The 70,205-nt window shown below is 49.9% G+C and overlaps 3 protein-coding genes across 4 annotated transcripts; 2 read left to right on the top strand and 1 right to left on the bottom strand.

The window, feature by feature from the left end:
- Positions 1–29,747: 29,747 nt before the first annotated feature.
- Positions 29,748–37,564, top strand: LOC144177734 (uncharacterized). Its single transcript, XM_077705317.1, has 4 exons — positions 29,748–30,328; positions 30,786–30,992; positions 31,531–31,698; positions 33,979–37,564. Exons 1-3 carry the CDS (start codon positions 30,162–30,164, stop codon positions 31,685–31,687), a joined length of 531 nt encoding a protein of 176 aa, XP_077561443.1. The 5' UTR covers positions 29,748–30,161; the 3' UTR covers positions 31,688–31,698; positions 33,979–37,564.
- A 350-nt stretch (positions 37,565–37,914) lies between these two features.
- Positions 37,915–46,111, bottom strand: LOC144177721 (uncharacterized). Of its 2 annotated transcripts, XM_077705306.1 has the most exons (12): positions 45,281–46,111; positions 44,042–44,116; positions 43,647–43,758; positions 42,743–43,013; positions 41,861–42,233; positions 40,867–41,040; positions 40,692–40,794; positions 40,282–40,365; positions 39,976–40,218; positions 39,238–39,409; positions 39,031–39,179; positions 37,915–38,124 (listed from the first exon to the last, which is right to left on the bottom strand). In XM_077705306.1, the coding sequence occupies exons 1-12, from the start codon at positions 45,575–45,577 to the stop codon at positions 37,937–37,939; spliced, it is 2,241 nt and encodes a 746-aa protein (XP_077561432.1). In that variant the 5' UTR covers positions 45,578–46,111; the 3' UTR covers positions 37,915–37,936. The 2 variants fall into 2 exon arrangements, with proteins under 2 accessions (XP_077561432.1, XP_077561424.1); XM_077705298.1 differs by having other exon boundaries at positions 40,692–41,040.
- A 1,573-nt stretch (positions 46,112–47,684) lies between these two features.
- LOC144180434 (uncharacterized) lies at positions 47,685–64,350 on the top strand. Its single transcript, XM_077708806.1, has 4 exons — positions 47,685–47,730; positions 49,442–49,805; positions 55,868–56,059; positions 63,245–64,350. Exons 1-4 carry the CDS (start codon positions 47,685–47,687, stop codon positions 63,468–63,470), a joined length of 828 nt encoding a protein of 275 aa, XP_077564932.1. The 3' UTR covers positions 63,471–64,350.
- The last annotated feature ends 5,855 nt before the right edge of the window (positions 64,351–70,205 follow it).

Below are 70,205 nucleotides of genomic sequence, written 5' to 3'. Positions count from 1 at the left end.
GCACTAAAAAAGTATAGCCTCTGTAACTAGAAGTTTTCGGGGAATGGTTCAAAAGTTGGCAGAAAAACATTACGAACTGCTGTACGATGAGACCCTTCTTCATACAGTGCCGTCAGACTTTACTAGTTCTGCTGATACTCTGCAACTAAGTCCATTAATTGGGCTTTGCACTTTGCCGCATGCCGTTTCGGCATTCGGTCTAGGTTGAGGCTTAGAGACAATCCGAACGTCTCATTTTCTGTCATTTTCTGTTTTAGGTGCCGTTAAGTTCGGGCGCCTCATTTATTTAATGAAAGCCGCTGGTAGCTTATGTATCGGCGTGGCCTCCGCTTCTAGCTGCCATGCTGCTTTCCTTTCATACAGCCATAGGAACGCGAAGTTGGGACCCACCGAGAGCTTGCTTTTTGTTTCTTCCTTTTGTGTTGCGAAAAAGAGGGGTTCTTAGCTCGAGTACTTCTGTTGTGTTGCGATGCGGTCATCTAGATCGGGCGGTCTCAGAGAAATGCGGATTGGTGCACAGCAGTGGAAACAGTTTCGGCGCGCTGTACGCTCTCCAACAATGCACACGCTGGTGTTAGGCCTTGCCGACGTTGGGAAGGAATTCCGTTTCCTCAAAGTTGACAGCTGACGGGAAGCGAAAGAATGCGGTCTCTTTGCATCGAAAAGGCGCGCGGCATGGCCTTTGAGGATTTTGAGAAGCCGGTGTAGGTGTTGTTCGTTTATGGGTCATTCGCCTCGAGTATGCTCGCCTGGGTTTGAAGGAGCCCACCCCGCCAATCAGGTTGCGGGAAGCGGGGTCCCTTTTTCTGGGGAAGGGATTATATATCTCACGGCTCCCTCATTGCGCCAGCGCGCGAGGGAACAAAGGCGAAGCGGGAAGGCGAGGACACTGTAGGATGTTAGCCGCGCAAAGACCGCTCTAGGCGATCGTCATTGGCTTTGAGCAGGTGCTGCCCTCTTAACGTAATGCTTTGACCACTCCGCGCGGTCAGTGACTTTAGGTGGCAGATGTCTTGTCTTCGCTTATCGGTTGCAATAACGTGCGTGGGAAACGTACTATGAGTTCCATGAGAGAGAGTGTTGTCTCATGAGACTACGGGTGGGATGGGTTTCGGAATGGTTGGTTCTTGTGGTCAATCCGTGATCAATATGAATCATGTTGAAAAGCGTTTCCATTCTTACTTGAACGGGGCGCCCCCTTTAGAGGAGTGGTTTTTGTGATAAAAAAAACAGTGTCGTGTTTTGTCCGGGGTCGGTCGTGGGTATCTAGTTCAGTATAGATCTTGTCCGAACAGGATGCCGCGGGCCGAGTGACAAAGTAACCGTCATTCTGTCCTGATGTAAATACTTGGAGTAATAGTGTAAATAAATCTAATACCCAGCCAGCAATGCAGTCCTCCTCCCTCATCTTTTTCAAGCATCGGAAGTCGGTAATCGGGGCGAGCCGAGATCGTCCTGTCGAATCGAGCATCAAAAGAATCTCACCATTTCTTCTTCATCATTCACCACGAAGATGTAAAGGGGGAATCTAACTGGCCCAGTCAACAGGATAACCACGACAGGGTGCTTAAGCTGGCGGGGAAGTCTTGAGCGGCTGCTTCAACGCAAGGTTCGGCTAGTACCAACGACGGGCCACACTCTGAGATTCACCGAGGCGACACCTCAGCGGGAGTCCTCGTGAGTTCCTGCTCAAGACGGCGGCTTCCAGAATGCTCCCTCTTGGGCTTTTTTCCAGCTGGAAGGAGGGCTATCGTTCGTCAAGCGGGCGAGTGGCTATGCACTGCGTGCGAAGTTTTGGACGAAACGCCGGTAGTACGTGCACACACCCAGAAATCATCGCACGCCCACCTTCTATTTCAGTCTCGGGAAGTTTGCTATGGCTGAAATTTTTCCCCTGGTCAGGAAGGACTCCCGCGGCGTTCTTCACGTTGCCCAAAAACTTGAGTTGCTCGCACGCGAATCGGCACTTTTCAGGCTTCAACGTTAACCCCGACCTAGGAATAGCCTCTAGTACAGAATCGAACCTAGCAAGGTGTTCGTCGAAAGTTCGGGCGAATACCACAATGACTTCGAGGAATACGAAGCAGGTGTGCCCCTGCAGACCAGCTAGCACAGTGCCCATGACTTCAAATGTTGCTGGTGCCGTATTTAGCCCAAACTGCATCACCTTGAACTCGTATAGGCCATACGGTGTTATGAATGCAGTCTTCTCTCGTTCTCTTGTTCACTTCAATGTGCCAGTTGCCTGCCTTCACATCCACCGATGAGAAGTGCTTCGCGTGGCACAGGAGGTCGAGGGCGTCGGTTACTGCAGCTTTTAGCGCACCCTAGCACGGCGCACTTTGGGCGAGTTGTGAAATCACCACGCCTGCCAAAAATCACACCGCTTGCCAGTCGTGGAGAACTTTCAGCGCAGGTTTGAAATCTGTGTGAAGTGCAATTATCCGGGTCTCGATCAAGGAAGATGGGCTGCCAGCCCTGCTGCTTCTCCAGCCTTGCACCATAAGTGCAAGCTGCGACAATTTTCAGTGCACAGGTCTTTGGCGCCCACTTCTCTAATTTGGCATCGGCGTTGGCATCGTAAGTGAGCCAGCGAAGACAGAGAGAATACGGCGGAGGAATATGTGGCGAAAGTGTGAGGGTGTGAGCAGTATGCTAAGCCCTTACGAGACGCTCCTCGGAGGCGACGCATGGCGAAAGTGTGAAGGGGAGGCAGTGAGACATGTTTGGATGTGGCGACGCGCTGCTAGACGACGCCATAGCTGCATGTGTCGTCGTGCGCTTGCCCATGATTTATTTATTTATTTATTTATTTATTTATTTATTTATTTATTTATTTATTTATTTATTTATACAATACTGCTAGCAGCCCTTTGGCTGCCAAGGCAGAAGTGCACAAAGCAGTGAAATAATGCATTTTGCAAACTGCGAGCACAGAAGAGGAACAAGAGATAATTAAGACATATAACACAAATATGCAAAATATTCAAAGAACAGCGATAAGAACAAAAAAACAAATATTACTGAATTCTGTAATGGGCGAGGAAAAGTTTGTAACAGTATGATTGGGCATGTAAATGACAAAGTACACACTGGGAAAAAGTATACGACAGGCGTAGCACTTGTTGTAGCTTAATTAGAACAAAAAAGGCAATAAAGTCTCACATAGGCCATAACTCCCCTCATTGGCGTCAACACAACAAATACATGAGCAGGGGAAATCCTGGCGTAGAAAAAACAGCAGAGACAACAGACAGCACGTCTAAATTCGTATTATTGAATGGCTCAACGACACTAAGGTGTGCGAAACCAGAGTGCAGCAGTTGTCGCGTTTAAGCGTTCGCTTCCTTAGGCGAAGTTCGCGGTGGATCAGATGCAGTTCATGCCGCAGACCTAGAGGGTTACCATCGCTGCTGTCGCGAGAAACAACGAATGAGTGCTGCCTCAGTGCACTAGAAAACTCAAGACTGACGGCTAAACAACCAGTGAGGCAACCTGTTGATATGCATCGTGTCCTCCTCGTTGCGTGGCCCATTGAAACCACGTTAAATTCAAACGCGATTTACCACAATATGCTCGGCGGCGGCGATGCGCTGCGAGATAACGGCAGAGTATAGCACGCAACTGTGCGTTCGCTGATGTCGCGATCCCTTTCTCACACGCAGCAGCTATGCGCCGTGACCGAGAAGAGGGGAGCTCCCGCTCCGCAAAAATTCCGTATTAGAGAATATTGTAATTGTCAGTCACTGTATGGGAGAACAGCCTAAGGGCTAGAACGGTTGGCGTCTTTTGCCGTCTGATATAGTCACGGTTCTGCAAAGTAGACCCCGTCAGCACACACTAGATCTTGCAGCAGCCCGCTTCGCAAACTGGGCGTCTGTGCTCTTCAGTTTATGCGCAATCGCACGTAGACCGGTGAGCAGAACACGAACGCTAAGCAGATGGTTCTTGAAGGTTGTGGGCCTGCTCTCTACGGCCGTCCAGAAATGAGGCACACCGCGGTTGAGTACAATGAGAAACTCTTTACTCACATCCTCGTCCGGGCATACACACGCACACCAGCCAAGAACACTCTGTCCCTCCCGAGTCCGAGTCCCCGCGCGCGGTTCTTCCTCACCACCGCCCGCTCCTTCACCCCACTGCCCGCTGCCCCGTGTCCGCCAGCGCCATCTCTCGGGCCCCGATGTCCGCACGGCCGGCGAGGACGGCAAGGGAAGGGAGCTCGCGGCGTGGGGCTCTGGGCAAAACCCTCTAGGCCAGAAGGTGTCGTGCCAAGGCGCTCCCCACATTTCTCCCCCCCTCAAACACGGGATACGGGTCCATCACTGAAGAACGTCCTCGGGGTCCTAGTGCACGAGGAACTGCTGGTCGGCGCCTGGGGCCGCCCTGTGCGTCTGTGGGTGGGCCGGCACCCGACGAAGTGGGGCAGCATGCCGCTGTGTCGCCATCGTTACTACGTAGGCGTCCGCAGGAGCGCATTCTCGGGTGCCCTGCGCAGGATTCCAGGGAACGGCCAGACTCCTCTCGACAGCGTCCCGCTGTCCCGATCTCCGCCGCTCGGCGCCAGAACCGGAGGCGCCGCGATGAGTTCGGGGCAAACCCGGTTGACGGGCGCTCGTGAGGCTCGAAGCCCCCGAACGAGCTGTAGGCTCTGCGCCCACCGGCGCCTTCACGCCAGGGTTACAGCTCCGCGATGAGCTCAGCAGGCCTCCAACCCATGAACACGACTCCGCCGTGGACCAGGAGGCGAACCGCAGCCGCCTCACATCTCCGAAGGGCACCAGGACCCCCGGACCGTGGCAACAGCTCCCGGGTCGAACCAGGAATGCCCTCTGCTCGGCAGGCCCGGGCCAGACTCGCAACGCCCAGGCACGAACGTATCGCCCCGCACCACCAGGCCGGTGGCGCGAAGCTCCCGGGTCGCACCGGAAGGGCCCGCTGTCGGCAGGCCCAGGATGGCATCGTAACGGCCATTGATTGATTGTAGGGTTTAACACGCCGACGCAACGCAGGCGATGAGGTGCGTCGTAGTGGAGGGATCCGAATTAATTTTGACCACCTGGGGATCTTAACGTGCGCCGAAATCTCGTATACACGGGCGTTTTTGCTTTTCGCCTCCATCAGAAAAGCGGCCGCCGCGGCCGGGAATCGAACCCGCGATCTTGTGCTCAGCAGCGCAACGCCTTAGCCACTGAGCCACTGCGGCGGGTCATCGTAACGGCCAGGCACAAAACCACGCCTCGCACCACCGCACAGGTGGCGCGATGAAACTTGAAGCGGTGACTGTGCTGCGGGTTGCTCCGTGGTAGAACCACGTGAGACCCGGACCCGTGGGGGGTAGACACTAGCGCACCCTCAGGTCGTAACGATGGGTGCGAATCCTATCGCCGGCCGTTCGGTCCTCAGTAGCGGGACTCCCACGTTCTGGTTCCGCTACCACCTGTTCGTCATCGCCAGTGCGAACGTGATAGGCCTTGAGATCGCTAACGTGCACAGGACCCACCAGCGCGTCGCTTTCAAGCGACTGCATCTCATACGTGAGCAGTCGTCTGCGCCGTAATTCTGTACGGCCCTTGCCATTTGTGCGCGAGCGCTGCAGTGAAACCGCGTGCAGCGTTGCTGAGTGGGTGTGTTCTCCTTAGCACTAGGTCACCGATGTTGTACACAAGGTGACGACGGCCTTTGTTATACTGCTCGGCTTGCTCCATGTGCGCCACGTCGAGGTTCTCCCGAGCCGTGCGTTGCGCTGCCCAAAGGCGTTCCCGGAGCCTAGCCGCGTACTGCGACAGAGAAGGGGAGTTACCCGCCGCCGCGTACAGCACTGCATTTTCGATTGGAAAAGCGATCTCTCTACCGAAATTTAGGTAACCTGGTGTCAAACCTGTTGACCTATTTACGGTAGTCCTAGTCGCGAAAGCCAGCTCAGGCAAACGCGCGTCCCAGTCCTTATGCTCTTTGGTTGTCGCAACCAGCATGCACTTCAGGTTCCTGTTCACCCTCTCAGTGATGTTGCTCTGAGCATGACAAGGACTCGTTTTCCTGTGCCGAATGTGCAGCGCTTGACAACAGTCTGTAAAGACTTTGCTTGTGTAATACGAAGCATTGTCATTGATCATGGTGGAGGGGAAGCCGAAACAAGTGAATGTCTCCAACAGCTTCTCCACGATCCGCTCCGACGCTAGCTTTCTAAGGGGAAACAACTCCACCCACTTAGAAAAGTGGTCCGTTACAACCAGGATGAACTGGTTCCCTCGCGCGGATCTTGGGAGGGGTCCCATTACGTCACACACTACAATCTACCATGGGTAGCTGCTTTCCACCGGCTTCATGAAACCCACAGGCTTCCCAGCGCGCGGCTTCGCTACCTGGCAAAGAGGGCAAGCGCGGGAATAGCTCATTACGTCTCTCCTCATGCCTGGCCAGGTCGCGACACGGCATAACTTGTCGTAAGTCTTACTGCCGCTGCCATGTCCTGCCAGCGCTGAGTCATGAAAGTACCGCATAAACCGTTTCCGCAACTTCCTTGGGACCACGACTCGAAAGGGGGATGAAACCGCCTCTTCGTCGTCCAGTTGGGGAATGTAGCGAAGTAATAAGCCATTGTCGCCCAGCAGATACGCGTCAAACCCCTCAGCGTTACCGGTGCAAGCTACGCTACTCGCTAGCCTTTTCAGCACCCGCTGGCACAGACCGTCTACTTTCTGGGCCTCAATGAGCTCTTCCTTACTCACTACCTCCCCCCAAGACAGATTCCTTTCTGCCTCTGTTCTCGGGGGGCGAGGAATCGCCGCTGCGAGATGCCGCTTTTCTTTCTTTTTTGCGGCCGGCCTCGACTCCTTTGTCTGGCCCTTTCCTCCCCCTCTCGGGGCGGCGCGCGCCGCCGATGAAACCGCGCGCGCTTCCGCCGCCTCCATCGGGGCTGCTCGCCGCGCGTGCACCCGCCTCCAGCGGCGCGCGCGACAAAGCATCGGCTACCTTGTTGGTGCAGCCTCGGCGGTACTCGATTGTGTACGCGTAACGTTGCAACGTCAGCGCCCACCTCGCGAGCCTGCCTGCTGGGTTTTGAAGCCCCTTCAGCCACGTCAGTGCCTGGTTATCCGTCTGCACGGTGAAAACCGCTCCATCTAGGTACATGTCGAATTTCGACAATGCGAACATGATAGCCAAGCACTCCTTTTCGGTTACGGAGTAATTCCGCTCCGCCGGTGTGAGCGTGCGGCTCGCGAAAGCGACTGGCCGCAGCTCGCTCTCGTGTTCCTGCAACAGAACAGCTCCCACACCGTAGTCACTAGCATCTGTCTGCAAAACAAACGGTTCGTTCAGGTCGGGAAGGCGCAAACTAGCCGTGTCCGCTATTGCGCAAGCCAAAGAAATGAAGGAATTCTCTTGTTCCTTTTCCCAGACCCACTTTACGTTCTTACGCAACAGCTTATAAAGAGGCCGTGCGAGTTCCGTACAGTGCGGTATGAATTGCCTGTAGAAAGCAACCATGCCCAAAAACCTTTGCAGGCTTTTCACGTCTAGTGGTTGAGGGTAGCTAAGGATGGCCTGCAGCTTCTCATCGTTCGGTCTCAGGGTACCATTGTCCACGACAAAACCCAACAGATCGACCTTAGATAACGCCAGCTGCACTTTCCTTGGGTTGATCGTCAGACCGGCCTTCCTCATGCGTTCCAGGACGGAACTCAAGTGCACGAGGTGCTCCTCAAAAGTCTCAGAATAGATCACCACATCATCCAGGTAGGCCATCGCATAGTTGTACCTCGCGTCCCCCAAGACAATGTCCATCAACCGCATGAACGAACTAGGAGCGTTCGACAAGCCAAACGGGAGTCGAGTAAATTCGAAGAGCCCGCGGTGGCAGGTGAATGCAGTCTTTTCGATGTCAGCTTCGGACATTTGAATCTGCAGGTACCCTCTGCTAGCGTCCAGCACAGTGAAGTAGCGAGCGTTGCCCAGCTGATCTATCACCGACTGAATGCTCGGAAAAGGGTACGCATCTCTCTCGGTCAGTGCGTTCAGCTTTCTGTAGTCTACGCACAGTCGTACTGAACCGTCTTTTTTCAGTGCCAAGACTACAGGAGATGCCCAGCGGCTTCGTGAGGGTCTCACTGCGCCTGTCTCGATCATTTCATCTAGTGCGCAGTCGAGGAGCTTCCTCTTAAGGGCACTTATCGGCCTCGGATTGAACCGGAATGGCCGATCATCACCCGTGTCTATCTCGTGCTCTAGCACATCTGTCAAGCCAGGTCTCTTGGTAAAGCAATCCGAAAAGGGGAGCAATGTTTCCGCCAACATTCGGTACTAATCATCGGATCCTGCAAAAGATGCGACAATCGCCTCTACCTCGGCACTCATCTTTCCTGACGCATCCCTCTGGCCCTCCGCGGCACAGTAGAGATTGCTTTGCCTGCTGCGGTCGTAAACCGGGCGTCGGCGTGTTCGCGAAAGGAAAGAACTGGGTTAGCGGCCCGAAGAACTGGTAGCCATTCCTCCCCACGTCGAGCACGATGCCCTCCTTTGAAAGGAAGTCTCTCCTCAGTATGACCGAGGTAGACAAGCCAGGCAAGTAAACAAAACGCTGCCTGCGCTTATTGCCTTCCAAAGTGAGTGTAAGTCTAACGGCTCCCTCTGCTTTCGCTGACCCTACTGCTAAGCTCAAGGGTGTCCCAGCGGACCTGACCCGGATTCTTCTTTTCCGGCAGGCTTCGAAGATTTCGTCCCCGATGAGAGAAACCGTCGAGCCCGTGTCGACCAGTGCAAAAAGTTCTTGACCGACTAATTGCACTCGCATGAATGGGGCAGACGCAGAGGGGTCTCCCTGCGCCCCAACGTTACTAGAATGCTGCGCCCTGCATGCGGAGGGGGCCAGTTGCCCGTCGACGCCAGCTTCGGGGTGCCCTGGGGGCTCCCTCGCGCCCCCTCTGTCTGGCCCCCTCTTCTCGCTTCCCGCCGGCGACGACGAGCCACCGCCCTTCACCGTCGCCGGCGATCCGACTTTCCCTGCGTGCTACGCATTTTCTCGGGGCATTGACGGGAAAAGTGGCCAGGCTTGTGACAAAACCAGCACAAACGAGCCGTTTCGTCCTGCTTCCCCCTTCCTACGCCTGCGTTGTTTCTTTCAGAGGAGTTTGGGTGGCCGCCATTCGCTGCTCCTTGTCCTCGAAAGCCGGCGTTTTGCCGAGGGGCCGATCGGCGGTCTTCCAGCCCCGAACGGCGCCTTTGCTCGTAAGATTACGGGTCTAGCGCCCTGAGAGTGGCGGAGTTCTCCACTGCAGTCTCTTGCCTTACGGCCATTGTTTCGGCCTGATGGGCGCTAGGCACCGGCGCTCCTGACCAAGCGCAACCCGGTTCGAGCGATTCTCCGGGCCTCGGCGGCAGTCTGTAGCGCAGCTCGGCGAGCAGATCCGCCTGAACTATGCGCGCTTCCTGTGCGAGGGGCTCGAGGTTAGGAAAACTCCAACCCCGCAAGTGCGGTCTAAAACGCGGGTGGCATTGCCTGCACACCCGTGCTACTTTGTCCGTGTCGGCTGCCGCTGCGTTGGCCCGTTCGTAGAGCTCCTGCATCGCCCGCACGTACTCGAGGAGGCTCTCCTCAGCGTGCTGCGTGCGAAGTGCAAGCTCGTCCCTCATACGGTGTTCGTAATCGGGTGGTAGGAACTCCGCGCGGAATCGGTCCTTGAAATCTGCCATCGATGTGAACGCCGGCTGGCAGCGCCTCCACCGCGCAACGGTTCCCACCAGTGCTACGGGCAGGACTTGCCTCAGCACATCCTCCTCCGATGCGCACAGCGCCGTTCGGTAGGAATCGAGTAGTTAAAGGAAGTCGTACATCGATTTCGCGTCACCGTAGCCGGAGTATGAGGGGACCTCAACGTTAAGGCGCGGCCGCGAACCTGACGCTACTGGGGCCGCGGCGGGGGCCACCGGCGCCGAACCGAGCGTTCGGGTAATCTCCGCGAACATCGCGGTCATCTGCCTCATCATGGAGGCGAGATCTGCGGGCTGCGACTGCTCAGCAGCCTCCCCCACAACGGCGTCCGCCGCCGCGTCTTCCCCAGAGCCCTGCGGGCTCTCCTTTTGTCCCGTCTCACTCCTTGTGGTCGAGGCCATCGCAAGCGAACTATGTCTACAACGCCAAACTGCACACACACTGGTACAAAACACTCCGCGCTAGCTACTTACGCAGCGCGACAAACAAACCACATTCGGAAATCTACAACAGGAACAGAGGCATCCAGACAATATATGACGAAAAACTCAAGCAAACACACATCAAAATACGAAAAAGCTGCAATAGGCGCGCATCAGAATACACGAACGACTTCTTCTCAAGCACTACATACCTTCCTACAAGCCTACAAGACGCTACGTATATACAGGGTGTCCCAGCTATCATGCACCAAGATTTAAAAAAAGAGTAGAGGCGTAACTCGAATGAAACCAGGTGCATAAGGTTTGCAGTACTGTGAAGAAGCGTACAGTATTTTTTTCTTTAATTAGACTTAATTAACTAATTATAATTAATTATCTAACTCGAGAAATACTGTCCTAATCACTAAAGTGTCAATGAGGCACTTGTAGGTAACCACGAGGGGCATCTAACTGCGGTATTTTCAGCGATGAACTAATTGCGTACACATTTATTCTGACTGATAAAGGAAACCCGCGAAATATGAAAAATACCACGTGACGGCGCCTCCGGGCGCACCGTAAAGCAACGCCCTCAAACAGGCTGCGTCTGAGTTAGTCAGAATGAAATAGACAAAAGAAAGAAAGAAGAAATCGCGACCGAATTTGTTCCTTATCTGCACACGCGTCCCGCGAATCTTGCTGCTGCTGCTCCTTCCATGCATGCTATTATCAAGGTGATGCGCTGTCTCTTCAGGCGGGTAACACGCGAAGCAGTTGCTTTCAATCAGCTTTGTTTGGGGACGCTGCTTTACAATGCGCGCGTAAGCGTCGTCACGTGGTATTTTTCATAATTCGCGGGTTTCCTTTATCAGTCAGAATAAATGAGTACGCAATTAGTTCGTCGCTGAAAATAGCGCAGTTAGATGCCCCTCGTGGTTACCTACAAGTGCCTCATTGACACTTTAGTGATTAGGACAGTATTTCTGGAGTTAGATAATTAATTACAATTAATTAATTAAGTCTCATTAACGAAAAAATTACTCTCCGCTTCTTCACAGTACTGCAAACATTATGCACTAGGTTTTCTTCGAGTTACGCAATTTCTCTTTTTTTTAATCTTGGTGCATGATAGCTCGGACACCCTGTATACCCACGATGTAATGTAGTCACTTAAGCCGTTACACAAACACAGAACGAAGAACGCAAAAAAAACTTCAGGCTTTCGCAGCTACTGTGAAAACTCAACTAAGAAACCAAAACACCGCCACCAACTGATTTACCATACATGCATCTATACGGCGGAAAGGTCCGTGAAGCCTAGTGCCCAAAATGGCGCTTCCTTTCCGGAACAAAGGAATGCCGGCTCAAACCGCAGTGGGCCCCTTCCCGGCCGCTGCAGAGAGCAAATGTCCACTGGTGGGCTTGAAATCAGAGCCCCACGTTGAGCGCCAGATGTGGGCCTGCTCTCTACGGCCGTCCAGAAATGAGGCACACTGCGGTTGAGTACAATGAGAAACTCTTTACTCACATCCTCGTCCGGGCATACACACGCACACCAGCCAAGAACACTCTGTCCCTCCCGAGTCCGAGTCCCCGCGCGCGGTTCTTCCTCACCACCGCCCGCTCCTTCACCCCACTGCCCGCTGCCCCGTGTCCGCCAGCGCCATCTCTCGGGCCCCGATGTCCCCAGGTCCCGCGGCCCGGTAGCCGCACGGCCGGCGAGGATGGCAAGGGAAGGGAGCTCGCGGCGTGGGGCTCTGGGCAACACCCTCTAGGCCAGAAGGTGTCGTGCCAAGGCGCTCCCCACAAGGTTGAACTGGCCGACGGCGGGCGTCCTCACGAGGCGCACGCTCACATGCGCTCGGCCGTTTTCTTTGCATTTTTTTCTGGTAACGTTCGGAAGCTGAGCTGAAAGCTCAAGTAGCTTTACTATTCACAAGCTCCTTCTTTTCCCTTTCCTCCCTCTGATCGATCGGCAGAATGTAACGGAATCGCAGCGTATAGGCTAGAATCCCGTGATTTGCTTGGTAACTCTTTTAAACTCCGCTATTGTGTCAGCACATAATTATGAATATCTCGCCGCGCCAGTTGTACATTAGTAAGACACTCCTTGGCACACGTGGGCCCAATGTTTGGAATCCAACGGAAAAGCTTGCAAATGTCTCCTCTGATTTCTGCATTAATAATTCTTGATCTGCTGGGAGTTTTATTGCTATCAGGTTACTAAACCTTACCCTACTGCTCCCATCGCTTTGCTTGGAACTTACAAGACAAAAGTTGTTTACGAAGTTTTGCCACTGTACTGCAGATTGTTTCGTTTTTATCGCTCTACCCCTCTTCTGTTCAGCATGTTTTTTATTTACTTTTATCAATTATTTCTTGTCCCAGGCCCCCGGTCTTTTTTTCAATCGAAGTCCGTATTTATGAAGCTGGCGCCGCTGTCCACGCCTGGGTCAGAACTGTGCTTCCAGAGGCAGCCAAAGCGCCCTCCTGTTCTCGTGACCTCGTCGTCACAATTGCTGTATCTTCGTCGCTATTGTTGTATCGTGGCGGAAGCCGCAGAAGAACGACCAAGCAACCCCTGTCGCAGACGAATGCAACAAACAAGGTTTATTCAGAGGCATGCATATATATATAGAAGTCACGCTAGTGCCTCTGGTGGCGTATAAATACAACAAACGCCGAAAGTGTAACTCAGACACTATAATTTTGTTTCACTATTTGGTCTACTGTGGTTCTGTTTTAACGCATAGCGTTATTAGGCTCATTTCTCAGTTTTTCCGCGCCTGCTAGCCGCCCGCTTTCAGCTACGCTTACCAAGCGTCCACGGAAGTACGTCAGCGCTGCAAACCGGAAACTATAATTGAGGGAGCCAGATTCCAGGGCTCGCCTGAAGGGGCATTACACAGAGGCAGCAACTAGATTGTGGAAAGGAGCACAATGATAGTGATGCTGATGATGATGGTTGGTGTTAATTGTCGCAAGGCCAACAAGGGCAAAGAGCGCCAGAGAAAAGGTTATTTGATGGTTGTTTAAACCCTAAATGCTAAAACCTGTGAGTAAAAGTGACACAAAACCAAAGACAATGGAGATGGCTGGTGTATACGGCCAGGATAATTACACGTGATATGACAAAAGCTTCAAAAATTTTACCTCAGCTAAAATCTTAAGAACACGTTCACTAGAGACCATTGGTTCGTTGGCTAAAAAGTATGGTAGCTGCAGTGGAATGTGCCGCCTGTATGATACTAGAATTCTACTGCCGCCGGGTCTAAAGAAAAGATACGACACTCAAGCAGGCCCCACGCCTGCGCGGTGATGTTCTTTCTACGCACCCTAAGTGGACGCATGCTCGGCACATTCGGTCGCTATATCGATGAAGCACTTTATTGGAAGCATGGCTTACGTCACGGATGCAATCAAAATTCACGACTTGATTGGGCTGGCATGTTTGATGAATTGGATAACATGAAACGTTTTTAATATGCACACATGAGTAGCGAGTACGGCTTTTTCCTTCTAATGTGGTTGAAGCATGCCTTATTGTTTCGGCGACTGTGGCATGCAATTCCGATAATAAAGAAAAACAAGGAGTGATAGCTCACTGCTGACGCATTAGGCTGCTATGTGAAAACTCAGGTTGAAATTCCATCAGATCTCACATGTTTTTATTCCTCTGCGCAGCGGTGGTTATTTCTTTAACTGGAATACAACAACGACGACGACAGTTTTTCGCACAATGGGGCTCCTAAGGCTTTCGTTTAAATAAAGGCCACATGTCTTTTATTGTTGCAGTTGTATCCCCACATGGACAAGTCTTTTTTTCTTATCAACAAATGAAATTTCAGATCTTTGTACACAAGCTTGTTATGAAGTCTAGGGTACAAAAGGGTAATACTTCATGCTGCATGTAAATTTCCCTGGGACTACAAAAAAACTGAGGTTGATTCCTCTGTTATAGGAATCAGTAAAACACGAAATTAAATGTGCAGCGAAATCTGCAGCTGAACATGATTTCCGGGTCGCCAGCTGTCTTGTGGGTGTGCTTGGCGAGCAACGTCCTGCTGGCTGGTCACTTCGGCAAAGGTGTACTGGCGTCCTTTCCGTGACAATAATGGCGCCCGTGAAATCTTGGTGTATCCCGTCATAAAACACTTTTGTGTAAAAATATAAAACCCGAAAACGAACAACCCAAACGGTAACGTACTCTTTAGTAATGAAGGTTGCTCCCCCACAAAAAGACCCTGTGTGCAGGTGCACCCTTTACAGGCCACTTGCTACCTGCTACTGGCGTCACTTTCGTGACGGATACGGCGTCATGGAAACTTTTACATCCCGGAATAAAACATTTTCCTCGTAATCTACTGCAGCTCAATATATGGGGGGTCGATTAAAACAAAGTATGACGCTAAGCACACACCCCCTCAAGGCACATATCCACACAGGGGATTGGCCGAGAATGTATGGGCTGGTGAGTTTTTTTTAGTGCGAAATTTGCTGAAGAGACTTGGAGGGTCGTCTTGTGTTGGCCAAAAAGAACTCCCCATATGGGTCAAGGAAAAAACAAAGATATAAGATTGAGCAGATTTTAGGGGAAATTACCAAGGTGGAGTATGTTTCCGCAAACGAAAGATTGACATGAGAGAGAGAGAGAGAACGCCTTTAATGAAAGCTGAAGAGGTCAGCCCCACTAACGGTAGGGCTTGCTACTCCAGATAGGGTGAATACAGTGAGGTGACAGCGAAAAATAGAGAGAAAAAAGAAAAGGAAAGAAATAAAGGGGAGTATCCACCACAATGCAACCATACGGCTACAAAGGAAGGCTATACAGCTTTCTGAGAAACTTTGAAGTTGAAGAAAAATTGGCCCTGGTCCAGGATTCGAACCCGGGACCACCGCTTAACCGGAGCAGTCGCTCTACCGACTGAGCTAACCAGCAGGTTATCCGTTTGCAGCACGAGAGCGAATTCATGAACAACTCGAAGGGAAAGACAGGTGTTAATCGGCTGGATTTTAGGGGAAATCCGCAAGGTGGAGTAAGTTTCTGCGAAGGAAATTTTGATATCTACCTCAATGCAGCCGTACCGCAACAAAGGAGAGAGAGAATCTTTATTGAAGTAAGGAGGACAGATGCCCTGGGGGGAGAAAGGTAAAAAGGAAGGGGAAAGAGCAGTTCAGCGGTGCTCCCTGTTCACACAGTTCTCTTTCTCTGCATATTAATGCACATGCTCGCTGTTCATATGCGGTTCACAGTTCACTAGCTTGTATTCTTCTCACTTTTCGCACCCAAACCGGGCAGATTGAGCGTGCTTGGTGCACTCTAGGGGAGTCGGACAAGCTGCTACACCATTTTAAAGAGACCATTCCGAGAGCGCATTCAGTAATCATTTCAAGGGTTAGTGGATCTTCCCGCACCCGGCGTATGTGTTCGGATTCGGATGTAGGTGCCGGGCCAATGGCTAAAAGCTGCTCACGGCCTCTGTCTAAGGCTAGACAGAGCCAGATTAGATGAAATAGATTTGGTGTGCCATCACGACCGCAGTGTGGGCAGTGGGGGAGCTCGGACCCTGCAGGGGCTGTCCATTTGTAAATGATGTGAGGGGTGTAGGCCGCACTGGCGTAGACTTTTTTTGCGAATATTGCCCCCGAGCGTGAAACACACTGCCATGGTAAAAGGGGGATCAAGTTCTTGAAGTGAGTGGTCGATGACAGGAAGAGCCATGAGAGTAGAACGATCATCCACAGAATGCGGAAAAAATGTGTGGATAAGGGTGTCTTCCACTTGACGGTAGTTCATTTGAAGACACATATCGTCCAGTATAGGGAGGCGGGTCTTCGCACGACCACTCATACCTCGAAAAATGCGCCATAGTCGAGAGAGTCCGGTCTCGTGGCCACGTTCAGGACAGAAATTGTGCCAATTCTCACTTTGAAGCGTAATTTGATATTCGCGAATAACACGGTACACTCTAAACTTTTTTTCCTCCCATATACTCCCTAGAGGTTGTTTTTCGCCTCTCCTCTAGTGGTCCTCCTTGTAGGAGTTTTTTTACTACATGGAACAGGGAGGTTTTGTTTACCTCCTCAAAACAGGGCGTTTTTAGGTTATAGAAAGGAGGTATTTAGGGAGTGTTAAGAAATGTTCGGGAGAATTTAAGGAGGTCAAAATGGAGTATTCTTTACTTCCTGAAGGGCGTTTTTAAGTGATGTTTATTGAATTTTTAGGCGGTTGAATAGGAGCCTATTACGCCTCCCTTTGGAAGTACTTATGTTAATTTAGGGGCGTTTTTAGGAGGTTCAAGGGAAGCATTTACTTCTTTTGAATGGAGTTTGACGAAAGCTTGGGGAGTTTTGTAGGGCTTCCGAAAGGAGGTTTTCAAGGCCACAAGGGAGAATTTCTAGTTCCCTGCGGGAGTACTGATTTGACACGGTTTTTCTCGATTTCAGGTTTATTTCAAACGAACTTTCGCAGACAAGTTTACATGATACATGGTGTACACAAGGAGGTTCCGAAACAAATACTTATGGCACCTCATATTGGAAATCACAAATGGTACATTGCTAAATAACACGCCAGTTAGGAATTGAAGACAACAATACGATGCTGGTTGAACAAACCGTAGAAACAATATTACTACAAGAACTGGAAATACGCGAAAAACAAAGATAGGCACAAACACAACCGCATGGTAAGTGAAATCATTATAGAATACTAGCGGATCGAGAACACGTCAGTACTTATCAGAACTTCTCAGTACGCATCAGCGCTCAGTACACAGTGAAAAAAATGGTTGCAGTGGTTTACAACAACAAAAAAAAATTCAATAGGCGGTGAAATGAGCGAGAGCTGTGTGCTAGTTGAACAAATTGTAGAAACAATAATAATACAAGAACACCCGCCGCGGTGGCTCAGTGGCTAAGGCGTTGCGCTGCTGAGCACGAGGTCGCGGGTTCGATTCCCGGCCGCGGCGGCCGCTTTTCTGATGGGGGCGAAAAGCAAAAACGCCCGTGTGTACGAGATTTCGGCGCACGATAAAGATACCCAGGTGGTCAAAATTAACCCGGAGCCCTCCACTACGGCGCGCCTCATCGCCTGCGTTGCGTCGGCGCGTTAAACCCTACAATCAATCAAATCAATCAATCAATCAATAATACAAGAACTGTAAATACTTGAAAAACAGATAGGCACAAACACAACCGCATGGTAAGTGAAATCATTATGTAATACTAGAGGATCGAGAACGCGTCAGTATTTATCAGAACTTATCAGTACGCATTAGTACTAAGTACACAAAGTGAAGAAAAAATGGTTGCAGTGGTTTACAACAACAAAGCAATTTTTCAATTTGTGGTGAAATGAGCGAGAGCTGTGCAACGATTTGATATTGAAAGGTAACAAGCATTTTGTAGGTGGTAAAGGCACAAGAGATAAATGATGTAGGAGAGAGACTGTAGTGAGATGGCTATGGATAAATGAGTTATATAAAGAATGAAAAATGTGCTGCGGAAAATACCAATGCGTTTTGATAAAGACACAAATGCACCAAGAAAAGTGACCGAGTCTGACGGGTTAAATGCTATGATACAGAACAGAATGGGTGGTATCGCGACAGCTTCTTTAGAGTGAGAACAAAAAGCCATGAAATTCGTGGTTTTCGGATATTTTTAGTTGATTCATTTCACACCAGTTGCCAATATTATTTAGATAATTGTTTCAAGTTAAATTAGTTTGTTAATATTATTGCTTCACTGAAAGATAGCTGTATTATCAGCATACAGAACGGCCCATCAAATATCCCCTTTTCAGTAAAAAAAGAAAAAAGAAAAAGTCAGAAATATAATACGGAATTCTTTTTGACTACTATCCAATGATTACAGCTTGAAAACAAATATTAGTGAGCGATATTGATGCGATAAAAGTCAATTAGTTCTAAATCCTTCACACGTGGTATGATGCTGGCAAGGTCCAAAAAGGCATGTTCCACAAACGTTAGAGCTCTGTGTGTCTTCTTGCGATATTGAATGTTGAAAACCCAGAACGATGCAGACTACACAGTCCTCCCAGTAAAGATGATGCAGTCAAGACACGCTGGCCATCGATGTGGAGGCTAACTTCCCCGTTCACGGAATGCAGGCAGGGAGTCAGAGGAACATCTGCCTGAAAAAGCAAAAAAGAAAAAAAATGCCCCACACATAAAATTCAAAACAGACACTATGGTTAAATGAACTTCATAATTCGGTACAGTAATAAAATTGTAAGGCCAGGTTCCCTGCGAATTCCAGTACCTAAATTATGAATGCAAAGGCTTCATAAAACCAAGTGCCAGTACATAACCGTCGTGGCTTTGGCAGCAATAAAAAAGATATTACTTCCGCACAATATACTCGAGCACAACTTTAAATGACCGTGAAGATAAAATGCAAGTCTCTGTAGGTTGATAGATTAGTTTTTGTTTTTGACTGAAAAACACTTTGGTATTGCATGATTTTGTTAACTGCTGTCTCTTGCTTTAAGATGCCAGCTTGCATCTATTCAAGTGAATGGGCACACAGTTAAAGATGCAAACCCTTGCACTGCCTCTCCCCTACCATGGTGGCTCACTTTCATAGAAAAAGTGCAGCTTTTTCGAGCTGGACGGCTGTTGCAAGCCGTGGCAATACTCACTTCTGCTGGAGGGGCCAACTTGGTTTCCGAATGCGGGCCTTGCCTTGTACAGCACAGCCTATCCTGCCTCAAGATCTATGAAGTCATTCAACTCGATCATGTATCAGGATCTGCAGAAGAAAATCGTGTCAGCAAATAATGAATTCATGGCGGACAGGCACCCACTGTTTCAGTTATACTTGCAGATACCTCCGCCTATTTCCCTCCTGGTATTACATCCAAAGCTAATTTGTTACGGCTTGTCTCATCAAGTATGGTCATCTGTCATAACACAGCTAGTCATACAGGCAAGTCCTGCACTGGGTCAGAAAACACTTTCTTTTTTTACAGTAGTGATAAACTTGGCGACTCAGTCATCCGTATTCAGACAACCTAATATTCTGTGTCACCGAGCTGACAAGCATGATTGGTGCATAAGGTCATTTGTAGCCGCAACCGTTACTACAGCCTTGTTAGCTAACGTAAACCTCGTTCATGGCACCAAATTACTTGTGATTGCATGGCAACCAAAAAAAAAAACAGCTGAAATGGAAACGATATTCTCCAAACTTGCCAACGCTGCATGCCACACACACCTGCCTTAGTTAATTTACCGTGATTGTAGAAGTTTCCGTCACGCAAAACCACAGTGCACTTTTTGGAGCTGCAAGCTCCGTGTCAAAATCGAGTGTCAGATGAATCGAGTAATTTTTGTGTATGGTCTTACTATTGATTATGACAAAGTTATTACCAACAAAAGAAGAGTGTGTGCATTGTTCTTCTAAAAAATGATATCCTTTTTTATGCCCGGCAGACTTGTGTCATGCTACGGCAAACTCGGTTCTCTTCCATAAGGGCATGAATTTGTGTTTTTAATTACGTGGCCTTAGCTAGCGACTGACGGGCCGCGATTGTATACAGACCCCTCATTATCATCCGAAAGGGAATAAAAACATTTCGGTTTCCAACCACGTCGCCGTCGTGGTCCACACTATATGCATTTAGTCGTTCGATAGGCTAATAGCATCTTTTACGCATGTCACCGTTTCCTTAATAGGGTACGCTGTTAGATGTGAAGAGTCGACTCAAGCGAGCAAACAACCCCATCGAATCTACAGGGCACAGTTTTCGAAGGGGGTGGCCGTCTGATCTGCGGCTTTCGCCGACCAGAGCGCTAAGAATGAGTCACAGCCTTGAACGAAAACAACACAAAGACTTATATTTTGACAGGCAAGCCATCAGAAGCGTTAACAAATAGATATTACAAAGTAGAGCAGTTAACTAAAAAGAACACGAGCAGTTCGATGCATATGAGAGTCAGAGTCCCACAATATTCACCGACGTGGCCCGACGATGCACTGCTGTCGGAGGCGATTCGGCTACCTGAGTAACCGTCACGTTGCTTTGAAACGACTCCGCGCGCGACAAACGATTTCATCTGGAATGGCCTGTTACAAACCGGCCTACAAAAGAATGCGAATGCATACCCCCAAAAGCCACAAAGAAGTACAATAAAACGAGTGTGCGCTTTTTTCTTTGCCCGTGCGTGTACGTGCTGTGTGCGGCACGGGTACTTCGCAGTTAACCCTATCCAAACGTTTGACAAACGTATCGACTCATAACAGACCACTTACCAGCGAGCGGTCCACAGCTGTCGCCGTATCCAAATGCTGTTAGCGGCCGTTCCTCGTGTGACAGGGGCACTTAAAAATCTTTCCACCAAATGGCACTACTAGTCCTCAAATAAGAAAAAACGATGGCCCAAGGCGAGGCTTGAAGCTCCGGCCGCACCGTGCCACCGGCCGCGCTGCGTTGATAGCACGGAGGTTGTTTACATCCGGGCAGCAAGTCGTACCGCCAGGGCAAGTTGAGTCGCTGCAGTCGGGTGCGTTGGCGCGCTGGCACGAGAATTTCAATCGTCTATATATACGCAAGCAAGCGAAGCAGATGAGCATTGCAATTGTTTGCAACGGCGAGAACTGTCTCTGTTATCAGCAGAGTTTGACAACACCTATCGCCAAAATAAACAGATTGAAACAACACGGTGCGCTGTCTGCCTGTGATCGCGCTGGCTGAAGCATCTATACGGGTATACGTACGGGATGGGGTTTGTAGCTGCATGCAACCGTCGCGTCCTGCTTACTCGTTCTAATTAGCATTAGGCCACGGTTGAAGTGCTGATACACGGAAACAACAGAAGACTAACATGGCGACCGCCCGCTTGAGATGATTATCCCAGATGGGGAGTTTATTTTGGACGTGGTACTATACAAGGGATCGAACGCCATCTCACAAATGGTGTTAAGTGGTTCTAAATCCTTCCTTTTGCCACACGGATGGGCAACGGTACTACCATGGAGGTTCGTCCACATTTTTAGACCATGCCTAGGGAGTACATTTTTTGCTATAAGTACTTTTCAGGGCACATTACTTGATTAAAACTCCATTTCCGGCTAGTTTGCGTTTACAGTGTAATGATGTTTCAACTGCATCAAATGATGGTGACGTTTGCCCTGTGTTCTATAACGCTTGGTAAGGCGTTCAGCCTTGCAAAGAAGTTGAAACATGTGCGAATCCAGGCGGTCAACTTCAACGGTACTGGTGGTTGTTTCAGTAGCGAGCGAACGGGTCATGTTCAAGGACGCGACGAAATCATCCAAGGTTGAATGGGGGCCAACCACGAATCGCTCGCGAAAAGAGTTCCAGTTTACGCGATGGTACGTCGTGCTTGTTCTTAATTTCTTGCCGTTAATTTGAAGCAGAATAGGGTAGTGATCACTTCCCCAGGTACTGTCCAATGTACGCCATGTCTTCACTGCTCGGGGGGTGGTGATGGTCAAGTCCGCTGTTGTATCGCCCTGGGAATGGTGGGGGCCAATACGGGTGGGGACTCCATGTTCATTGCGCAGCTGCAAGTGCCCGAATTCGACGGTTTGCTCTAAGAGCCGGCCCCGGTGGTTCGAGGAGGAATAACCCCATAGGGTATTTCGGGCGTTAAAATCCCCCCTTATAATGATGGGGCCTGAAAAATTAAGAGAGGAGATGCGGTATCCAATCATACAGAGTGGAAGGGATGGCGCACGAGTTCGGTTTGTAATACACGGACGTAATCAACATAGGTTTACCGCCCGGGGGTGTAATACGTGCAATGATGACTTCTCTGGTTTCATTGCAAGCCCCATCTCAGCGGTGTTGTACCGCTCACCAGGAATTATGCACTAAGATCGCAGCCTGTCCCGGGGTTTTTTGATTATGGCATCGAGTATAATGAGGTATAGTTGGATCCATGAATGTGGTGTAGTTGGGTATCTTGCAGGGGCCTCGTGTTTCTTGGAGTAGGAGGGCGAGAGGACGCATAGTTGACACCTGGGATTTTAGGAGCGGTCCAGACTGTAGAAAGCTACGGCAGTTCCACTGTAAAATGCACCGATTTGGGGGGTGTACGAAAGACATATTGGATGTTTAATGCCTCTTTTTCCTTTTCGATTCACTCGGAGAGGGCGTTAGGGGACAGGGGACTTGAATGCTGTGCTTCACTAGCTCTATGAACTGGCGAAGTTCTTTAATCGTGGTAACCTCGCCTTGGAGGGCGACTATCTCACTTGAAGCTCTTTGCCACTCCTTGTTTTTTTCGAACTTAATACGGGCGTCCCGCTGTGTAAGCACCTGTTCGGGGATGTAAGTTGGGCTAGGCTCTCCACTTCTTAGCTCTGCATCAGAATCGTGCTTGCGACGACTCGTACGCGAGCGACTACGGCGTGTAGGGGCGGACTTCTTCGGGGCTGGAGAGACCGACTGACGGCGCATTGAGACGTTCCGAAGAACTGTGAGCTCCTTCCTCATGGCTGCCATCTCGGCGCGTAGCTCGAAGAGGGTGCGGCGAACTTGGGAATTTTCTATCACCAACGGGTGACTGTCGGGCAGAGAGACAATTAGAGACAACTTCGGGGGGGGGGGGGGGGGGGGGGGTTCCTATCACAGTAGAAGCCCGGGTGACACCCTACGGTGTAGAGCGTGGGCCAGTTGACAAAGGCGCGTCAGGGAGTTCTTTCTTAGTCGGAATTGACCTAGTGCTGCGCTCGTCCTTCTTGGGCATGCGACTCGGGCAGACCTTGCTAACGGCAAGGTGACCGGTTTCTTTACATGCGACGCAATACGTGGTAGAACCGCATTCCGCGGTCTCGGCATTGGAGCGGCCACACTCTTTACACACCCTCGGAGATGGAAAGAACTTGGCCATATGCCCCAGACTGTGGCAGTTAAAGCACACCAATCTCATTGGTCGGTACTCAGCTACTCGTACCAATTCCATGTAGTACTTGACTGTTTTAGGAAGGGTGGGGGAATCAAATGTTAGAATGGCGCCATCTGTCTTTCCGATTTTCTGGACCTTAATGATATCGGCTTGTTCATAGCGTAACCAGTTTATAATTGTCTCCTTGCTATAGGCGTGGTCGAGTTGTATGACGCCGCGAGTAGTGTTCCTAGTCGAAGGGGACAATTCTACCACCACATCGATTGTCTCAACTTTGCCGTTAAGCCGGACGGTGAGGTGGTCAGTTTCCGCGAGGCGAGCAGCATGATTTTCATCATAAAGTGCAATGTGAGCAGTCCGCTCGTCGAACGTGACCGCTGCCATTTCGGTCAGTTCTGCACTAGGAGCTGTGCTTCCGACTACCGTGGCTATAGCTTGGCGGGGAATTTCGCTTATTCGCACTTTGTTGAGTGGTCTCAATTGTAAGGTGTACCGCGTCCGAAAAGCTAACAGCTTTCTCAGAAACTTCGCACTTAAAGAAAAATTCCTCCTGGTCCAGGATTTGAACCCGCGATCACCGCTTAAATGGCGCAGTCGTCCTACCAACTGAGCTAACCCGGGGGCTAGTCGTTTACAGCACAAGAGCGAATTCATCAACAAATCGAAGGGAAAGACTGATGTTAATCTACCAGATTTTAGGGAAATCACCACCATGGAGTAAGATTATGCCACGGAAATTTGACATCCACCTCAGTGCAGCGATACCGCTACAAAGAAAAGCTAACAACGTTCTCAGAAGCTTCGCAGGTTAAAAAAATTCGTCCTGGTCCAGGATTCGAACCCAGGACCACCAATTAACCGAAGCCGTCACTCTACCAACGGAAATAACCAGGAGGCTATCTTTGTAGCGTGAGGGGCAAATTGATCAACAACTTGAAGTGAAGTACGGGGTGTCAATCGACGAGATTTTAAGGAGAATCCCCAAAATGTAGTAAGCTCCTGCGAAGGAAAGTTTGACATCCAGTCCAATGTAGCCGTACGGCTACAAAGGAAAGGTCAATTGGTACTACAGCGACTTCTCCGGTTAAGCGGTGGTTCTGGGTTCCAAACCTGGACCAGGACGAATTTTTTATCAATTGTGAAGTTCCTGAGAAACCTGTATAGCTTTCCTTTGTAGCTGTACGGCGGCTGCTCTGAATGGACGTCAAAGTTTTCTTCGCAAAGATTGAAAATGTGTCGTTCCAAATATACCACCAGCAAGACATCATTTTATCTCCTTTATACGATTATTTTCGGTTCTCGCGGGTTCTGGTTCATATTATCGTGTTCTCATTTCATTTGTCAATGACTGCACCTGTTTTAATGTTCATTCATATGTCAAAAGATTGAATTTTATGCAGTCAACGGCTTTCTCAGAGAAATTTCGTTCGTTAGTCTTATTTCCAAACAAGTGGAATTAGCCTTATGAACAGTGGCTGCCCTGGCCAGTGCACCTCGAGCTCTTGTAGAACACCGTCAATTCAAACATCTCTCGCCTGTCCAGGAACGGCTGAAGTGGTTGTGGTGTACCACAGCCAGTGTGATGCCCTAATGTTATCTTGTGTACGCTGAATTATGAGTACACTACATTTTAAGAGGAAGGTAACATGCATAGGTCGACTACAGTGCCACGAATACAAATATACTAACTTTGCAGCTTATTAATGCAGAAAATGCCAAAAGCTTGCAAACAGGTACACCAGCCCGTACACTTTCCAGAACTACATTTTGTTACAGCTCTATTCTTGAATGGTGAAGCGTGGGATTGGTGGAGCGTGTCTCAGGGCTTCTCTAAAACAATTAGGAACGGCAAACACACTGCGTAGCGCGGTAGTTATCCTCATCTGACTATACATCTCACTCGTAAACCTATGTTTCCCAGGCCACCGGACCAAATAGGCACCACTAGTCTCTAGCTCTCCACTACGGCACGCCTCAATGCCTGCGTAAGTCGGCACGTTGAACACTACAATCATTCATCAAGCAAGCAACACTAGAATAAGAAGCGACGCAACACGTTGCAAATGCAAATCACTGACTCCTGTTAACCTCGCAGCTCAACATGGACCCCATTAAGCTCGAGTATGATGAAGATTCGCGATCAAAGCCGGTAATCCCCACCGCGCTGTGCTTAACCTTCTAAGCTACCGAGATATGCATTGTTTCATTGGGGCAGCCCGCAGACCGGTCGACCCGTGCACACACGACGTGTACACGCGTGCCCGATAGGTCAATTACCTGCGCAGCCGCCTGGCTTCGTTAACCTCACAATGCAGACTGTAGGAAAAAAGCAAAGTGCCGTAAAGATAAGAGGTACCGCAAAGCAGGACGTAGGGACCTGTTTAAGAAAAAAATTAATAGGTGGGCTTACTTTCTTCGCAAAAAAATGTAACGAGATACCCATACTTACCAAAGTATCGCGATAAATTCATAGAGATATTTAATTATTCAGATGGAAACAGATTCCGAACCTGTATTTGATACGCAAATGCAGATAGTCAGAAGGATGTGTAACGTACAATCACAATATCCTAGTACCTCGATAATGCCAAGCCCTGATTTTAATGTAATTTCCAGCGTTATGTCCAATAAAACTAGAAGTGAAAATTAAAATTACATCCGACGTAACAACGTCCCAAGTGCTCGAATTACGTACGACGTAACGTGACCCGAAAAGCAAACATATTCAACGTAACCCGAAATAAAAATTACAGTTACGTCTGGTGGAGCTCAGTTGAAATAATTAGAACTGTGCCTCACGGAACCAGTAATGAAAACTTGAGTGACGTCAGGTACACTGTTCAAGGTTTAAGGGATGCCGCTTCCAGCAAGAGAACATTTCAGGTTGGCATCAAGCCCGCGAATTTCATGATCCGGCTGAAATGTCAGCTCCCGAAGGATGTTCACATTCTGAGAAAAAGTTGTAAATTAGCACTTGAATAGCGCAGCTAGAACTAGAAACTGCGTCCTCTCAAAGCTGCCCGACAACTCATCACTGTGAGATTCTACAGAAACCGGCCAAGGAAAAGGGACAATAGTTGTTGGGGCCTTGCGGTTCCGCCTGCACAGCGAGGGGATCCAATCTTACTTCCAATGAGGCCTCAATGCCTACTATTGCTTCTCCTCACCTCACAACTGTAGAGTGTCACGGTGAGTTAGAGACGCTTGTTGGGCAACTTTGTTGAGATCTGCGTAGCAAGCGCAGTGTTGCATGCAGCCGTTGAAATGAGCTATGAGGTCAAATGGGGCAGGATTGATTCCTAGGAATAAAAATAACGCTTGTCGAAAGTCCCTTCAAACATTCTGTTGTTGCTTTTTAAATGCTTTTTACAGCTATTAGAGGGTTGAAAAATATTTCAAGAAAGCTATTACATTGTTTTCTGCAACGTTAGTTAAAGCTAACACTAGCATTAGTAGGATGTTGCTGGAAACGAACATGAGGTTTGCAAAAACAGTAATCCAATGTTTTTGATGTTGCTACGCAAGCATCAGAATAAATGATCTTGGAAAAATTGTGCTAACATTAACGCCAAATACAAAATCCACATTCTAATGTTTTGGTATTAATTGGGAAACGACCCAATTTGTATTCAAACTTGCGAAACACGACGGATGTCTGTGCACATTCGCCAAACATACTTTTTCTTCACCTTGGCGAATTCTATTCATGTCCAATATACTTTATTTTCAGCTCAGTAATGCCTTACGTGGCTTCTTAGCCAACTTGAGGGACCGAAACTTCACACAGGTTGTGAGGGGTGTGGCAGTGCAGCGCTACAAATTAATTTCGCCCACTTGAAGACAACCTCGTTTAACTTAAAAGGTAGCCTTTGGTAACTTACTCAGTTTTATTTTAGCCGAAAATGGCGTTTTTTTGCGGAATACAGGTAAGAAATAGAAAAAAATTAGTGCCTTTTCACTCTGTGAAGAAGGATGACCGACAAAGCTGGACAAAGACATATACTGCTTTGCAGTAAAAAGATCCAAATTTTGTGCTACATTGCATCAGCAGGAACGCAAAATGAGTCATTAATTGCAACCTGGCACTGATGTTCTTATACGAAAATTACCCCCATCTCCCCGCGAGGGCACCCTGGTGTGATGAGACGCATCTGGGGGTTCAATTGGCGTTTCCATTGGGTTGATTCTCTAAATCGGATGAAACGTGTTGTGAACGCGCAGGATGCCTTCCCATCCCATGCGGGTGTTCTCATACGCGGTACGATGGGGGTAATTTTCACAGCGCCTGAAGGAGAGGAGACAGCGGAGGAGAGTCGCGCATGCACGCAAAGCGAGCGAAGCGTACGCACGCAGCTGTTATTTATGATAATGAGACGGAGTGAGAGCGTTGCGCACAGCTGTCGGAGAGAAGAGCGGAGGAGAGGCGCGCATGCGCAGGTGGCGTGCGGACGCCGCCGACGCCGACGCAGGAGGGACATGACTCAGAGCAAGAGATGCGTAGCATCTAAAAAAATACCACCGCAGTCGCGTTGCGAGCTCTCCGCGCCGCTGCCTTCGCTTCCAAGGTGTTCATGATGAGTAGCTGCGTGGAGATGTGCACTCACTGAGCTCCCGGCGATGAGACCGGAAGCGCGTCAAAAGCGCTCGCGCTATATAGGCGCGGCACTCTGGTGGTCACCTCTCTAACTAGCTCGCGCGCCCGAGTATGCAGCGGAGCAGCGGAGACGGAGGAGTACAGGTGTGCCGCACCGCCTTGAGCGGCGGCTCGCCATCTAGCGGGCGACCTACGAGCTATAGGTGACCGGTCGTGGGCTCCGCGATCGGCTGCCGGCGGCGGCGCGCCGCCGGCAGCCGATCGCGGAGGCCACGGACCGGTAAAAAGCGCAAAGGCTCATGGGTGCATTGTTTTCTCCCGCGGAGAGCCGCCACTTCCGGTTCGGGAGCTCTTTTGGCCTCCCGTAGGCCGTCGGCTTTCACGCGCTGTGTGCTCGTTGTTTATCTGTTTCCACTGGGGAAAAAAACGCTCATGCATCGGGAATTCCGTAAATAACAACGATTGACCACATTAGGGGTTTATCTGACAGGCAAGCACCCTGTGACAAATAAACAACACGCACACACGCGCCTGACTGCCGCCGGCCCACGCGGGCGTACGGGAGGGCAGGAGAGATCTCGAACCGGAAGTGGCGGTAGCAGACGACGTACCCATGAGCCTTTGCGCTTTTTACCGGTCACCTATTAGAGTTCCTGTATATAGCTCCCCTTGGGGAGCAGAGTTGCGCGTCCGTCCGCCATCTTGAGTTCCAGGTCGTGCGGGAAAGCCACCCTTCTCGTATCAAAGGCCGCCGCGCTAGCGTCAGCGGCGAGGAGTAGTGGCGAGGAGCGGCCAGACAAAACCTGGCGCACGATATTGGACCGCTTATCAGATGAGCGGCCGCCACTGCCGCCACTTCCACAACTGCCGATGCTCAGTTGTGCAGAACTGACTGAATACGGGGTATTGGGCGCAGCACTGAAAGCGGGCTTTCCTGTCGAACTGGAACCCGCGGCATGTGGCAATCAGACGCGCAACTCTTGCGCTACGCGATATACGCCTCGAGATTCGCGATCGCTGCGCCGCCTGCCGCCGCTTCTCCGCGGCGTTTGCGGGATTAGCGCTGCGTGGCTGATAGGTGGTCATGTAGAGTTTTGGTTCTCTTTCGCTTCTCTTTGCCTTTCCGCGCTCTAAACAACTTGTTATGGTGACGTCTGTAAGCTAACTGCACGTTTAGGGCACCTAAAAAAACAGCTGCGTCTTGGTAGAGCGCTCTAACGCCAACAAGAGCTACCCGGGGAGGCGGTTCTGCGCGCTTCTTGGCCGCTCTTGCGGGCGTCGGCGATGGCAGCAGCATATCACCGCTGTCACCTTCGAACACGTCAGCACAAGTGAATTCTATTTATTGTCGACTCGCTTAGACCTGATATTGGCACTGTAAGTGGTTGGTTCGTTTTGCAGCGCAGACAACAATTCCGGCTTTGCTTCGAATATGTGCGTCGTAGAAAAATATGTTTCGGGGACGTGATAACCCAATAGCTGACAAAAACTTGTGCCTTTTATGGGAATATAAGCCACGCGAAAATGTTAAAGGAGTACTGACACGAAATTTCAAAGCTGAGATAACTATGTACAACGCTTCCCTTTTATCAGGAGATATCTCCCAGCAAGTTTCAACAGCAACCGTTCAGCGAAACATATTTAAAATCCATTTCACCCGCACGAGAAAGCCCAGAGCGGACTACATGACATCATCTGCTACTTGCCCCAAACTGCCGACGCCGGGGCTCCCGTCACGAAGCCGACGCGCTGGCTGTGGTTGGCGCGCGCTGCTCGGGCGTGTGTACACGTCATGGTTTTGGGACTGACGTCATGGTGCCCGGGCCTGTGGGGACGGCGAAGACCTCGGCCGGTCTGGGCGCGCGCGTGCGCTCGCTCGCGCGCGCTTCCAGAGCGGCAGCGATACGGCAAGAATGGTGACGTCACGTTATACATCCTGTCATGGCGGCCGCTCGGCGTTTTTTTGTCGAAACCGAAACTGGCACGAATAAACGACGCCGTAAACGAATGTTTACGTTGCGCTCGACCGTCTAATCTGTCATTCTATGATTAGTGGGCTGGTAGGCACGCATAGCAGCGAAAAAAACGTAACAGGAAAATTTCGTGTCAGTACTCCTTTAAAGGGGCCCTAAATAGGCTGCCGAATGTTGCGATTTTGCGTGCGCAATCACTAGAGTACTATCCAAGGAACGTCATCCCGCAAAAATTGTTTAAATGCGTTAAGTATTAGTCGAGTTATCGCTCATTAAAGGGGGCCAGCCATAAGGCCTGGGGCTCTCCTCCTCTTGTAGCTCCTCCGAAGCACTGTGGAAGCCACAACGTCATCGACCCGGCGCAAGACCACCGAGAGAAACAGGGCAATTCATCACTCTGCTTGATGTACGTGCAGTCATTGGCTGCGCCAAGCACTGCGTGCGCTTTTTTTTTTTTGCGCTCGACGCACATGCTCCGCCCACCAGCTTCCGGTTGCACGGTGAGCGCTGTTGCCGTGGTTCGCGCGCGTTGTTTTCCACTTTTCCATCGTCTTCCCCGACATGGACCCGAATCTCCGCGCGCACCTGATGAAGCGAATGGCCGACATTGGGATCAATCCCTACAAGGACGCGCCACTGAAGGAAGAAGGGTGCAGCAACGGCGGGGAGCGCAATTCGCCTGAGCCACCACCGTCGCCACCCCGAGCCGGCGGCGGTGACATGGGTTGGTATGTATTGACATACTTCTTTTTCTTTGGCTTACTTGTGCGACGTAGGCATTCGAGTAATGCAAGATTACTGAACTAGTTTCAGCGCGCACATCGGTTAAGTTTAGGACACCAAATGAACGTAGTTACCGAGTAACGCATTGATAACTAAGTGTATACGCCGTTAGGCCCAGGCGCTCCGAAAGGGGAAAGTCTCGCTTATTTCCTAATGCCTCGAGCGTTGGTTTCGGACACCAATTGCGGTAAACGTAATCGTGCTACACCAGCGCAGTCGTTAGCTTCCTCAAGGTGTGCACATGTAGAAGGCCTTTTTTTTTATTGCTTGCTTAGCGTTCTTCGTGTATGGCGTCGCGCTACGCGTCCGCGTATCTCCCGTGCCAGGATCAGTCGGTCGCGCTCGTCGCGTCGGGGATCTTTTTCATCGCCGTCATGCTTCTGCTTTGCGCGGTGACCGCAGGTGCCGGTGTGGACTGTGCGTGGCCAGCGAAAGGCCGCTGGAAAATAAGTGCTGCGTGGCGATACCGCAAGTTGCTGCCAAAGGCATTGAAACATGCATCACGGACCACGAGCACTTCCCCAGTCTGTGCCTGAACCCCGCCGTCCTCGAGGCGGTGTACCGGGAACTCGTGGACAGCGGAGTCGCCATGCATCATGACCAGCACAAGTAATGCACCTAGGAACAAGCAATGTCGATCGCAAGGGTTTTATATTTTTCTTTCGTTGTGTTTGTTGTCATGTCACCGCAGCCGTGATAATTTAAGTCTGAAATTTCTCATGATTTTGCACAAAAGCCTCGCACGCGTAAAATTAGCTTCACAATATCACCTGAAGTACACTGTACACGCCTGAATTTACCTCTGTTTCGCAAGGATGGCCACATACTGCGACCCCCTTATGATTTCACTGACAGAACTAAAGGAATTCGTTAGCAAAGCATTAGTAAAAAAAAAAAACTGTTCACATTTTAAAACGCGCAAAACAAAATAGTTGCCCTGTGCTGGATTCAAACACAAGTTTTCCCATGTGAAAGCAAGTACTGCACCACAGCACCATAGGAACCTTGTACAAGTGCATTTCTGCACCATATTTGTCCAAAAAAACTAGGTGGCAATAAGCCTAGCCAATCAGAGGAAACTGTCCCGAAAAACTTTACTGAGTGATTTTCACGGCTTCCATGCGTTATTTCCAAACAATATTTGCAGGAAGTACCGGCACACGGCCTACCGGCTATTCACTCGCTGGTGCTGGAAGCGGCTTCCTGAAGGGCACAGGGTTGTGCTGCCTGCCTGCGCTGTGGCAAGAATTCGCAAGCAGTTTCCGTCAGCAAGCTACGTCGGCTTCCAGTACCCGCCTCTTTGACTTCTGCATAGGTATGAACCACTGTTTAGCATGGGCTAGTACAGCAATTACATTTCTCAAATGGACGGCTGTTTACTGGGTGATGCATTGTTTATTAGGTTAGCGAGTTCGGCAACTGTCCTTGCTACCTAAGTGCCTGAGGTAGTGTTTACCAACATACCGAGCTGGTACCCATGGGCACCTGTCTGTAGGGCATGGCGTGGTCTGGCATTGTTTCTTTTCTTGAGTCGTTGGCTTGATCATCACTGACCTGGGATTAATGTTTAGTGGCATATTTTTTATTCCTTTTTTCCTGAAGTTTTTGAATGTAGGCTTCTATGTTGCTTGCTGGCTGCTGCCTAGGGTTAAACCACAAAGTGTACGTGGTGCTGGTGCAGCTTTGTGAGGTAGAAGAAAAGAGGTCACGATGACCAATGCCAGCCATTTTCTGACAAGTCAGATAATGCCAGTGCATTCCAAAAATGCACATAAAAAATGCATTCCAAAAATGTGGCGTGCAGACCAAAAGCAACGGCCGGGAGAGCTTCGAGCCAGGTTGAGTTAGGGTGACACGTGATGGCTGCTTGGAGCTGACGGTGCAGGCATTCAATCATCCCGTTGGCGCAAGGGTACTAACTGGTGGTCCGCAAACGCTCGAACCCGGCGGAGAGTCCGAGGATTGTGACGCGACGAGGTGTGCCGAAGCGGGATATCCAGGCGGAGAAGAAAGCTGAGGCGACGTGTTCTGCGGCAAACCTTTCGAGGGGCATTACTTCAGGCCATCGAGTGTAACGATCAATGGCGGTGAAGCAGTAGTGGTAAGGTCCAGTAGGTGGGAGGGGTGGGCGAAGTCCTGTATCTGACGAACGGGGTACCTGTCGGGGATGGTGCGAGCGTTGTGAGCGCGGTAATCTCCACAAGGTTGCCAGCCGTTGCCCTTTTTTGGCACCATATGAAGTGGCGATGCGTAAGGTTCCTCCGAGTGGCGGGTGATTCCTTACGATGCGACGAGTCGGTGTTTCGGTCGTGGCTTTGTGAACGGTTGGGGGGACGAAACTTCGGGCCTTGGTCCAGGTACCTTTGAATCGCGTGGAGCTGACGGTTCATGTCGTCGATACGGCGCACAAGCTCGGGGGTGTGCTGTTGAGCGCCGACTGCATGGAGGGTGGGTTCCAGTGATGACAGGCAGACTTCGACGACGCGATCCGCGATCTTGGCAAGTTGGTCCAGTGGTAGAGTCGACTGAACCTGGAGAATGGCCTGTACGTGTGAAGGCAGGCGCTGAAGAAACACGGTTCGGAGGACGGAGTCGTCGACCCGCGTGTTGCCGGCGAGGGCACGCATATGATGCAGGAACTGCGGTGGCTTGCGGTCACCCAGCTTTTCAGACTGAAGCAGATGGCGCACTTTCTGGTCTTCCGAAAGTGAAAGCCGACGGATGAGTTCTGTCTTCAGGTGCAGGTAACGGTCTTGAATTGGAGGGCTTGCGAGTATGTCACGGAGCTCGGTCGCGTAGCGGGGGTCCAGGTGGGCAACGACGTAATCGTAGCGCGTCTGGTCTTGGGTGATACGTGCCAGGGAAAATTGAGCCTCGACTTGCGTGAACCACACCTCAGGCGAGTCTGCCCAAAACTGCGGGAGTTTGACGGCGACGCGACAGACATCCGGGTTGGTGCCGGCCGCGGTATTAGCAGTGTTTGCGTTGGCGGCGACCATAGAGCTGACCGCTTGAGCGGGGCCTTGGGGTTTGTGGCGTGAGCCGGGCGGTGAAGAGTCATCGGGCGAGTGCCGCTCATTTTGCATGCGCTGCTGCTGCTCGTGCAGTTGCTGCTGAAGTTGTTGAACTTGTTGCTGAAGAGTGGCGAGGGCTTCCTGGTCGTCATGGCGGTGGGTTCGATGTCCAGGTCACCAGATGTGGGGAAGCAAGACTTTATTGCTCCCACTACAGAAAACATTCAACAACTGGTTTAATTATCTCTTCAGTTTGCGAGTGTTCCTATCTTCACATGCACCTGCGCTCAATCTTCAGAGGCACCGGCGCAGTGCGCAGGCGCAGAAGGGGGCTGTCCTGAGACGCGCGGCAGTGGTGGCGATAACGTGCCGCCACACACACATACACATTATATCTATAACATGGCAAACAGTAAGCTGTTTAGTGTTGGCAATGAAAGCAAGAAAATCGACAGATTAAGTGTAATGCAATATCGATTGCACTGTGTGAATTCATTTTGCGAGTCACTGTGATGACAAAGTTAGTTTGATTGGATTCTACCATTGACTAATGGATAAACATTTTTAAACCCTTGTTGCAGCTCCGATTGGATATGACAACCGAAGAAGCTACAGTCATCAGCTGTCCCCGCCGCAGGAGCTGGACATCCGGAGGTGTGCTGTACAGCAGGGCCTGCCAGGGTGGTATACTCAAGGACAACTAAACGACAATGGAAGCTGTCCCTGCGCCTCATAACTGCAGCCGGCTGTTACTCCACACAGCGCAAGTAGTGCTTACTGCGAGTGTATTGAATGTGACATGAGTTGTTTCCGTGATTTCTTGCCCTTCATCTGCTTTTAAATCTGCCGCGACTGCAAAAAGACTAGATGTGAAAAAGAAGACTCGTTTCAAAACGTGCATGCGTGCTGACATCTGTGCCCTTCGCTCCTGCAGGGTGATACACATGAGCTGATGCCGTTGTTGTACCTGAGTATAGAGCTGATGGTAGTGGCGTGGGGAGGGGGGTGCTAAACAGTAAAGCACCACGTGTTGTAGAGTATTCGGTTAATTCACCTTGACAGTATTGGCCGCCACAATGGTACAGTCCAGGGTGCATCGCATTAGTAAAGTGCAGTGTTGGTATGTTTTGTTTTCGAAGCAGCACCAGCTGGTGGATTGTTCTTAGTCGAGTTTGTGAGGAGGTGCCAAGCATTGCTTTTTTTTTTTCCCCGGCAGTGTTCAGAGGTCCCAGTATGTGTTGCATATCACTGTTGTGCCTCGCATTCCTTCTTGCTACGCTTTGGCGGGTCATTTGAGGCAGCCCTTGAAAGGATAGATGTGGTTTGCCCGTTTCATGATACATTTTTGATGCCCGTTGATGCCAGTCCAAAGGAGGCAAGCTCTTGTCACTCTGCTGCGTGCAGGGTAACTTCTTTTTAAATGTTGCACATTTTCCACATTGACCTTGGACTCCTATCTTCAATCAGCTGTGGACATTGTTTTCGTGTAGTCTTGTCCTTCACAGTGACCCCTATTTCTTTGATGTACTTGTGATGCCACCTTTCCACAAAGCTTTCAGGAGTTGGAATAGACTCCACATCACTTCAAAATTTGTGCTCTGTTGTGGCCATGCTTGTCCTTCGTTTAGCTGTTGCCAGCCACCGATGACATCTGCCAACGTTAGTGGCATGGACTCATTGGGCTCACCAAGATCAAAGGACGATTGTTGAGAGCTCCTTCAACTGTCTTTCACTGAAGCTGTCCGTCTTGACACGCTTTTTTGCATCGATGTCTTTAGGCTTCATATAAGGCACTCATAAGAACCTCACCACCACGGGGTGCACTTGGCTATCGTTTTCTAGTGTATGTTGTGAACGCTGCAGAGATCCTTTGCTTGTTCCATGTCCAATAGCTTCGAGCACTTGCAGGTCTTGTGTTATGCCTCATGCAGTTTTGCAACTGCTATATATTGAGTAACTGAGCAATTCCATGAAAGCTGTGTCCTATGGAAGTACAGTGGAACTCCGCTGATACGTCCACAGGAGTTACGACCCACTTCTTATGACAGATCGCCGCGGTCCTGGCAAACTCTGTCCAATCGCTGTCCACCGCAGCAAGTCCCTTTAGCAAGACCGCGCTATAATTTTTGCCTCTACAGGGTTTACTTGACAAGTTTGAACCATCTCTTTCGCGTTGCTGCATCTTGTGGGAAACCAAAACAGCCATGCTGAGCACTTTGACCCTATAGCGACGTCACACGCCCGTTCAAAGGGTGTCTCCACCATGTATGCGCGGGAATGCAGTCTTTTTTTTTTTTCATCTCTGCTTTGCACTATTGTTCGTTTCGCTTGGCCTTGGCAGTTTCGCACTCGCCTTTTCTCCTCTTAATTTGCTCGACCACGTCGGCCTTATATCGCGCACACGAGGGTTACAATAGTGCCGGACGGCACAGGTGTCGCGTAGTGCACGGCACTTGGCTGGCAGGCTAGCTCGGACGCATGGAGGGAAAAGGGTGCAACATTGTGATTTTGGCCGACAGTGATTTCAGCTGTCGGCCAACAGTGTCATTAGAAACGGGCACTTGCTGCACTTTCTTTATGTGTTCTTCCCCGATCAATGTCTTCATTACCTCTTCCGGAGTGACTGGGGTCATGTTGTAGCGACAGTCCCTCACCAGCGCCTCGCTGTGGAGCGCGGTGCCTGCATGTACACGAGTGGGAGGGTTCGGAGGGAAGGATTTATGTTCTTTGCTTCTTTTTCTTCAGTTTTTCACGCTTCCGGAACGTTTCACCGAAGTCTCTTTTGCGGTCGGATGTTTCGCTGTACTGGGTGACGGTGTTGCAGCCGGACGTTGTTGCGCTGCCTGACTTGTTCCACTAGATTTTTCCTTTCCTCAATGCATGGGGAGAAGCACTCAGCTCAAAAATCTTGTATACGACACCGGGCGTCCTGCCCTTTGTCACACAGTCTTTGACATTTTTTTTTTCTAGCAATGTTCACAAAGCACTCAGCAGAATGCTTTCGCTAGCACAGAAACTGCCCCTCTCGTTCACCTCAGTTATCGTGTGGTCCCCTGACCATCTTCCGGGATGGGAGCACTCAGCGGATCTAATGCCTAATGATAGAAAGTGGGTGACGTACCAGGTGTTTATCTTTTTCTTATGCAGGTAATTTTGTTGCCCTTTCATTTGTACTTTTATTTCATTTTAATTTTCGGTCCCTGCTTTCTCAAGACTGATTCTTCCCCACATTTTTTTTTAGTCATTTTCACCTTGGTTTCCTTCTGAAATTATGACAAGCGGACTTGGGTACACGCTGTCCGACGCGTCACCGCGGAGACTCCAGAAAATGCTAAACATTCAACATGAGCCCGTACACAAGTGCGTAAAAAAAGCCACGTGAAAAGGACACATCACCAAAGTCTCGTTGGCCCTTATGCCTTGCCCTTCACACCCTCGTACTGCTGTTGTCCGCTGGCCCAACAGTGGTCCTGGACGCGATGAAGGGGCTTTGTAGCTCCCTGTCGTCCCATTGAAAAAGAAGCTCGCTCGCTACACTCCTCCCAGCGTTGGGTGGAGTGTGATGACAGTCTTTGGGTGATGGCAGTCTCCAACAAGTTTGTTATTTTTTATTTTAAAAATTGGGTGCTTATGCAGCGTCTTGTCCTGGGCTTGAATGCAAAGTGAATCATTCTCAAGTTTTTTTTTTTGCATCATGTGGGGAGGAGTTCGTGCCTCAAATGTCAAACCACCAGATTTCTTCAAGGGAACCATCCGAAATTGTGCACTTTGAAATAGTCACCACATAGCATGGGTGTCACACATACCAGTGTTATATAGTTTATCTCAGAGCTGTTTTGTGCGACTTGATTTGTTTTCTAGGATGTGTTCTTGAATAGTTTACACACAAAATGCTCATTGTCAAATTTATTTAATGTGTCAACACAAATTTTGACTGATCCTTTTTTTTTTGCTACCATTACTTATGAAAACATTTTGAAGACTGGTGTAGTTAGAAAGGGAATTTTATGCCACTGCAATGCATGCCTAACCAATTTGTTTACCACAAAAGAAAGTTCTTAGATGCTCACAGATCAGTTGATTTCCTGCAGTAGCGAAAAACGGAAGTGACTGTATATGAGGGTTCAGCAATTCTTGCACTGTGCTCTTTCTTGATCTCTGTTGATTGTGTGTTTGGAAGTGAAGGAGCTGAGATGTTGATGTGAATTTGTAACCATGGAAAGTTTTTCATTTGTCCCGTCAGTGGTCTCACAGCAGCATCTGTGATGTATACCTGTTTTCTCCTGCGCTTGCTTTAGAGGTATTAAAATTACACAACGGAACATGTATACCATTGGTTATTTCACATTGTTCATGGGGTCACCAAAAGAAGTGAAACAACTCAATAAGCACAAGTGCTGAGAGCGGCATACAGGGGGCCATAGTGGTTGCCCAAATCTCTGCTATTGCAAGGGTTGGGGTAGCCCTTAAAAGGGCTTTTTTGTTTCTTCTGCTTGGTCTGGGTGCATGTGGAGGCTGCCAGGCATTGTGCCGCTTGGTTCAGGGTCGTTGCTCGGAGGGGAAGCGAGACTGCCGGGCCTCAATGAGCTGTTGCTTGGGTGGCCGGGGGTAGGCAGCAGTCATGTGGTGCTGCGGCTGAGGCACACTGTCTACAATACTCAGGCTCTCTCTGTGCGAGCAAGCCTCGCATCGTCTGGTGACATCCACCATTAGCTCGTCGACATACCCTGAAAAAAAAAAATGCTGTTATTTTTCTGGCAATTCTGCACTAGCCGGTCAGTGATAGGAAATGTTGATTGGCAGAAATCATTGGCAGGCAATCTGGGGATCGGCCACACACTTCAAAAGTGGGATGTGCCGAAACCCACTTGTGCATGTTTTTGTGGCTGTGACGCTGCCACCTGCGCAGCTAGGCTGTGACGACTGATATTTCTCGTGCCTCTCCCCCTGTCCTGCACAACTCCTACTTACCACCATGTGATTACTCTATCTACCCTCCACATGTGACGCTTTCCCCTTTTCGGCACTGTCAAAACATGGGGCTGATACAGGCCACTGTATATGCCTTGAGCGTCGCAGTGGCTGCGGCGTGTGCCGCTGCTTCTCCGCGGCATATACGGGAGGAGCGCTGGCAGGCAGATAGAGGGCGCATGCAATGTTCTTACTTTATTTCGCTTCTTTTTGCCTTTCCATGCCCTAAACGATTTGTTACGATCCCGTCTGTAAGCAAGAGCGTTTGGAGCACTTCTAAAAACTGATGCGTCTTGGCACAGTGCTCGAACGCCAACAAGACCAGGGATGCAGTTCTGTGCACTTTTTGGATGCTCTTACGGACGTTGGCGATGGCGGCAACATATCGCCACAGTCACCCCTGAATACGTCAGGCACAAGCGAATTCCACTGTAGCCTCATTTAGACCCGATACTGGCACAGAGAGAGGTTGGTGTCGTCTTGCAGCACGGACAACGAATGAAGCTTTGTTTCGAATTAATCTGTGTGGGAACGGACCGCTAGGGGAATTTCAGTGGCGCTCCTACAGGCACTGCTGGAGGATATACTGGCATTCCTGAGCTTGGTTAGGTGGACCATAATGGATGAGAGAGTTCTAACTTTTAGTATACTTGTGTGCTTACCAAATGTTGGGTTTGTCTTCTTTGGGCAAACGACGTAGTGCCCCCGCCTCCGTTTCGGCATTTTAACTTTAAACTGCCCGTCTCCTGCTGCAGTCACGGCTTGCGGTCTTGCCGTGTTTTCGTTGAAATGCATGACAGCAAGCTTCTCCCTAAAAAGGAACAAAATATTGCTCTGTCTGCCAAACTTGCTTGTCGTGACAACACTACCTGGTCTTCATCCCTGCCTCCGAAAAGGCGGTGGATTTGGGAGCAAAGCGGATCAGCAAACTGTTGAAGGACTCCAGGGAGTATGTCTGGACCTTGGGAGATAGCTGGCGAATATCGCGCAGCAGGCTAGGGCTCTCCACGATGGTCTGGAGCTTCAGGAAGGCTGGGGAACCTGTTTTAAATACATATTGGAATAAATTTTTCCGATTCCAATATTTGAAAATGTGTAAGGGTTTTCAGGATAAACATCACTTATGGCGACAATATAGTTTTCGTCATTCAGTGGCTCTTGCTCAGCCGTCTGATTGCCCCACAGTCGCAGAGAAATGCCCGCCAGATGGCGCCTCGATTGTTAGAAAATGGCCGACCCGGCAAAATTCTGGTCTATACAGCATAGTGGAAAGAAAGCAGTGATGCTGCACAAAGGTGTGCAAGGGCATTGGGGCCTTAGATAAGGAGATTAGTCGTTCTTCAACATGGGAGGGCCAGACTTCATCCTAAGTCACCTTATCCGAGCTGTTGATTCCCTTGTTGCCATTAGATTAGCCGTGATGGAGGGTAATTTTCACATAAAGAATTGGTTGAAACAAAAAAAAGTTTCCAGTAAGTTGGTACGTATTTAGTTCAGTTGGGGAAAAAGCTGGGACATGACTTCCTCACTTTGGTCGTGGAACACGAAATTCCCCATGTGCATGGCCGTGTTAGCATAATTGTGCATCACTGCCACAAACAGGTCACCTGGTGTCATCCATAATCGTTCCCCAAGCGGCTCATGGAGGCACTCGGCGAATGGCCCCTCATGGCCATCGTGCTTGTCACAAATGTGGTTCAGCAGGCTCCTCCACATGCTGATGATGAGCTCTGCGTCCCCCTCGGCCATTGCAGCCACGAAGTACAGGTGATTAGTGATGCACTGCACCCACGGCTGTATGAGCGCGCAGCTCTGGCTCTTGCAGGCAGCCCTCAACTTCTTCTGGATACCTGAGCAAGAAAGTGCCAAGACACTCAAATGCTGGCAGCATAAAAGTGGATGTCTGCACTTACCTTTAGATATGTGCCAGGTGTCAAAATAGTGCTTGATGGTGGGCCTCTCTTTCCTGCAGAAGCTCCTGATAGCAGGGTGGCGGTCTACAGCAGCAAAACAAGGAAGAAGTTGTGGCCTTGTAATGCCACACCTACTAAGACAAGAGGCCAAAGTACTTATGGGAATCGCAATCTTGCAACCTAGCAAAGTGGTTCTCATTTTTTTCCCATCCCTACCACCCGAACAGCAGGGCCTGCAATAAGGAACGCTAAAAATTTTCAGGAACCTCGGCTTGGGAGCCACTGGCATAGAGTACCTTGCACTCATACAGTTATTTCTCTCATCCTGCAGAAGCTTATGTATGCATGTGTGCTGGCAAAGGTTTGACTCATGTTCAGGAAATTCAAAGGACTGTTATGTTGCACCGTACCTGTAGTCAGGGATCGTATGTTGACGCCCTGTCGCTCCAAAGCTTCGAGGGAATTGATGAGGCCCTCCTTCTCCATGGCTGCACTGTTGGGCACTGCGGGTGACTGCATAGGAATACACCAGTTGTAGCATGCAGTGCGTGCTTGGGTCATTGCCGGTGTTAGTGTACTGCTTACTTGGTGAACTGTGACATGCTCACAGTGCAAGATGCGGCCAATCTGCCCCGCGTACAGGACATATGTGCAATATTTTGCACTGTGCCCTGGTGAGTCGCAGCGGCCATCCCCCGCCAGGTCCACTGCAGTGCCCACCACACTTTGCACAAGTTCATCTTGCTTCTCCTGGAAAAGCTAAGCACAAAGTGGACAGGCTGTCATGAGAAAAGCAGCCGAATTGATTTCTTCTGCCAAAATGCACACAAGATTTTGTTAGCTGTGGTGAGGCTCCATTGTGTGTGCAGTGTTTCTTTACATTTATTTTTCTTATCTACCATTGTTTTATAATGTAACTTCCAGGAGGTGTCAAGTTTGATTTTCGAAATGACCTAAACGTGCACTTATGTCTGCTACAGTGGAATTTGTCATCAGCTGACATGCACTGACACCGTAACTTGGGGACGGAGAAACAAAAAATGTGCTCCTTGATAGGAAATTTTGATTGATTGTACGGTTTAACGTGCCGACGCAACGCAGGCGATGAGGCGTGCCGTAGTGGAGGGGTCCGGATTAATTTAGACCACCTGGGTATCTTTAACGTACGCCAAAATCTCGTACACACGGGCGTTTTTGCTTTTTGCCTCCATCAGAAAAGCGGCCACCGCAGCCGGGAATCGAACCCGCGACCTCGTGCTCAGCAGCACAACGCCTGATAGGAAATGTTACAGCCCGCACTTGTGCAGTCTAAAATGACATAACGTTCTTATCAGAGACCTTCCAAGCTTTTCTGGTGAATATATGATAAAGCAGCAGGCCAGCTGAGGCTCCCACCAATATCGGCATCTCTTAACAAAATCAAGGAGGGAGACATGTTGTGGAACAATGACAATGCTGTTTTTATGCCTCTTGTTTAACTGGAAGTTCGGTCAATTTAAAGTGCCCTGCAGCCTCCATGGACTTCATATGAATGCTAGTCAAGTGTCTACATATTCTTAAATTACATGCAAATGGTTACCTTAAAGACAGCAGGTACCAAGTAGCGCTTCTGGTACGTGTAGTATGTCGTCTCGGAAATCGCTTGAACATTGATGCTCTGCAAAGCCCGCAAGCAGGGGGCCACACTACACCCAGCAAACAGGATTGCTGCTGCCAGGAGGGCATTTCCAGCAGGCTTCTGGTTCAGAAACGGCTGGCTCTCCCAGATGATCGTGTGGCCAACACGACACGTGCTCTCCACTCGCAGCATTGAGCCCTCCTCAACCTTGAACAGGACCTGGCAGGGCTCCTGGCAGTGCTGGCAGGAAGCAAAGAGCTGACGGAGTTTGCTTTCAAACACAATGAATTTCCGTTCCTTGTGCGGATCCGTGGCCTCCTCTGCAGCATGGTCACTGCAAGTAGCAGGCAATGCACAAGGTTGATGGTCTCTTTTTTGGAGCACTGTATAGGCAGCGCTAGAGAATGAACAGGGCAGCAGTGCTGGACAGGCACACCTGTCTCTTTAGGGTAGGCAAGGCAACTGCGCAACTGTGAACAGGGAAACTTCATCTGACCTGTGCTTCTTACCAGCCCTGCCAAAACTTGCCGCATATTACTATGCAGAATTAGGAAAGAAATAAAAATGAAAGTGCAGCACTGGAATTAAACCGCAGAATTCTTGTTTTTGTGTTCACACAAGGAAATAGTGCTAGATGCATTTATTTACTTATTATATAAGTATTTATCGCACCGTACTTCGCAAACACTTGCACAAAGTATTTCGCTTAATTTTTTTGTGCATGGGAGGCACAAAAGGACAGGAATCTAAAGAAAGACTGCGAAGCCAGAAGGGCGGATGCTCATTCTTTTCCTGCATTTTTGGCAGCCAGCATACGTGCACAGCCCCCAGTAGTATGCTTACCTTACGAAGCTCTGGTCAAAAGATACATGGTAGGATGAGTCGGGCTCGGCGGCTGGCAGTTCGTCATCGGACTCGGACTCTGCTTCGTCAGAGTCCGTGTCATCTGCCAACAAAGGCGATGAGGCACGTGGAGGCAGGAAGTGGGGGGGCAGTGGAGCCATGGAGTGCAGCTCCATGCTGGGTGATTCTGGCAAGGGCAGGACCGCAGAGTCTGCCTCTGTCTGCGTTGCCTGCGACAACAGCAGCCTGGCATCGAGGTGCACCTGCGTGGCTGTTGGAATTTGTGTAGGTTACTGGCATGAACAACGTCGGGCTTCACTTTGACTCAAGTCTTTTCCATTGGAGCACTTATCAAAACGAGTGAAAAGATTTTGATAAAGGAACTTCTCAGATAGGCTATTGTATTTTCTGAAATTATGTAGCAAGGAGTTGTGTGTTAAGCAGAGCAATCCTGTTCAAGGTGTGTACCAGTCACTGTGCTGGTACAGTCTCCGAGTGAGATATACGTGCAATGTTCTCTGGTCAGCCAAATAGCACAAAGACGACGACAAGCACATTCCCTGGGCCGGCGTGCTCGACTCCAGCCAGTTTTTGCTGAGATTCTGACATCCTGTCTTGCCTCTCCGTTTTAAGTGGTACACCTAATAAATTGGGGCAACACCATACACCCGATTTTGCCAGCGTCTATCGAGATGCAACAATGTGTAAAGATGCATGTATATGCAGTACCTTTTTGACCGTTCTATATTTTAGAAAAGGTGTCACGCATTTGACCCTTGGCAAATATATGTTTTTTTATTTGAAGTGTCTGAGCAAAAGGAACATCATTTGCACCTGGAGTGTACCCTTGTTCTAGCAGCAGAGGTGATATTGGAGTTATCTGTGGTCCAAAAAGCATGCTTACCAGCATTCGTTCCCCGCAGTGAAGTTTGTGTGCCAAGTGTTCGGTGGGAGGTTGCCGTCTGGGTGCCCACCGTGCACATCACAGGGCGACAGCTGCACTGACACACCCGAGCCTGTAAATCAATGCATTTGCATCATTATCTATGCCAAGTATTGTATTCTGTGCTGCATTATTTACAATACTATGCTTTGCTAAGACCCTGGCCAATGTATTGAAATTCACTAACAAAAGGGTCATTAAAAGGTTTTTCACAGACGACCTGGCACACGAACAGAAGCCAGGCCTGCAGTGTCTAGAACTGGAGCAGCGTCAACTGGCCAGTGTCTTGCAATACAAAGCAACTGGCTGCATCCTAACATTGAGCCAGTTACATGTATGCGACAAGCATAACCCACCGGTTGCAAGGCTCCAGCTGGGCTGTTGCTTGATGCAGCTGCAGCAGTTTGCTGGTCTTGTATCGGGGCACGTTGCTGCAAAAAAATTTGTGTTCTTAGGTTCACTCTAGCAAAAACAAACACACACTGCCTGTCGAAAATAACATTTTGTGTACAGATAGGTCAAGGTATGAAAGGCTACACAAATACCTCGGTGCAGCAGGTGTACTGGGTCTTTGTGTGTGTCTTGGCAGAGTCAAGATCATGCACTCTGGCCTACAATATGAGCCAATGTCGTTTGGTTGCCGTGACTTGAGCTGTCCGTGTGCAATTTCCGTAGTGCGTCTTTTTCTCAATTTTCTTTTTTTTTTATCTTGCCTGCTATGGCCAGCGTTCTGACAGCTGGTGTAACATCCTTGTTTAGTGGAGTAAACGGTCCGCACACGTATGTGAACTGTGAACGTCGAAATGTTAATGACTGTGCAGAGACGGGAGACGCACGACCAGATCACAGCGTCCGGTGCATGCACTGCCGCACCGGTCTTTTGACTTAAATAAAAATCAAGGCTGTGTCTAGCGTTCCGTCCAGACGGAACGGCAGCTGTCACTAAAGTTCCGTCCAGAGGAAACACAACTCGCGTTGAAAGCAGTCTGTCTTGATTTTTACCCAACCGGCCAAACCGCTACTGCTCACTGATTAGCCAGAATAACTGATAATTATTAATCATTATTAATAATTACAGATGGTCGGACTAACTCTAGCTATATCCGAACGGATCTCCAAGCTGCCACCTGACGCCTGCTTCACAATATTTCAGTGAGAGCAGTCGGTCTTGATTTTTACCAAACTGGCCAAATCGCTTCTGCTCACTGACTAGCCAGAGTCACTGTTAATTATTAATCGCTGGTAATAATTACATATCAGGCGTAACTGGTGATGGCTACGTCGGGAGCGGTTCGGCCGCTTGAGTAAAAAACCAAGACCGACTGATCTCACCATGTGAATTGTAAAGCGGGCGTGAAGTTTTGCTGACACAAAACGCTAACCACGCGGCCACACACACACACGCACACACACAACCCCCCCCCCCCCCCCAAAAAAAAAAAAAGCCCGTGGTGCGAGAATCGAACCACGGACTACAACATCCGTAGCCGGCGGCATAACCACTACACCAAATCCCAGAGCGAGAAACGGCGGCTAATCGGCTGGTTTTAACGCGAGACACTTCCAAAAATCAAAGCATGGTCTTGTATACTTACCGCTGCACTCGGAAGATGGAGAGTCGGTGTCGCTTGGGGCCGCAATACTGGCCTTGCTGGGAACCCCATTTGTTCCACCATCTGTGGGCTTCGGAAGTAGTCGTCCGGAGAGAAATGATGCCCGCAAACGAGCAAGACTTTCCGCTTGTCAGATGGTCGGAGACCGATGCGCTGCAGCCAAACCGAGCGTAGCGGCTCATCTCGCGGTACGCTGTGTCGTGTTTTTACCGCAAGCCAGTCGACGGCCTTGCAGCCGACGACTGCACACGGTCGCGTTTGCTTGTTCGTTCCGCTCATTCAGGGCCGCGCAGGCAGTTGAACGATCAAGTTGCTGTCGCGTGATGATGCGGGCTTCGCAGCACGTGGAGACGAAAAGCACGCACGCACGCACTCAGGTGAAGCTCACCTGCGAGCAGCGAGGTGGCGATGTGTTCTGCTTCCGGAAGTGCGCAACAGCTCACCGAAAAAAAAAAGTATTATCTTCCAAAATTTTGATAGTTGTCGCCTAAAAGTTTATTTATGCGACTGTACCACATTATTTCGACGAAGCTGGCTAATTTAATTATCTCCTTCGTACGTGATCTCCAGCAGTGATCTGCGGCATAATTTGATAAATCCACCAATGGCGGCGCCGTACTGGGCAGTGCCTCAGGTGCGTCAGAACAGAAAAAACTACGTCAGAGCGCGCAGGTGTGGCGGCAAGGTACGGTTGGTAAGCCGGGGGAGAAAGTGCAATCTTTTTTGCGTGTTTGTGCGGCCCCTGCTTTACGCAGATGTGTAATATTTGGTATACGTTGTCGCGAAGGGATACTCTAGCGATTGCGCGATTGAAATGGCGACCTTCGGAAACCTATTTAGGGCCCCTTTAAGTAGACTCAAAGGCTGTGCATTGTCAGATATGTGCCTACTCATGCCTTATAGTAAGAACCAAGGTATATGCTAATGAAACCACAGGAAAATGAATGGTCTGCAAGTAAGGAATAAATAGAATAGTCGTACCGGAATGAAAAAAAAAAAACGAGTGCAGCTTCTGAAATGCTAAAGACGTTTGTTCGAGCAAGGTAGTATTCACCAGACCAACTAGATGCGAAATGCACTGATATTTCGCTAGACATGGGGGGGGGGGGTGACGAGGAGGACGCTCAACTATTGTTGTTTACAAATGCGGAGCGGAATCAACGAATGAACGTTTTAGTTATCACACACACAAGATGCGTGTTCACTTTTCGTTTGTTTTTCGCCTTGAAAAACGGCTGATCACTCGGCGGACTCATTTTTTGAAGAATACAGGATAGGCAGTTCACAAGCGATACGAGGTGTCGTTGGAAGAGTTGATTGATTGATTGCAGGGTTTAACGCGCCGACGCAACGGAGACGATGAGGCATGCCGTAGTGAAGGGCTCCGGATTAATTTTGACCACCTGGAGAGCCTTAACGTGCGCCAAAATCTCGTATACACGGGCTCGTTGGAAGAGTGTCGTATCTGATAAGGGCCTCTGATTTCGGTTTATGCTAGATTCTGCAGTCTCCCTGCGTCATGACTCTTACGACAATGTTTCGAAGAAGAGTTTGGTCACGGACGCGGATTACTCTATAAGCCCATCTTCGCGCTTATCGTGGAGGATAAATGTAACAGATGAATCTTTGGGAGCGCTCACCTCGGGACAAGACGACCCAGCATTAAATTTGTCGTCGTGTGCTGACTCCGGAGTGTAATTTTGCATTATCCGTCGTACTTCTTTGGTACAATGTTTGTGAAATTTATGCCGCATTGGCTTGTTCATGGTACTGATCAATATCTGATATGTGATATTGGCAGGCGTAACTTGCGTGCTGTCAGGTATGAGTGCTCCGCTAGATTTTGTAAGTGCACAAAGTCGATTTACATCATAGTGTGTATGGCCGCAACATGACCATCGGAGGAAACACTGCTTACGGAGACACTGTCACTAAATTTCAGGGCAGCGGAATTGCAATCAGCTGCATGCAAATGCTGGCTTCGGGACGCCGGACTGTGACACACGCCCGGCGCTCATATAGATCTCACTAAGATCGCGTCATAAACGTTTATACTCTCGTGAACATGCCACGCTTGCAAACAGAGTGCCTGCCCCACGTTATTCGGTATTTCGAACGCGGACAAACGGTAAATCGCTGTCTTGAACGAGCCCCAAAAGCAACGGCGACAGGGGGGAGCGGGCCGGGGACTCCCGCGCCTGCTTTCGAAAGGGGCCGCTAGGGGAATTTCAGTGGCGCCCCTATAGGCCGCGCTCGAGGCGTATACAGGCACTCTACGAGCTATTGCACAGCTGCGCCTCTAGCTGTTGCCTCGAGTACTAGTGGACACGGCGCGCCGAGGGACTTGCCGCGAGCAACAGGAGCTTCGCCCCTAAAAGGAGACTGGATGGCCTACTACGATCTCTCAGTCATGTCTCTTGGCGGCCGCTTCGGTGGGCTGCCACTAATCGTAGAAACAAGCTCCCAGCCGTAACATCATCACCCCACAGGAAAGTGGCGGCATTTGTCACCACTGCTTCCTCTGTTTTCCTTAACTCCTGAGAGATTGTTTGTAGTTTGCTCTAAAATTAGCGTGATGGTTATTGGGCAAAGCAGCCTTTTCGGAGACTCAGACTTGAAGTATTTTGTCTTTATGGCCCCTTGGAACTCGCTGAAACGCCGCCACACGACCAGTCTTATGCTCGCGCCTCTCCCAGAAAAACGAGCGCCCCTGCTGGGATCGAACCCGCGTATTTGGGCTCAGCCCAACAACCTGGCCTTCCTCTGGGACGGGCCATGGTGGGTGGATTCCTGTGATACCTACTGGGAGGGAACTGCCAGTGTCGACGACAGCTGGCGCCCTATAAATATACGTCGAAGCAGCGCCCGCACTCGGCATTCAATTGGGCATTATAGCTCTTTCAATTGGATCTGTTGCTAACTCTGCCGTTTCCTTTTTGCGTCCGTAGTCTGAGAAAAGCCGCGAGTACCCCCTCGTCACATCAGTGCACCTTCTCCCTTCGGCCACCTGTTCACCTCCAGCGGTGTTTCGCCAGTTGTGCGCCGTCGATGTTGCGGCCTCTTTTTCGTGATATCACACATAGCCTAGCGACGTCATCAATGGTACCGCTGTTGCGTCGTTGCGTTCTGGGCAAGCTGTGGGCCCGATGTGTGTTGTGCGCGACGAGGAAGAACAGCGTGCCCTGTAAGAGCGCCGGCATGACCACAAGTGGCAACGTGGTTCGAGGAAAAGGAAAAGGACAATAAGTGTAGGGGGGGGTATTCTTGAGCTCGGCAGGGAGCTCACCTGCGTACAACCCGGTGCGTGAGAGGAGAAGTGGAGGGAGAATGAAATGGTAGATAAGAGTGTGAAAGACATGATGGAGAGGGAAGAAGCAGTACAAGATAGAGCTAAGACAACACCGCCGTTTGTTTTGCCGCAACCTCACAGATATTTGCGAGCTTACGGCTTCAGGTGCACGTGTAAAAGTGAACCAGGTATTTTTGGAAGTGTTATTTAAACTTCGCGCTGCTTTTGCCCCTGCCTAAAGCATGCTGGAGGGTTTGATTCAAGATTCAGTTAAAATAGCCTATGCTGACCGACTTGAAAAAAAGAGAAAACTAATAATATCAGATTTCGAAAAAAAACTCTTTGGTTTCTAGAACCCAAAAATCTTTATCATCATTGTCTCCACGACGGCCACAACAATCATTATCGATTGCTTGAGCCTTCCTTTCCACCTTCAAAACCAGAAGCATTTCACGACGATGATGATATATAGCTGTTGTGCCCTTGTGAAGGCACAACATGTACCCAGTTAAATGTTCGCTCAAACGTCTGCGAAGGAAAACAACAACGTTGACCAGCAAGAACGACACGCTACCCGTTTTATTTGGGATTCGGCCTTATTTCGCGCATGTCAGCTTTCCCCGAACAAATGGCTCTTCGTATGTGGTACAGCACGCCTGCTCACGCTAACAAAAAAAAAAAAAACGACGGGAAGAACGGGAAAAAAAAAATCTGTAGTATATTTTATTGCACCTAAGGAGACATCGAAAAAAAAATATTTCTCACCATAGCGGTGTACATTCGAGCCCGTTTGAAAAGGCGCTGAAATCACTATCACTACCCGCAACATGGACGGCACGAGCTTTGGCGCGCAGTCTTCCTTGCGCCTGCGTCGAACACGAGCGCGTGCCATTGCATCATTCAACGTGGTTGTTGTACAGAGCGACACGTCTCCAGTTCTGCACGGCCCTGCTCTCTTCGTGGCTGCCTGCGTTCCTTCTTCCCGCATGAAGCAGCGTTCTTCGAGGAAACCATCTTTTTCCCCGCCTGCCAGCATGATGGCGTGCTTGGCTGCAGTTCGCGTGTGTGCAAACCGAGCGGCCAGGAGAGCGGATGCCAGGGGTTGGAGGTGGACCTGCTGCTAAGAAGGGCACCTCGGAGCAACCATCGCCTGACTTCGACGGCGCCCTCGCCTTTCCCTGGAACGCACGCGGAAACCACACACGGCCACCCCGTGAGGTACGCGGGCGCGAACATCGTTGCTTGAACCCAAATGTGTATCGCTGAAAGTAACCTCGCAAGAGGCATGCTAGTTTAGGAATTACCCTTCGGGAGGAGACTCGAATATTTTGCATCTGCGGCAGACCACCACGCGTGAGTTTTGGAAAAGAGCCAGGTGGGTACGCACGTGAAGTCGTTTAGGTGTGCATAAATAGTTACTTGGCGTGTACAGGCGGCCACAAAATACAGCGGCATAAGTTAGCGTTGCAACACTTTCGGTCTTAGCGCCTGCCATCGTGGTAGTTGAGTGTGAATGCGGGTCAAGCGCAAGTCAGCCACTGTATGTAAATTTTCTCGGATTCGCCGGCACCGCCTCGTTGCTCTGGGATACTCAATTAGCGGCGCATTTTGAGGTGCGCCGAGAGAGCAGAACGATTCCTTTGCAGCTGACGGTGGTTTGGGGCATGCACCGAATGTACAGGTGCCCCAAAAATAATACGGAGCACGGGAGCGGTGGCCGGAGCGCGCAAAACTGCATGCCAGCGCGATCTATGCGCAGATGCGCCGCAGATAGCGAGAGTGCGTGGGCACATCCGGCTGGCCCCTGACCACAGAGCTGGTTCTGACCACGGAGCAAGATATAAAGAGGAGCGCCGACTGTGGCCCAGAAAAATTCTTTTGCTCGGGCCGATAATGTCCACGCGCCGCCGGCCGCCCAGCTTTCCCTTTGCTCCCTTCCTCCTTCGTTTGCCCTCTCGTCGCTGTGCCTCTGTACATGGCTCTTCCCTTCTTCGCTCTCCCCAGAGGCGTCGTTTCTTTCGCAATGACGTCTGTCGTATGCCTGTCCTACTATGCAGGAGGAATGCCTGCACGCGCGGAATTTAAACACCCGTGCGCAGCCGGAATTGACGGCACAGATAATCGCACGCCACCCCATACATGACGATTGCTTATTCTCTATCGGGGGAGCGTTTATTCTGACATTATCAAGACCCGCTAAAAATATTGTACTAACCCAGCAGATGTAAGACGCAGCTGAACGACGACGACTTTAGAAACACCAAAGAATGAGCAAGAGTAATATGAAACGCCACAACATGCAGTCTAGCGTGATTCTGCTTACGACAAACCGATGCAGCGCAAAAATTACCCTCTGTTGTTGGCCCGCTCTCCGGCCGCCTGCTTAATTATTTATGCCGCTTCTCGCGCACGAACAAAGCTTACAAGGGTCGCCCAGAGTCTCCATCCGCAAACGGCAATGAGACACACATTTCTGTGCCATGACTGAATTGGACGGCTGCCCTGTTGTAATAAGTGTACAAAAACACTGTCATCTGGATAAGGCACCCAAGAATATCAAACGCAACCTTCATTGTAACCCATACCGCAACTTACCGCCCGATGTTCACTGTCGCTCTACGGTCGTGTTATCTCGTCGATAACGCCGTGGACTCCAAATAAAATGCTACGATTCGTATGGCTGCAATTTTGGGCCTACGAGAGTTCCCGGCGTTTTTTTTTTCTTTAAGCGGCTGACCAGCAAAACAACCGGCTCGTCAAACCTTTTTCTTTTGGCGAGTCATCACCACAGAGATATAGGGTCCGGACGAATTCAAATATCGCGAAATGAAGGCTTGTGAAAAGACCGCACTGTCAGTGCCTCGATCTTGAGCAGATTGCTATGTCGCGGGCAGTCGCGGGTGATGTTATCGCGTTTCTGTTATTTTCTGATGAGCGTGTGAGTGCCGGTCCGTGTTGTAGGCACACTCTGTTTTGGACGTAAGTTGGAGAACGGCGAGAAAGCTGAGGCAACTTTTATAATCGCTAGTGATCAGAACCAGTTGCTCCTTTCGCCTTTTGTAAAACCTGTTAAAACACAGCCGAATTGGTGTTCACAAATTTACAAACGGAGTCACATTTTCGGCAAGCACTGCGCAAAAGGTAGTGTTTGTATAGCAGCCATATGTCTATATGTGCGCCCTACATTTTGTTTTCCCGCCTGCAAACCAATCCTTAACGCATCTTTGCCGTGCCGTACGACCACTCAATTCCTTCGGGTTCGGGTTACCCAGAAGGTGCTGTCGAACAAGGTAATCAAGCCGTGCGATGGAGGAGCGCAATGAACGCGAAGCGGCACCAACGCAGGCCCAAAGCACTCCGTGCTCAAAACTACCGTCGCCGAAGCAGACGACAAAAGCCGACGGAATGCGTTTCGCCAACGCGCCCGCCGGCGCACGCGGAACGCCGGCCGCTTAGCCGCCGGACCATTCGCTGCGCCATCTACATTGCGCTCCGCGAGTGGTGGACATTAAGTCGCGGCCGGGCTAGAGGGGCGGCGGGCGCGCACTTTCATACGGCCTGCGCTTTGGGTATAGTTCCCACCTGTCACCGCCGCTAGTTCGTGGCGCTGCGGACCAACCCTCGCTGGTTGACCTACAGCACGGGTGGGGTAGAGCGGCGGCGCGCGCGCATTTGCCACTGCCCTAGCCCTGCCATGGCTACACATGATACCCGTCCGAGTAAATTTACATGTGCGTCATGAAAATAGGCCACTGTTTCCCCCCTTTTGAATTTTCGGTCTAAGAGGGTCAAACAGCCTAACATTATCACTCGGAAGCACCTAATCACAACATTGAAAGAAACATTTCAACTCGGGGCACATGAAGAAAAATTGCGAGGCCTTCATATCTTATCAGCGACTGTATTATATGAAAATGGTGAGGCAGGCAATAAACGCGGCATTCTCCGTGACTGAAGTATCAGTTCTTATTTTTACTTTTGGATTATGCCTTGGTCTGCGCACGCACAGGGCACGACCAGTGACGCGAATGATTTCCCGCCGAGGGAGATACGGTTATCGCTTAGCTAAACCTGTTTCTGCTGCTCACTCTCCCGTCAGTCTGAGCGGACCGCTGACAGCGGGCGCACTGTCAAAAACATACAGCTAAAACTCTTAATCATGCAACTGAAGTGCACAACAAGTCTTCTTTTTGGTGAGATATAGCAGCAAAGGCATTCATTGGTACCGGTGATATTCCGCGGCAGATCTAAAACACGTGCGGCAAGCGTTGTCGGCTCGCTCGGCCAGAGGCGATGCGTTGACTAGAAAAAAGAGGGTTGGGAGGGTAGAGGGTAGGTTCGAAGCGCCCTCACTCTGTCAAGAATCTGCTGTATCGTTTCCTTGTTGGGTGCGCAGGCCGTATGAAAGTGCGCGCTCGCCGCTCCTCCAGTCCGGCCGTGATTAAGAGCCCGCAGGAGATAGCGAAGTCGGCGCTCCTGTTTATCTTGCTCCGTGGTTCTGACGCTCGTCTTATCGCCGGCTCAAGCGAAGCCACGGCCGGGCTGGAGGAGCGGCGGGAGCGCACTTTCATTGCGCGCTCGCCGCTCCTCCAGTCCGGCCGTGGCGAAGCCGCGCTGCTGCCACCCCTGCTCGACAGGGGCGCTTTCGGAGCTTCATGAAGGCCTGTTTACGCAGATCCAGCGAAGAAAGCTTCGTCTTCATCGGGGTCTGCTTTCTGCTTCGTCATGAATGCAACCGGTTTCACTATGGGTGCCTGCCATGCTTCGCGATCCGCTTGATTTTGAATCATGTGGCTAGAATAATGCCTGGCTCCAGCTAGCGCATAAAAATGAGCAAAAAACAAAAATTTTATGCGCGTACTGGCTGCATTGCTGCGACGGTTCTAAGCGCCGCTCAAGAGAATTGAGAAAGTGAGTGGAGTAAAGGCTAGTTGCTTCAAAACAAATAGGCTTCATTAGATCAAATTCAATGAACTGCAAAAATGGGAATATAGTGAACTTAGCGAGGGCTTTCCGACAATATCCTGCACTGATTAAAAAGTGAATCAAAGGTATTGACAATGAAACAAATAGTTGAAACAGAATTTCTAGACAAAAAAGGTTGCTTCAGAATTTGCTTCAATGGCGACCACCCTTGATTGATTTCGCCGAGCATTGTTGCAAAATGGGCCCAATCACTGCCTTCTCAAGCCGGGACACACTTCATTTTTAAGTGAATTTGTGTAGGTTTGTGTCTCCCGCGTAATAAAGTATATTTGTGTTGAAGTAACTGGAGTCCAAAGGTATCACTTCCGATTTTATTTGATCGCCCATTTGTATCGTTAAGGCAATGCAGCCAGTACGCGCATGAAATTTTTTTTTTTGCTCATTTTTATGGGCTAGCTGGAGCCAGGCATTATTCTAGCCACATGATTCAAAATCAAGTGGATCGCGAAGCACGGCGGGCACCCATAGTGAAACCGGTGGCATTCATGACGAAGCAGAAAGTAGACCCCGCTGAAGACGAAGCTTTCTTTGCTGGCTCTGCGTAAACAGGCCTTCATGAAGCTCCGAAAGCGCCCCTGTCGAGCAGGGGTGGCAGTAGCGCGGCTTCGCTTGAGCAGGCGATAAGACGAGCGGCAGAACCTTGCTCCGTGGTCAGAACATTGAGAGGGGCCAGCCGGATGTGCCCACGCACTCTCGCTATCTGGGGCGCATCTACGCATAGATCGCGCTGGCATGCAGTTTTGAGCGCTCTGGCCACCGCTGCCGTGCTCCGTATTATTTTTGGGGCACCTGTACCTTTGAAATAAAACGCGCGCAGCAACGATCTAAGTTGTAATAATTGTAAGCTCTACAGCAGAATGGCGTTCCGGCAAGTCGAGGATGAGGTTTCATGCGTGACTGAATTGTGTTGCGTGTCAAAATGTGGCGAAAGGAGAGCGTATAACAAGCATTACAGCACGGATTCTCTTTAGCTAGCATTTGATTTTCGACAAGCCATGGACATTTATGTTCTTACCATTATATATTCTAACTTCGCTAAATTATGCATTTTTGTGCAAGTGGCTTGCGTTACAGGGTCTGTAGATTTTCATAATTTTTCTTGCTAGCTCGGTTTATTTTTTTCGAAGCTTCTTATTCTGTTCGTAGTGGTGTGGTTTGGGTTTGTGCGAGAAAATTTTGAACTCATTAGTTCGATTTTTTACATAATTTCTCTTTTTAGGAGTTTGAAAATTTGTTCTATCAATTACTTGCACTTACCGTAACCTACCGATTAAATGCGTTAACTTCGCCATTTTAATGATTTTTTCTGCATTTGCAGGATGTAGCATGGTTGGTGCTGTGAGGTACCGGCAAAGAATGCTTACGCATTAAAGGAGCGTATGACCACGGCCACTCGATCTGCCCGAGAGATTTAAAGCTCGTAGTATGGCGAACATAGAGCTAAGCGGGACGGTTGCACGGCTTCAGCACTTGCTGCACTCTGCGAATAATCGTGCCGCTCACTCGTCCACATCAGGCGCTGCCGGGTGCTGCTATTGAGAGAAACGAAGCGCTGCAGATATAACCAAGAAAATTAATATGTGCGGACTATGACTACGCATCCACTTAAACATTTCGACAGCTGGCGCTGGGCCTGAAGCTGTCGCGCCGATAGTTCTTGGACGCCGCTCCCTTGTCCGTGTTATCTTGTGACCGCCGGCTGTACGCAATTTTTTGTTGTTGTGGCTGTTTCCGTACAGCGCATCTCATGCGTGCCCGCTGGTGATATCACGCTTGTTTTAAAGCTAAAACTCCATTAGTCCACAGCTGTCATGGCCTTTCGTTACATCGCAAGTGAAATTCAGCCGCCAGCGCGCGAAACTCGCCGCTACAGCCCCACGTGTCTGGGCGAAGATGAAGCGGTTCCTTCGCCTGCACCTAACGCTCAGCGTGGGCTGTGCCGTCAGTGCGTGCGCTTTAATGCGAGCGAACCACTGGAATAGGCGACGGTTTGGCTGCTTCTTCGCTGGCCCTTGGGGTCTTGTCATCCGCTGGCAGGGCTGACTGCGCGTGCCCGTCATCCCAAGGGAAAGGATGCATGCAATCATTCTTTACACGGAGCTAGACAGCAGGCTGCGAAATCTTAAGCGAATGCCAACTTTTACCCCCCACTGCGAGCATAGTTTCTGTTGTTGCTCGTGAGGAAGGGATTCCGAAAAGTAAACTTGGGCCTTTTTAGAGCTTAGAGTAATAGTGCGGCTCATTCATCCTCTTGCACCGAACAGTCTTCTTCAGCGAACGGTACTTTCGTGCAGACCGCCAACTGGGCGCAGCGTGTTACTGTCGCTCCCATGCGAGGAAAAGGTTCCGCCAACACTGCGGACGGCGGGGTGCAAGGCCGGGCTGAAGCCTCTGGGAGCAGCCGGCAAGGACCGTCACCGGGCCTCTGTATATCCCGTGCCTTCCGCGTGGACCTCGACGAAAACCAGACCCGGTCCGTCCATGCGGTAGGTGACTGCTGTATAGAAGCCAAAAGGGTATTGGTTGAACGCACAAAGTATTAGCTAACCAATCGGAAGCCTATAACTTTCCGCAGATTTTGTTAACTGGACCGCTGAGAGCATCCAGTGTCAACAATAGGCTGTACTCCAATAACGAAAGCGATGACGCGACAGGCGAACTAGTTTCATGTTGCGTTGTTCTTGCGCGCCTGCGTTTTTTTTTGTTGGTGTTGTTGTTGAGTGCTTTTTGTGTTTTTGCCGGAAATATACCCCTTCTTTAAGCAGCTACAGTGACCATTGAGTTTTTTTCTTCCCCTCTAAACGAGATTTCAAGTTGCAGACGGTAGTAGTGCACGTTTTGTTGCCTTTTCCTTTATTGAAATGCGTACAACCAGTAAGGTCCGTGGTGTGGCATGGGTTTATAGACAGGCGCAAGGTGCAGTAATCTAGCTCGCCAGTGCGTCGGGACGCGGCTGAACATATTCCTGACTTCAGGACCTAAATAAAAAGGGGTGCTGTCACGTGGGCTTTTCGACAAAGGCTTGGCGCTCGCTTATTCCTCACATAAACGTCATCTCAAGAGGCATATTGAAGAACGCGTTTAAGGTGACAATCTCCCGTGACAATCTCCCATGCGACTCCTATGGGGCTGCTCCCGCAGCATGTTAATGTCACGTCAGGAAAAGACTGCAAGGAGCGCTCTGGTAATGCCCCAATGGGTGTTCAAGCACAGTATTTAGTTTTAGCCCTGCATAACAGCCAGTTTGCTGATATTGTCTCACAAATCAGCCAGCGTAGAAGGATATGGCTAATTTTGACATTCGTGAAAATAGGCATACACTCAACAATTAATTCGATAATCCCCTTCTTCAGCTTAGCCATCAACCACCATTGATTGATTGATTGTGGGGTTTAACGCGCCGACGCAACGCAGGCGATGAGGCGCGCCGTAGTGGAGGGCTCCGGATTAATTTTGACCACCTGGGGATCTTTATCGTGCACCAAAATCTCGTACACACGGGCGTTTCTGCTTTTCGCCTCCATCAGAAAAGCGGCCGCCGCGGCCGGGAATCGAACCCGCGACCTCGTGCTCAGCAGCGCAACGCCTTAGCCACTGAGCCACCGCGGCGGGTCTCAACCACCATTCGAAATACGATTCAAAAGATAGTGCACCTATGTAAACGTGTAACATAAACGTCAGTGACACAAAATTTCAGCATAATTTCTGGTAGTGGATAATTTTACTACCCCGTTGACGCTTTCAGAAATTCAACCTCCAGATTCAAAGCAATTTCCAACTTACCATCTCGTTTCTCGCGGCCTTCTATAAAAAAAAAACGCGGCACAACCCAAACAGCCATGACAGTTTTGGAAACATTATCCCTTGCAGTGTAAATTTTACTTTAATGTATTTACGAAATTATGTTACGTTACCAAAGGATGCACATGCTCCCATCAGTGGAGCACGCTGTGGCGGGATGAAATTTGAGCTACTAGGGAAACTAAATAATTAAATATAGTGATATTCAGCTGTGACAGCAACTGCATTTCCAAAAAAGAGATCGAAGAAATTGATACCGCAAGGACTTTGCCTTCTGTGAAAGCAAAACAAGGGCTTTACCACGGATATTTTATTCTGTCAGCACGTTTGCTGCAGGATGTTACTTCAAAGATGCACTGGGTAAATTGTGCCACTGGTCATTTTGAGAGCTCAGAGGACATAGACGAAACAATCCCTCTGAGAGTTCGGGTAGTGACAGCGGGCGAATGAAAAATGACAAATGTATCAGCCAGAAAATGTCGTGTGAGAGCTCAATTTCTTCGATTAAATTATCCACTTTCTTGCACAAAAATAGGTATTTCTAGGCTGCTGTCTGGCCGCTTGGTTATTAGGTGCCTTGCAGTTTCCGTGTCGTTTGAGCGTGGGCATGGGCTTAGGGCGCATGCGGGCCTTCGTGGCTATAGGTCGCTAGGATAATCGGGTATACCTTTCTTGCTCTATCTCCCATGTGGGTCTGTGTATAGGGTCACGGGTCTCGCACGTAAAATCTCTCTAAGTATTGTAAGCGACGACCCTGGTTGCTTTTCCACATTTTTCTCACACACGTGGAAGCTTGGGTTGTTACGAGAAGTGTCACGCGGCAGTGCGCGTAGATAAGTGCGATGCGTAGACATCACGTGCAACCCTTTGCTCGTTCAGATCAATCAACAGGGGCCAATATTTGGTACGGCACAGTAATCGCAATCCAGAGGATGCATGTTTGTCGCTAGCCCATGCAAAGTGTTTTATTAGATGCAACGCATCTCATGCTCGCCCCTCTGTCCTTCCTGCGTCTGTCCGGCATTGTCCGCACAGCTGCGCCTCTCCTCCTCTCCTCTCTCCGATAGCGAACGCTCTCTCCCGAACAGCTGCGGGTTGGCGCAGCGCGCTCTCACTCTGTTGCTAGGCGCCGGTGGGCGGCGCTGCCCTCGGCGCTGCGCGCGCTGCGCATGTGCAGTACTCTCTCTCTCTCTGCGCACTCCTCTCCTTCGGGCGCTGTGAATATAAAGCAGCATGCCGCGCTCCGCCGGTCTCAGTCGACGGTCGTCCGCGTTACGCTTGCACTCTCTCGCAGTACTCGACGATTGCTTGATGCAATTGTCGAGCCCCTAAATGTGCACTTTACGGACCACAAGGCACTCATTCTCGTCTGCAATAAAGACCATACCTGAGCATACGTGTACTGCATGTGCATTGCATGGTGAAAATGGAAAATTACGCCCACCTCCCCTTCGCGTGAGAATCCCTCCTATAAGCGTAATCAATACGATGGAAAACGCCAATGGAACCCCTCATGAGATGCGTTGCATCACACCAGGGTTCCCGCGAGGGGAGGTGGGCGTAATTTTTCTTTCCGGAGCTCAGAAGAGTATTCCCACAGGCTGATTCGGAGGATAAATGCAGTTTTCTGGGCTTCTTTGGCTAATATAGTGCTTTCGAAACAGACAGTCTGGCTTCGAGTGCTGGATTTGCAGTGTAGCTATAACAGCTCAAAGCCTAAGAGTTACCTGTCTACTGAAGAATAGTGGCATCTTTCTAGCGTGCAGTCAATATATTTAGCCTCATAACAACTATTTGTGTGTGCGGTAGATGAACTCGGCCAAATCAGCCGGTCAAGTCATACATGCATTAGTCGTTTGGCGCTCCCTGAATTTTTCATTGCAATCGCCACCCCTCGCACATTAGGCTGTGCGCAAACATGCGGGTGGAATAAGGGTATACCTTTACTTTAAGATGAGCATCAGCGAGCCTTGATTGAGGAGGATTGAATGCTGCAAACCATCAGTGTCCGCAATGTTCGGCCATCACTACGCGGGCGCAGTATTAACACCGCTGGCTAACGCCGACAGGCAACAATGATTGGAACGATTCCGGCTCAAAGAATACCGCAGGGAAGGGAGCCCTGTAGGAAAATGTTGATGACTGTTTAACTGCTCCGGGGGCACTGATAGAATCTCTCGCACGGCCACGTTGAAAGTCACCTGCGTGGCCTTTTGCTTTCCGAAGACGACATTCTAAAGCAGATGTTTGGTGCAGTTGCCGCGTGCAAAGCTTGCTGAAGAGAATATATGTTGTACTATCCTGGCCTGCCAATGATTCCGGCTGCAAGTTCTCAATGATATTTCGGACAAAGCTTTTATAACAATTTTCTTCGTTCGTTGAAACCTGCTTGTAACAAACAATAACAAATAACAACGGTTAAGCAGAAATCACCGCGCAAATAGCTAATTTGCACTAAGCTGGCGTCCATAACCTCGCCTTCTTCCTCAGATGGAGCGGAGTGCTCTGGCGTACTGCTTGCTTTCCTGTCGTTTTCGCGCATACCGCCGTCAACTGCTACCACTTGCTCGCAGAGCCACAGTCGCTCAAGGAGGTTGTTGCTCCGCGCCCATTTTGAATGCAGCTCAAATGTGTGTGCCTCGCGGTACATAGAGACAGACAAGCCTACATAAACGACAGAACGACAGAAGAGAGAACGCACGTGCTGGACTAGCAACTGACATGCAATTGAAAGTCCAGTCCCCGTGCGAACAACACACAGTCGACGCAGTGTGAACGATATAGGATAGAAAACGAAATAATCGTGATTCTCCCCTGAATGCTAAGCGTCCCTCGTTCTTTTCCCTAATCAACGGTCGAAGATGACAGGAGAACCAGTGCAGCCAGCTGGACACTGCAGATATACGTGCCACCAGTGACTACAGGGCAAACCTATCGAAGCTAAAGTTGAAGTTAGTTTTTACCAACACCGTACAGCGTGTTTTACACGGAACAGTTGTGGCGTTGAAAGTGCGAGAAAAGATGCGCTGTGTCCGCTGCTCGGTCAAGTGGGCTGGGCTCCTGCATACGCGCGTTGCAAATGTGTTTGAGGCTAGCCGATGGGCGCGGATCTTGCGGGAATTCCATTGCCAACAAACTACACGAGCGTTAGGGCACACCTTGAGCGATTGGTGAGAAAGGAATTCTGAATAACTCCTTTGAGCTCATCCGTCGGAATTCTGTGGTTTGGCGCTGGCGAAGGACAATCGTTTGCGCGGGAGATATTGAAGCAGCCTTCAAGCTCCCCAAACAACTAAAGCACGACAGCAGTAAATCCGAACGTTATAGCCTTGGTGCATCCGGGCTTCAATTTCTGGAGGCGCCAGATCCATAGAAAACTTTAGGGGGAGCATGACGACCAGAAGGCACATTTCGCCATCCATGCAAGGTCAGGTGGTACTTACCCTTTGTGCGTTCATTTTTTGCGTTTTTTACTTTTTCGACTGAACCATAAAAACGGATGATTGTGAAGGGGAGATGTTCGAGAATACAGAGCGTGGTAAATGGCTTGCTAGTGAAGCAAATTGACGGAAGAAGTTATTTAATAAATGGCAGAGTGAATGGCTTTGTCCGTTCATCGCCTATGACCCCTAAAATATTGCGGTGCCCTTCAGCCCCTCCTTGCTTTCGCCAGTGGTTGACAGTCGAGGTGTCAAAGCTGGGAAGCGCTCGCTGTTTGCTCCTTAGAACGCAAAAAATGGAATCCGTACTCCACCTACGGGATCTCCTCTTCGCGGATACCCTCAGCATGCATTCTTGCATTCCAGCATCGAGGCACCTGGCCCCCCACGGCATTAGACTGTATGTTTTAAATTGGCAGGAACCCACCACTACCAGCTTTACTTAAGCATTTGTTTCCGCCGGACTGATGTAATAAGCATAGTTTTTTTTTTCTGCTTTCTGGACATTATGTTGCACCGTTTGGATCAACAGATTTGGAGACGAGTAGTTTGCACCACTGTAAATAAATATGTCTTCCTGTGCATAAAAATGAATCCTTTGCGTACAGTCTCTAGAATGCCGACAATCATGAAGCTGACTAGCGCCTTCTCGCGAGTTCGTTGGATTACAGAGCGCCGCAACCATATTTATCTGTAGAAAAAAATACTGGTGTGCTTGTTGTCTCATAAAGAAAAAAGAAAAGAACCTCGACAAATTCACGAATTTCTCCTGTTACTATTTCTAAGCCGCATCGCTCAGTGCAAGGAAAAAACGAGGTTTATGGCCAAGTCCCGCATTTGTAAAAAAAGAAACAACTACCTTTAGTTACGCGTATGTAGTTGGCGGTGCGGTATAATAAGTACGATTCCAAGGCATTACGTTGCACTGTTAGCAGGGCTAAACACAACAAGAAAGGAGTAATTTGGGTCCATCGCCCGTTCAAATGTTTTGGTGCGTACGCCTGTGCAGTTGTCGCGGAGTTTTGATAATGTCGACATAATAATCGCTATATTGTTTTGCGAAACTTTACCGGCCCTTCCTGAATAAAATTGAGAGAAGCGCGAAAGCCGAAAAGTGCGTCGAACATTCGCTGAAATTACATTCAATCTATCGTCGGACCTTCACAGAACCACATGGCAAACGAAGAATTTACCCATGTGACAATTTTTTGCGCACTATGTAAACGCATTTGCGAAAGATCACACAATGTGTAGCGATAAGTAGTTTGGGAGGTAAAGCTATACTGTTTACCCCTTATTCATGACCGAGGCATCTAGTGTCTTATTGTCTTATCTAGACCCGTTCCTTGTTTGCGATTTCCAACTTACGCTTTTTACCTAATGGAGGCCCGGTTTCACGCACGATCCGTGTGTTTAGCGATCGTATCAGAGCTTTTCAGTCAACCAGCCGATCTATGGGGAAACGTATTTGTTATTTGGCAGGACGACATCGGTGCCGCTAAGAAACCTCGGCTTTCAAAGGTTGAGGCGCTAAGGGAGAGAAGGCTGAATGGCGTTTATTTCCAAGGAAAATGTTGCCGTAAATCGGTTTGCTAAAAAAAAACATCGGCACATCCGCCGGCTTTCTTCTTTCTACGGCGTATTTGTGGCTGCCAGAAAACAGGTTTCTTGGCATTTTCTTGCCGCTCAAGAAATTGTTTTCTACTAACGTGAATTAAACCGAACCATGTACCAAAGGAAACTTCGTGTTGACGCATGGTCCGCATTTTCCATCGCAGATGTCCGGTAGAATTTTTATGCTGTCTACAGAGGCGTTTGAGCACCTCTGGCAAGGAAAGCAGAAACGTGAACGCGGAATTGGGATACTAAAGCTCTCCATATTCGCCGTTTGCAGCTTGTGAATTAACCTAAGCGCGTTCGTAAGGAAGTTTGCATTTCACTGTATCGATAGCAGACGAGATGAATCAGCGAGATAGGAACTCCTGTTACCTGCAGCTTTGCACCAATTAAGACGAAACCGTTTCTCATTAGAGATAGGAATGAAGGGGGCGCGTGTAAGAAACAGTGCACTCGGTGTCCATCAGGCATTACAGGCACGAGAAGTGCAGCCCGGAGAGCAACAAAAGCGAGGCGAAAATTTCAGTTGAGAAAACCGTACGAGGGGATGGCGGTCGACTTTATTGGTTAGAAAAGCACTGCCACGTTCTAAGCGAGCAAAACGTTAGCAATAATTGATCACTGACGCAAAATTACTCATGGTCACCTTCGAGTTGCACTGTGGTTGAAGCGAAGATCAGCAATTCGTGTGGTTTCATCTGGGTGGAAAGCGAACACGTCCCCTTCGAAACGAAGGGATGAAACCTTCTCGGAGATTTGTGGTTTTCGGTAGCTGTAATGGTAAGTTCAGTTCAGCTTCTCTTACCTGTCCAGAGCCCCAGCGGCCGCCTTCTCCCAAGACGACGCCCTCGTCTTGTGCTACACCAGTTTCCTCGGGCCCAGCTTCGAGCGCCTGCGCATCACATGGCCTGGGCTTCAGAAGCAGACGTGGCTCGAGCGGCAGATGCAAGGCCCTATTCCGTGCACTGCTCCCGAAGACGTCTCCTTGGGGAAGCCGCCTACGGGAGTGGTGACAACGCTGGCACCCGGCCATCTTTAAGCCAGCGTAAGGGCGGAGAAGCCCGCGGACTTGAAGAACGAGCCTGGGCGCCCCGCAGAAAGCGACGAAGACGAGAGCGACGATGACACTGACGACGAAACCGACGGAGAGGGCGAGTACCACAACGTCTATTTGGGCATGGCTGGTGGCGTACTGCCCATTTGATGCGGCGGCAGGATCCCACGCTGGAGAAAGGACCCAAGGCTGCTGGGTCTTGGAAGGGGACTCCGAAGAGGAGCACAAGTTCGCTCCAATAAACGTTTTTCCTAGGAGGAAAAAACAACTGTCATCTTCGACCTCGTTACAATATCTTGATTCCATTTTATATCGGAGGTTATCATGCTACCTAACATTTATAACTCGTTACTCTCGAGAGCTTATAGGTATTTAGGCAATATATGTATGGTAACAGATTTGCCATAGGTGTGATTTGCCGGGATACCAGTGTTTTAAATTTAGAGTTATCGGCAAAGGGGCACTCCGTAATGTATTTTACCCTGTGTTTCATTTAAGAGGGCCTGATCCCTATTAGAGTAGATTTCAATATAGGTAAAGCAGTCATCTACAAACAGCTGTATCTTGATGCTCATATCGTGAGAAATATTCTAACTAAAAAGTAAAAAGTGGGGCCCGAGAACGCAGCCTTTTTGGAATGTAAATTGGGCTGACGCAGTGCTTGCGGATGCGCCATCCATGGTTAGTTTCACGTCGAAAGATAAGATTTGATCCAGGCTAGCAACGATTCGTTTTTAAGTACTTATTTATTCTTGATGAGTAACTTTGAGCGTTACGCGCTATCGAATGCCTCTTGGAAGTCTAAAAACATTATATTGACTTCCCCTTGTTCATCTAGTATTGTGCTGTAATCATGAACGGTCTCTAATAAACGCATAAATGACACACCCCTGTCGAAACCCGTGTTGCCGAGAGGGAGAGAGAGCCCATAATATTGTACATTGAATTGGTCTCTGGTGTCACTCATTCTAGAGCCAGGTCTGCGATTTCAAGTGACGTAGCATGGGTAATCGTTTTAGGTGTCGTTTACAGCTTCGCGTTCCCACCACCTTCACAGGGTGGATTGGAGCGCATTTTGCTCCTCTATTTTATGTTTCTTTTAGATTGCTGGCTAATGAATATCCTCGAAGCCGTTCCAGTCCACCCAGCCAGGTTTATTGTGATAACAGGCACGCCTCGAATTCCCATCACCGGAACTGCCAAGTGTTGCAGCCGGTGCACTTCACCGGCACGTCAAGAATTTTAAGGCGCGGCACCCTATCTTGAACCTTTTAACCACAGCCCTATGTGAGAAGATTGTTACCCTTTCAAATTAGTCTTACATGTTCTTTTTTTTTGCCTTTTTAAATACTCGAGTTATCATGCAGTCGAGCGCCCATACAGAGGGCCCATACTCGAGGGCCCATGCAGACAAAGTGCAGGTGTGGTGAATTCGGCTGATTGCCTCGTTAAACTGACACTGGCACCACTTTTAACGGAAACGTTCAAATTAGCTGTATAATAAAGAACAAATATTGAAAGCAGCTCACACTAACGCGCAAGACTTGAAGGTGGCGAAGCTTTGCACAGCCTTCACGACCGTCACGACGGTTGAAGCCGATTTGCTTCACGAAGGCGATTGGAGCCGATTTGCTTCTTCTTCGCTGCCGCAACGACCTTTACTCGATCATTGTTGCTATAAGTGTCATATACTTTCATTTTTCTAGAACTGGTAACCATTAAAGATCACCTTGGAGGGGCGTACGCCTTGACGTCTCTACAGATGTTATAGCTTGAAAAACAGATTTTGTACATGGAGACAGAGGCATTTTACAAACTGTCTAGAGACATCATGACCGGGTAAATCATCGCAAAGACATCTGTAGCGAAAGAAGACCAGCGTCTGGCTTCCGATGTGGTGATCGAGTCGATTAGCGAGGCAGTGAGCGCGTCCGATCCTCCTCTTCTTCCTCCTCTACTCCCCCTACTGTCCGCCCCCGCCTGCCCATCTTTATTTCTTAACATACTCCCGCCGCCGCCAAGTTTGGACGCGCCAAGTTTGGAGGATCGGACGCGCTCACTGCCTCGCTAATCGACTCGATCACCACATCGGAAGCCAGACGCGGGTCTTCTTTCGCTACACATTTTCTGGTGCCGAAACCCGGGATAACAAGCTGTGCTCACGGTTTTCGGCCAGAAGGCAGCCGCCAGGATCGAAAGGAAACAGATGATGTATACTGCCAAATTTCCAGAGAGCGTCACGGTAGCGTGATGGCATTGCCGTCGCCTCCACGTCTGATACTGCTTCCATGAGGAAATACGTGTGTTTGATCGGCGTATCCGTTATCTCTGCGAACAATAGGACTTCGCTCTCGCGTTCCCAACAAGGTACAAAGGCTCGTCCCGAATCGAGTTGCGCTTGCTGAAGGGGTAGTCACCATAGAAGCATCTGTTCAGCTTCGCTACGAGGATACCTCCCCACCGGGCCTTGACGAGCGTGGCCGAAGCTCGCTTCCGGCGTCGAAGCTCGATCATGGAGCGTCGGAGGAGCAGGCGCTTCGTTATCCCCTGACGCGAGTCAATCTTCTTCACGAACGGTGTTTTTGTTGCTGAACACAATGAAAACGTATTTGACTCGTAACCGGGTTGCTGAACTGCTGGCGAAAAGAGAGATGCGTCGCCGACGTAAAGGTCGCAACAGAGAAACTCGGAGGTCTCCGAAACAAGAGTCGCATCATCGAATCTAGGGCCGTGGCAGAACGGGTCCGACGTCTCCGTGGCGGTAGTCAAGTCGTGAATGCGAGGGTTGCGGAAGGGCTGTAATGACGCCTCTGACGTGAGAGCCGCGTCGGTGACGCCAGCGCTGCGGCAAGGCCGGTCAGACGTCTCGGAAACGATGGTCGTGTCAGCGACGGCGAGGTCTCGGCAGGCTCTCTCAGATTTCTCCAACTCGGAAATCTCAGCAACACCAGGGTATGGCGGTCGCTGGAGCCACTCTCCCGGGCTGAGCCCGTCGGGGTCTTGCTTGGCGTTCTGAAAGGCTGCAGCGCCTCCGTCGTCGTTGTCCTGTTCTTCTACCGCCGCACCAGTTATTTCCCGGACGGGCGGCACGTCACCCAGGACCACTGTCCGCCATGCCTCCTCGGGAAGCGAGCGAATATTCGAAGTTGCGATGCGGGTGGTAAACAGGGCCGCCTGAGGTTGAAGAACGGGGCTCGCGGAAGAGTCTTGGCTCGCGGAGAATCGTACGCGCGTTCGCAGGGCGTAGATACGCTCGTCGTAATCGATCGCTTCCAAAACATCAGCATCAAATTCTTCAACCTTCAGGTTCTCCTGAACTTGAGCGTCGAGTAGGTGAAGGCTCACCTGGTCATGCAAGATGAGGTCGAGGACATTTTGTCTGTCAAGGGCCGTTGCTGCCTGGCTCCGCAGCAAGGCGTCGAGGACTGTCATGGTCCCAGAGATGGTCGCTCGCAGGACATCTCGGCGAATACGAAGAGCGTCCATGGCACCAGTCGATGAAGCAAGACGCTGGGGTTGCGAATACCAAAGGGACAAGCGCGGGCTTGGGCACGAGCCGAAAGGGGCGGCGGCCTAGGGCAAGGCTTCCAGGATAACGCAGTACGAAGGTATCCAAGCCTCGCGTGCCTCGGAGCCGCTGCGCCGTCGAACGTAGATCCGCTCGTGTGCCGGTTCCCGGGTTTCACGGCACCAGAAAATGTGTAACGAAAGAAGACCAGCGTCTGGCTTCCGATGCGGTGATGGAGTCGATTAGCGAGGCAGTGAGCGCGTCCGATCCTCCTATTCCTCCTCCTCTACTCCCCCTACTGCCCCCCCCCCCCCCGCCTGCCCATCTTTATTTCTTAACATCTGTATAGGGGTGAAGAAAATACCATTGGTAATAAATCCCTGTAAAGTGCTTTGAACGACTCTGCCGTTTTCTTTTTGCGTCCGTAGTCTGAGAAAAGCCGCGAGTGCCGCCTCTTCACATCAGCACACCCTCTCCCTTCGGCCACCTGTTCACCTCCAGCGGTGTTTCGCCAGTTCTGTGCCGTCGATGTTGCGGCCTCTTTTTCGTGACATCATACATGGCCTAGCGACGTCATCAATGTTACCGCTGTTGCGTCGTTGCGTTCTGGGCGAGCTGTGGGCACGACGTGCGTTGCGCGCGACGAGGAAGAACAGCATGCCCTGTAAGAGCGCCGGCATGAGCAGAAGCGGCAACGTGGTTCGAGGAAAAGCAAAAGGACAAGAAGTGTACTGGGAGTATTATTGAGCTCGGCAGGGTGCTCACCTTCATTCAACCAGCACCAACAAGGTTTCAAGACCGCAGGGCTGCCATAGTGATATCACAGAAAGGGGGCCCAGTTTCTCCGGTGATTGCGGTGGAAAACCAGTGTTTGTTGCACATTTTAGAAAAAACAATGCTCGAGGAAAAATAACAGCGATCGAGGCAATCGAACGAATTATTTCAACAACCGGATTATCAAAGAACCTGAATATCAAGCATTATTCAGGGGAGAAAAACCACACCCATTCTACTTGTTACAGTGTTTGAAGCTTCCTTTTTTTAAGTGCGAATGCACTTCTTAAGCGAGCCTGAATCGTCCGCCGCCGTAGTCCGCATAGCAACAGCCGCGCGGGTGCGCGCGCTTCTAGTCTTCCTTAGCAACGGGGGGAGATGGGCGCGCGCTGCCTGGCCGCTGACATGGCACATACCCACGTGGGGGATTGGCCAGGAATCTCCTCGTCTTCCTTGGCAACGGGGGGAGATGGGCTCGCGCTGCCTGGCCGCTGACATGGCACATACCCACGTGGGGGATTGGCCAGGAATCGGGCGTGAGAAGGGCTAATGCACCCGCTTAAAGGAGTACTGACACGAAATTTCAAAGCTGAGATCCGCTCTAGCAATCAAGTACAACGACAACACAAATAGGTGTCTGTGAATAAATGCATCTTTCTTTTTTGTAGTTGTGTGTGTGTGTGTGATCTCTCTTTCGCGAACATTACCGAACCGCGCAAATTCAACTCGTGCATTCGCACTTTCACATTCTTCCCCTCGGGGAAATGCGGGGAATTTTTTTTCGACTTTGCACTCGCATCACGAATCTCGCCATTCATTCTCTAGCAGGAGTTCTTCCGCAAAATGTTCGTACTGCACTACAAAATGTACTTAAGGAGGCACGGTAGGGTAAATGATACATATTAGTTCTAACATTATATTTCAGAAACGCTTGGAGATATTCGCACCGAATTTCACGTGCGCACAAAAGGTGCCACTGAGTAAAACACGGAACACGTTGTCTAGACTGTGTAACTTTCTTGTGGCCCACTACCAAAATTTCAGGTGTGTTTATGTTGTGTGCATGCCAGGACGACAAACGGCGCGGCACACGAACGTGGCAGGCACGGGATGGGTTTATTCCATCGTGACAAACGGGTGAAACAAAAGAGGGCTCGCTAGTAGGCGAGCTGTATATATAACCACTGAGAGGGGAGCCGAGGCCGAGAGTGTGGTGACGACATGTCACGCGGCCCAAAGGCGCGCAATACAACATCCCTCCGGACCTAATTTATGACAACATAACTATGGTAAGTGTCTCTCCGGCGGCTGCCTCTGTCGAAGGGGGTATCTCCGCTCCTGCGGTGGGTGCACGGGGGCCGGTTGAAGGTCCTGACCGGTGGCAGGCTGACGCTGGGCGCCGCTGCTGTCGATGGGCTCCAATGGAGCGGACGTGTCTTTCTCGGGTGGCTCGCGAACGATGTGGTTCCTCTGAATAGTCCACTGAAACACACCACGAGGGGTCATGACACTCAATTTGTAAGTCACAGGTCCCGTACGAGCGAGAATTATACCCGGCAACCACTTCTCTCCACGCCTGAAATTTCGCACTTTCACATTATCACACACAGTGAAATGTCTCTCGTGTCGCTTCGATGAGCCTCTGCGGAGAGTCTGGGTGAACTGTTTTTCTGCTACCTTTGCTTGAATCGACGGTTTTACCGCATCGAGTCGGGTGTCTTCCTAGAAGCAACAAGGCTGGAACTTCGCCTGTGGTAGTGTGTGTGTGTGTGTGGGGGGGGGGGGGGGTTACGGATATGCCAAAAGGAAATCTGCAAGAGCGGACCGCACTGGTAGCCCTGCAGATTTTCGCAGCGATGCTTTCAGTGATTGAACAAAGCGCTCTGCTTTACCGTTGCTACTTGGATGATAAGGCGCTGTTCGAATATGACGCGTACCTATACTACGCATGTACCCAGCAAATTCTGCATATGTAAACTGCGGCCCGTTATCTGAGACGAGAATCTCGGGAAACCCGAAGCGGCAAAACAAAGCGCGCAAGCAACTGATCGTTTTTTCAGCTGACGTTTGCTTCATTACAAACACTTCTGGCCACTTGAATGCGCGTCAATCACAACGAGTAGCATAGTACCTTTAAAAGGTCCTGCAAAATCTACATGAACACGCTCCTAAGGTCGGGTAGGCCAGGCCCATGGGTACACTGGAGAGGGGCAGGGCACGTTGCGTTGCGACTGACAAGATTGGCATGCGCTCACATGCCGTTCAATGTCGCGGTCAATAGTGGGCCACCAGACGTAACTTCTCGCCAACTCCTTGGTTCTGACTATGCCAGGGTGTCCTTGATGAAGTTCTTCGAGCATGAAGGACTGGTAGCGCTTAGGAATGACCACACGGGTACCAATCACGAGGCATCCCTGCTGCAAGACAACTCGCACCGT

Source organism: Haemaphysalis longicornis, unplaced genomic scaffold (genome assembly GCF_048455015.1).
Source record: "Haemaphysalis longicornis isolate Haplotype H1 unplaced genomic scaffold, Haemaphysalis longicornis Haplotype H1 scaffold_1, whole genome shotgun sequence".
Taxonomy (NCBI): Eukaryota; Metazoa; Arthropoda; class Arachnida; order Ixodida; family Ixodidae; genus Haemaphysalis; species Haemaphysalis longicornis.
Note: the sequence above shows the minus strand (reverse complement) of the source record. Positions and strands in the feature narration are given on the sequence as shown.

Excerpts from the sequence above, each read along its gene's own strand:
- LOC144177734 (XM_077705317.1), top strand. The coding sequence starts at position 30,162 with ATGGACCCGAATCTCCGCGCGCACCTGATGAAGCGAATGGCCGACATT. Across the intron at positions 30,329-30,785 it reads GGCGGCGGTGACATGGGTTG|GTGCCGGTGTGGACTGTGCG; the intron begins GTATGTATTGAC and ends CGGTGACCGCAG. Across the intron at positions 30,993-31,530 it reads ATGCATCATGACCAGCACAA|GAAGTACCGGCACACGGCCT; the intron begins GTAATGCACCTA and ends CAATATTTGCAG.
- LOC144180434 (XM_077708806.1), top strand. The coding sequence starts at position 47,685 with ATGGCCTACTACGATCTCTCAGTCATGTCTCTTGGCGGCCGCTTCG. Across the intron at positions 47,731-49,441 it reads GTCTCTTGGCGGCCGCTTCG|TCTTCCTTGCGCCTGCGTCG; the intron begins GTGGGCTGCCAC and ends TTTGGCGCGCAG. Across the intron at positions 56,060-63,244 it reads AGACCCGGTCCGTCCATGCG|AGCCCCAGCGGCCGCCTTCT; the intron begins GTAGGTGACTGC and ends TTACCTGTCCAG.
- LOC144177721 (XM_077705298.1), bottom strand. The coding sequence starts at position 45,577 with ATGAGCGGAACGAACAAGCAAACGCGACCGTGTGCAGTCGTCGGCTGC. Across the intron at positions 44,117-45,280 it reads TCCATCTTCCGAGTGCAGCG|CAACGTGCCCCGATACAAGA; the intron begins GTAAGTATACAA and ends ATTTTTTTGCAG. Across the intron at positions 39,410-39,975 it reads ACGATTATGGATGACACCAG|GTTCCCCAGCCTTCCTGAAG; the intron begins GTGACCTGTTTG and ends TATTTAAAACAG.